The sequence below is a fragment of the Ostrea edulis genome, chromosome 7 (genome assembly GCF_947568905.1).
Source record: "Ostrea edulis chromosome 7, xbOstEdul1.1, whole genome shotgun sequence".
NCBI classification, from domain to species: Eukaryota; Metazoa; Mollusca; class Bivalvia; order Ostreida; family Ostreidae; genus Ostrea; species Ostrea edulis.
This window is the reverse complement of record NC_079170.1, coordinates 50,032,063-50,104,151: the sequence shown is the minus strand read 5'-3', so window position 1 is coordinate 50,104,151 and position 72,089 is coordinate 50,032,063. Positions and strand designations below refer to the sequence as shown.

Sequence of the window (72,089 nt, the reverse complement as noted above, 5' to 3'; positions counted from 1 at the left end):
GGCGAAAGGGCCAATTTTAGTACTTTGTGGCTCTGGTTCTTTTCCAGGCTATGTTTGTTTGTTTTGTTTTTTTGGAATTTAAACATATTTGATTGAGAAACTCAATAGGATTGGGCAACAGGCAGAGCCTATGTAGGCCCTCTCCCAAATACAAAGGTCAAGTACAAAGGTATAAAAAGGATTTTTTGAAGATTTAACAATATTGTAATGAAGTTTACTTGATTATAGCCAATAAGAGTTTTGTTGAATTTTGCTATGAATTGGTTTTTTATAGATCAACATGTTCTACACATACACACATACTTTAGTTACATAACCCTCCACCTACAGTCAAACCGCGGTGATCGAGAGGTTAGAGCGTTCACCCCGTATGCGGGAGGCCGGGGTTCGAATCCCGGCCGCGACAGACCAAAGTCGTTCCATCGCCAAACACTCGGCATCAGGTGTGAATGTCACGGGTCCTCAGAGATGACCGTAGGTGTGGCACGCTAAAGAACCCTCACTGCTCAATGGCCGTCAGCGCCGAGCATTGGCCTAAATTTGAAGCCCTTCATCGGTCTTGGTGACGTCTCCATATGAGTGAAAATTTCTCTCGAGTGAGACGTTAATCCAGATACAATCAATCAATCATACAGTCACAACCATACATATATACATATAATATAGATCAATACTAACGTAGATCAATCCTGGCCGTTAGAACGGGAAAAAGTGCAATAATTAACTTGTCAAAAGCGCTCAGAAGATTTAATGTAGTTGAACATAAGAAATAATTGTGCAATTCAAGTTATATCATATATGAATACTCAGAACTACCATAAACAGTGCGACATTTAACTCTGGACACGACAAAAGTCCGGAGTTTCGCCAACCCTTTTATTAAGGATACAAATAAACCCTTTACAAAAAAAGATGGGATTTTATGTCCACAAGACATGCACCAACATTTACACTTGTAACTATTGTAGTTTGTAAGATATTTCACCTGAAATCAAAAAATCCCATGGGATTTTGGAGGGATTTTTAATCCCACTTGGGGGATTTTCACTCCCACCAAAAATCCCATGAGAGAAAAAATATAATTTCTCCCATAGGATTTTAACTCCCATATTTAAACTTAATATGGGATACAATGTCCCATAGGAGGAAATGTCCCATAATGAACATGAAATGGCAGTGAATATCCTATTTGAGCATGAATGGGAATAAATATCCCAAATAAAACACAGGATGGGGACTTTTATCCCATGAATATAGTAATAAAGCAGAAAATTGTATCTTAAAGAGTGTTGTTTGTCATGATTCTTAAGAATGTACTTGCAAGCTAAGGAATGACATTAACTTTATATCTAGTAATTACACTCCTAAATTATGTAGACCTATACATGTGTTCATGGATAAATGTCTAAACAACATGAGAAATTAAATTATATTAGAGCTCTGCATTACTAAACTCTTTCCCATGCAATTTTAATTGTATACATATAACCCTATCACAAAAATATTAGAATAAAATTGAACGGTATTAAATTATGCAGTTAGAACACTAACTTATTTACATTCACTATTTACAACCCTTTACAGGTCGTCAGGTGTGAATATTCACAGGAACCGGTATTTTTGTCTGTAATGATAATAGTAGGCCCTATGGTACCATCCCCAATGAAAAAAATAACCCCAAAGGAATGGCACCATTTCTTACTCAAAACTTCGCTTCAAAATAATTCGAAAATTCTGCTTTTATCGTCCCCACCCCAATTGTCATTCTGATTCAGTAATCCCAGTGCTTTTATTAGGGGTGTGTGGTATATACCCCTACTCTTATCATTATGTATAGGCTAAATTACCGGTTCCTCTGATATGTTGTGGAATTTTGGAATAGCCTAGCTTACAGTTACAATTTGTTTACAATATATTAAAATTAGTGTTAATTAAGTGCTTACGGTGAAATCTGCTACTGCTAGATGATGCTAAGTTGTTTCGTGAACCGAATCAGACATCTCCAACAAGATTCTCGAAGATTTAACAACACAAGAATCATTTTACAAAATGCATGCTTCGGTCCATCATTCTCCCTCTGACAATCACATTCATTCTGAAGTCAATGTACTTTCTCCTATACCTTAAGCGTCAAAAAGACTTTGACAGGTAAATACGAATAAACGGTTAACAGACATCTCGACCCTAAGAAAGTTCAGTCCTGGATGTTCTAGTCCAAAAAGAAGTATGACCCAATCTTATGCATTAATTTATTAAATTTCCGGTTGAGCAACACCCAAATCCTCTAGAGACATTGTTTACAGTTATATGACATTACCTAAATGTGTGACACAATACTAATCCACCCCTGCTCAAAGGTGCATAAGCACCGAGCATAGACCTAAATGTTGCAGCCCTTCACTGGCAATGGTGACGTCTCCATACAAGTGAAAAATTCTCAAGCAGGACGTTTACGTTTTTGTTTTGTTTTTTTAAATTTTGTTTTCATTTTTTTAAATGTTAAACATGAAAAGTATAACTGAATCTGTGTTCACAGCCAAAATTTTAACCTTCTGGATGCAGGAATAAAATTTTAGCCTTCATTCTGTGTCATGTAAACAAAGACTGGAGTCTTTTTATGTTTACATTTAAGGTGGCTCACTACACCGGGAAATAGTTTCTCAAATCAGTACAAATTGATTTAATATTTTAAAAAAGATCTGATGATATACAATAAGTGTGTATGCCAAAAACAGCAAAAAATGCAAATTTGGATAAAAACATGATTTTCAAAAATATTATTTCAACACATGAACAAAAGACTGGTGGATTTGAGCTCAAGATCTGTAGTTCACCAGCCCAATGCTCTCTCTCTCTCTCTCTCTCTCTCTCTCTCTCTCTCTCTCTCTCTCTCTCTCTTGCCCAATGCTTTATTAATTAACCACTTAGCTATGGTGTTATAGACGAATAAATCGATCAATACAAATACTTTCCCAAAACATTTAAATCGTCATCTTGTAACATAGTGTCATAAAGCTTTAGTGTAGTGAGTACCTTAACAAACCAGTGAAATGTTTAATTTTGTAATTGAATTTTCAATGCATCTTTACTTTTGCACATGCAATTTTACAAAGATTATTCAATAAAGGGTAAAAAAAAAAACAACACTTAAAATACTTGTTTTTGATCCACTGTAGATTTTAGGAAAATATTAGATACCTGGGTCAGAGAAATCTAGACATCATTAAATGATAATGAAGTATTGTAAAAAAAAAAAAAATTCAAGACTCTCCAATATGTTTTCAACTAGGAGAAATGGTCACAAGCTATTTTACACCCGCATCCCTCTTGGATCGAACCACTATAACTTTTAGGATAACAATAAATCCTCTCCCAACAATGTGCACATCTGCAAATGGCAATGAAGCATTGTACAAAGTTTCAAGTTTATCAGATAATCCATACAGGAGGAGAAGCATTTTAATGCACAATTTAAGACTTTGTGACAGACAGACTTACAGATATGGACAGAAAGTACAAAAACCATATAATTATATGAAATGATTTTGCATGTAAAAAGTACATGAAGTGCACAATTATGATTTAAATATAATTATCATTTTTATTAGGAATTTAGACGTCTCCTCTTTTTGCAAACAATTACACATCTATATATGAAGATGACATATATAGTGAGCATATAAAACACTCCTACCAAAAATGTAAACAAATATGTGCAATGCGAGTTTGAAAAATATGTATGTCTTAAAAAGTGATTGACTAGATATCAGGAAGCAAGCAAGCTCACTCCATGTTACTGTGCTACAACTAACTGAAATTCACTACATTATCCAAAATCCACCCAAAAAGAACCAAAACCTACCAACACTAAATACCAATATATATCCATGTGAGGTCAAGGTTTCAGGAGTGAAACAATGTGGGTTTTTTTAACTTTAAATCATTATGTTTTACTTTTGTAGGATATTCATAATGTTGAAATTGATTTAAAGCAATCAATTTTCAATTGGAGATACAAGGTACATGTATGCACATAAATGTACCACCCTGAATTTCATATCATACCTTATTATAGCTGGCAAAATTATGAAATGAAATTTAATGTCACCACAGAATTTATAATTTCCATTTCTTTCTCTCAATTCACATGGAGACCTCCTTTTTTTAGAGTCTTATTTTCTTTTACTTGAATGTTCTAAATTGAAACCTAAGGAATAATAATCTTGGAAGAAAAATCTACATGAAAATATTTTCTACTTTGAGAAACAAAATGACAAACATAACTGTTTTAAATGTAAGTCAGAAATAGAAAAATAATTCAATTCAATGCACTTACATATGTAATTGAAAGAAAATTCCTTTGAGTACATGATTGATTAATATTCAAAAAAGTATTTCAATTTCTTGAAAACGTCGATCTTCAGATGATTTTCCATCCATTGACACCCCAAATGTATGATCACACACATTTAGCAGGAACATATATTCCTCATATCTCCTTCACATAACACTTGACTACTTTTGAAATGCAATTTAAGTCTTTTTAGAAATTAACAAAGATGAGTGTACAGATTCATACCCTAGCTGTTGATGATTGCTAAAACTGATCACTACTCAAAACTCTGAAACAAATCTTTATGGATTATTTTTGTATTTCACACACACACGCACACATACACGTACATGCATACACACATAAAAAATATCAACAAGACACTGACCTTACCAGTCACCTGAGTTATTTAGTTAAAAGTATTACTAACCTCAATATGAATGAAATCTATATAATACAGTAACTTTTCTTGCTCTAGGCATGCATTTATATGCTAAATTCTAATATTCAGTAGAAGTATAATATAAGGTGTAATTCATTCCCCCAAAAGCGTCTATACTGATGAAACATTTTACAATTATAAACTTGATATACACTTTTTAACACTATTTGGATCTGACCTTGAATCAGAACCCTGGAGTTGCAAGCGTCACAATTTTTGTACATCTCTTTCTGTTTTTCTTGACAATTCATCCATCATTTATAATATTCTAGTGTCAACAAAATTAAAGAAGGATTCTTTTAAATCATAAAGACATGTGATTACTATGACCATTTTGGTTCCATCTATTTTAAAGCTAGTATCAAAACCTTTAGATTCTAACATGTATATATAAACTGTGTTTTTAATTATCAAATACCAAAAAAGAAAAACCCCAAAAAACCAACCAACTTTTAGCTATTGATCTTAATCATAGTGTTTTATTTTGATAATTTAATTTACAGATACATCTATAAGTTGTCATAATGTCATTTAATTCTATTTTATTGTTGCATTCCTCTTCTTGCCCTTGTAAAGCACAATCTGATTAAAATAAGATCTTTGATCCGCTCCGTTATTGTTATAAATAAGATCTTTGATCCGCTCCATAACAATAACGGAGCGGATCAAAGATCTTATTGAAACGACATAACAATAACGGAGCGGATCAAAGATCTTATTTTAATCAGATTGTGTAAAGCACCTTAGAGTAATAAACTGTTTTATATAAGGCTGCATGTATATAAATTTTATTATTATTATCACTGATCGAGGTCATGAAATTTACAATTACCTGTTCCTTCTTTACCTAAAAGCATCAATAGCATTAAGGAAGATGTTATCTAAATTTAAATGTTTTACACATAAACACTATATATCAAGTTTGGTTCCTCCTGGAGTCAGAATTTCTACCCTAGGAATCATGATATTTACAAGCTTGATGTTTTGTTTACTCTCACAACAGAAGCTGACCACTAGCAATAGGTCACATGAGAGAATCAATTGACCTAAAAATCTATTAATTAACATGATTGAAATGTTTTAATCTTTATATCCATGATAAGATATTCTTTATATATTTTATATTGAATTCAATTTGGTACTTTGACCTCTTTATTTTCAAAATAATTGGAATTATGTCTATATACACACATGTGAGAGTTGGCCTCCATGTGTCCAATGAAGAAATTATGAATAATGGAATGACAAAATAATGATTGTCTAATGCTTACAGGGATGGATCCATGAATTTTTGAGAGAGGGGCAATTTACCATTAATTTTGGTTATCAAGGGAGGGGGTCCACCCTCAAAATGTGTTATTTTTACTTTATTTTAGCAAAATTTCCTGAACCAGCACCCCCTCTGGATCCACCACTGGGTTATCATTTACTCCTTCATTCTTGATTACAAACCTAAGGACACTAAATTGTAATTTCACATTTTTTTTTAATTTGACAATATTTCATTATCACACAACAGCAAAATTATGAAAGCATATACATGTACGTACAATAATAGTAAATTGATTGTTCTGACATATCATTTGATATACATATATATTCATAAGAAAATTTGAACTATCATGCATATTATAGATTATCAGTCATCAAGTTTTTTGTTGTGTTTTTTTTTTTTTTTTTTTTTTTTTCAAAGTAATTTCACATTTTGAATCTTGCTTATTAATTGATATGTTGATATGGAATCAAATGACATGCATGTACGCAGAAGCTATGTGAAAAATGTCAGATCTTGTGTAGCAATTTGTAAACCCAATGATTACAAAGCCTATTAGTATTCTATATCAGTAAAAGAAAATCCTATTTTAATTCATATTTTGCAATAGATATGATAAAAGGAATAAGCATTTAATAATAATTATCAAAATCTATAGTTTAAAATTGAAAAACAATTTCATAAAAAATATAACATATATTTTACACATGGATTTTTGTAAACTTTACAAAAGGAACAGATTTCCCCCCTGAATTTATATAAAAATCAGTATTATGTCCTGTGACATTTTGTTATTATGCTTTAATAAACTTCTAATATTGACTTTGTCCTTGCATGGTCATTTTGTTCATTTTTTTATATCTGTACCCAGGTTTTGTCTTGTGACTTTTACCCCAACTAATCCCTTTGTGTATAATACACATGGGATGTTCTTTACAGCTCAGCAAGCCCCTGGCTTTGTTTCTCATTGTTCCTTATCTACAATTACTGGGTGAATGACTTTGTGAGGTTGTAATTTGCCATCTAATACTTTTATAAGCATTTCATATCATGATCAACATATCATGCTATTTCAGTCAATATTATAAATAATTCATTTGATACATAATATGTAATATTGTGGGCTTATATGGTGATATTTGGAAAATAATGGCAAAGCAATTCTCAGCATGAACATTGAAAATTATGTTGCAATATACATTACCCAATACAAAGGCAAAGGATACATTTTAATTTTTACGTTTAAATTCATATGAAATATTGTGAAATTCATAATCATGTGAATGCATAGCTGCAGAACTGTAGCTCTCTGAGAAAATATTAATTGGTACAGATCTGTCCCAATATTTTCTCAGAGAGCTACAATTTTGCAGTTAGTGAATGTGGTTAACTTATACTACCATTAAGATATGTAATCTCTTTCTAATATTTGTTTAATTTGTACCTTTTTCATATTGTACAACAAAGTATAATTTAATGCACATTAATACTCGGATTATAATAATTTTTTTAAATTATTTTTTTTAGGCTTAATTTTTTTTAATTTATTTGTACAAATAGAAATTAAGTGCATCATAATATATACTTTTAAAGGTAAGATGTACAATTGATATATAATCACCCATACTAACCATTCATACTCCACTCAAACATTTCAAAACTATGGATTATAAATTTTGATTAGTGCAAAATTTGTTAATTTCTATAAGGTCATCTAAAATCTTTTAAAATCATTTTAGTGACTTTTTGGGGGGAAACACCTGAAACACTTTTAAAGCCAATTTAAATGGTCCAGGTCAAGCATATTTTGCTTTTAGGCCAAATCTTTGTAAGATCATTTGTGCACTTTGACAATTACTTCTAAATATTCGGGCTAGTATAATGAAGAAGTATGGATGTTTCAATTTTCATTAACATTTAATACCAAAACCATATCTCCTCTGCTTGACCAAAAAAGCCCCCCCCCCCCCCTCCACACACACACACACACACAGTGAGGTCTAGATCCGCCACTGCTTAATCTGTGATTTTGGGGCGAAGTTGGATCAATTTCATTTTATGAACAGGTCCAGTGGTACGATGGATTTTTCATTTTCAAGACAAATTAATAGAAATATAAATTGTTAGCCAGTAAAAAGAAGTAATGATTTAAATCAGATACTTGGAACAGTGTTGATGTTAACAGGGACCTATATACTAGTTAGTATATAGGTCCCTGATGTTAACTTATGAAATTCTTATATTGTATACAAGATATTATCCAACTAACAGATAGACTTTTGCAATTATATCTTATGCATTATGAACTGTAGCTAAACAATATCACTATTAAAATCTTATGTCCATTTCCATGTAGTTGGGAATCAATTAAGCTTTCCTGGTTCCGATTTTGATTTAATTTTTATTTTGTGAACATAAATCAATATTAATCACAGGAACCGGTAATTTTGTCTGTAATGATAATAATGAGTCTATACGATACCACCCCCACCCCCGTGTTTTTATTAGAAGGTGGTATTGAATACACCCGTAAATATCATTACAGACAAAATGGTAATATATTTACAAGTGCACTTTACGTATTGTTCTCCACGGGCAAGGGCACCGGAAGTATGGATACATGTATTTAGAGATTGGCCTTCTACTGGTATATAATAAAATGAATTTTATTATACCGGTAGAAGGCCAATCTCTATACCGGTAGAAGGCCAATCTCTAAAGCTTACAAAAAAGCGTGAAACGATTACATAAATCGAAAGAGGGATGAAATAGACTACGAATTCATACATTTCAGAGAAATTATTCCCACCAAAAAAAAAATATGAAAAAAGGTGGGGGGGGGTAGTAATATCCATATTTAAGGTGCCTGTGGGCAAGGGCGTATCCAGGAATTGTTTAAAGGATGAGCGGATTGCGACCCAAGTTTGTGCCTATTCCGCCCCGGCCCCAAAGATGGGTGAATATCGCAAACTGGTAAAATGACCAGTTTTGTTTAAAACTATGGAAGTAAAGTGGAGTGACTACAACCCTTTCGATCCGCCACTGATGAACAAGAACTACATTACGGGGATTAGGAAGCACAGGGTTCATTCAGAATAATTGTAATCTTTAAGGAAATCTTCGTGGAGCACATTATCGCAAATAGTTGCTGAAATTGAACCTTACCATAATTCCGCCGGCGAGGATTGCAGCCATTTTCACTTTCACATCGCAGGAGGTGCGTTTGATGAGCTAATCAACTTATGCAGACAGTATCTCCTCATATCTACATGTACAGGGGCGGATCCAGGAATTGTGGTTACGGGGCGCCCCTTTATGAGGCAGTGGGTCCATGGCGAAGCCCTGGTTAGGGCCCAGGGGGCGAAGCCCCCGGAAACTCCTGGGTTTTACAAATTTTATGGGGCTTGAAATGTTTCTCCTATTTAGTCATTTGTACTACATGTATTTTCTATCATTTTAATAAGGTGAAATTAATAAAATAAGGGTTTTTTTTTGGAAAATATTAAGTTCTCCCAATAAAGTAATTAAAAAAATTAAAAGATTTTGTCATTTATTTCTCCGCCTGCGCTCCCTCTAAATCCGCCACTGGTGTATATTGCAATTATCTACCAGAATATACTGACACCTTATAGGTGATACTTCATTAGTACAAATGAACACCACCACCACCACCATCCCCCCAAAGGGAGGGGGTGAGACTAACAACGAAAGGGGAAAAACACATTCCGCAAATTATAATATACATGTAACAGGCTGTCTTTGCATTTAGTCCGAGTGATTTCAGTTATCTTTTTAAAAATTCTATATATTGATTGCAACACAAACATCCTATTATAATTACATGGCGATGATAAAGTCTCAGTAAGTTTCCACAAAGCTGAAAATTGGTATACACCATATTGTACAAACTGATACAGAACTAAAATATTGCGGAAACTTATCAAAACTTTGCGGTAGACTATCAGTATAGCAATGTGCATACTAAAACAGAACAGTTTCTGCAAACCGAAATTTGCGCAAACTTGATCAGCTTTCAGCAAATTTTCGTTGCGGAAACTACTTGAAAACAACGTAGATATATCAAGTTTCAGCAGGACACACCAAGTTTTTGCAGGGAGAAAGCTTTCAAGATGAAAAATGAGTGCGGAAACTTGACGAAAACCACTTGTACACCTAAGTCTATGTAGTGAAATTTGTATTTTTCATCCATTTGTAAATTCCATGTTTTTAATGAAAAGAACTTATAATAATTAACATTAGTAAATACTATGTAATATTGCAGGTAAATTTTGTAGGGTATATAAGCGAGTGGGGGGGGGATTCAGACCAGCTTTTAGTGTTAGGAATGGCATGCTTTAGTCCCAGTTTGTGTTACTCTGAAGTGAAGTCCCAATTGGTTATTAAAATGCACGTACATAGATCTATACATTTCCATACACCTATATTCAGTGCAACCCCCTCCCCCACCTAAAATTTTCAAATTTAAGGTAAATCGCGGTATCTTGTTTAGAAAAATGTACAAAACGATAAAAGAAGCAATAATTTCTTCCACTCCCGGAGAAATAATTGACAAAACCTTTTGATTTCTTGCATTACTTTATTGGGAGAACTTAATTTTGTTCTAAAACCCATAAAATTTGAGTCATTTTATTAATTTCACAAATGACTAAATAGGAGACATATTTCAAGCCCTGTAAAATCCCGGAGCTTCCAGGGGCTTCGCCCCCCTGAACTCCACCAGCGCTTTCCTCTGGATCCACTGTGGGCCTCAAGGCGGCCCCCAGACCCCTGCCTCATAAAGTGGCGTCCCCTCCCTTTAACCGCATTTCCTGGACCCGCCCCTGATAATACGAAGTTCATATAGCCCGAATCATCGAAGCTTAGACTGGGTATTTTGAATTGAAGATTTTAAGATTTCCAAAACGCAGTTTGACAAATAAAAACGGGTGTGTAATGCTCTAGTATGAAATTATATTGGAAAAGAAGAATCTACACGCGTGCGCATGCGCATGCCTTTCTGCTGTCTGACTGGCTCTATCCTTCAGACTCTCGCGTTATAATCTAGGGGATAATTGAATTATCTCTCAAGATCCATGCAAATGGCCACATTCAAGTAACAGACAATTGTGTAGTATTACATGAATTTACATTTGTTGATTTTAAAGAAAGATAACCATGAATTATGTATTGTATTCAGAGGCGGGTGCAATATTTCAGTTTGGGGCCCGGAGAAATTGCTGGGTGGGTGGGTCTAAAGACCGGCTTTAGACCTCAGTAAGTCCAGGACAAAGTCCTGGGTGGTTCCAGGGAACAAAGCCTATGAAAGCTCCTGCTTTTTTCTCTCTTCTTTTTATTGCAAAAACTAGCACCAGTACTCTCTAAAGTATTTTGATTGCATATCTCTATTCTTAAAAGCTGTATATTTGGCATGCGCATATTTAATATACATTAATGAAAAAAAAAGTCTAAAACTATATCGCATTAAAAGTGTACAAATAAAGTTTACTTAGTTCATTCCCAACATTGGGTGCATGATCTTTAGTTCCTTAGAATGTATTAAGTACTAGAGACACACGTTACATGGATATGAAAACAGACTCAGTTTTGATTGATAGGATATTGTTTAAGTTTCCTCTCGAGAATTTTTCACTCATATGAAGACGTCACCATTGCCGGTGAAGGGCTGAAAACACCCCATAATTCCGCAAGTGAGACTGTTAGTTAACTCTATGATAAAATTTAGAAGATATAAAACAGAAAGAATTTTGATACAAGTAGAAAGTTTCATATATTTTTGGAAAATTATCTAGATGTGCAATATTTAGGATTAAGCTCAATAAAAATCCGAAGTATGTAACATTTGATAAGGGTAATTTTCACATGGGGCTTGATTAGATCGCGTCGTATACGTACATTTAATGACAGAGTGAAATTTTCAGTGTTTTTATTGAGGAAAATATGTGGTTGTCATAGACAAAAAACTCCGCACTTTTATCGTGTCCAGAGTTAAATGTCGCACTTTTAAAGGTATTTTGTTGATTAGGAATATGCATTGATTGATCACTATTTTACGATCAAGTGTTGCATCTATATATTTTGGAAAATGAACTATACGTGATGGCTGGTCGAGGGGTTGGGGAAAGGGTGGGTGCTTTGATCAGTCCGCTACTAAAGTTTTCCTAGTAATGAAGACAGTATTAGTTCTTCATTGTAAAATCTATTTCCAATATCAACCATAACTATTTCAACTCCAGTAAAGCTTCCACCAAAAATTACAACAAACAACAAATCATCGATACATAAATGTTCGAGATTATGTCTCTAGGTAGTGTAAAAAATAACAACGAAATCTTTTTTGGAAGCGGAAGACCATAATGATAACATAGATAACAAAAAACCCATATATACTAGACTAGATAGGTTAGGGTCAATGGCTTATGATCTCGTGTCTGACGAAGCGTAACGTGTAGAATTTAATAGGGTAGTTTGTTAATTGGGAATACAAAATGACTGACTAGTGGGACCACTATTTTTTTTATTTATTTAAGTAGTGTCAAGAACATCGAAATCTTCCGTTGGAAACGGAAGACCTTAATGATATCTTATTCAGGTTTCCATTTGGGAGCAGAAGACCTTAATTACAAGACTTGTTCGGTTAGGGTCAATGTGTTATGTTGTCGTGTCCGACGAAGCGTAACGACTAGGATTTAAAAGGATAGTTTGTTAATTGGGAATACACAATGACTGACCAGTTGGGCCACTATATTTTTTTTATATCCGAACTAAACATCGTGTGATTATTTCCTGTACATATATGAAGTATTGAAATTGTACATTGTTTTGAATATCAGGGACTAAGTAGAGTGATTGATCAGTATTTTCCGTTCAAGTGCCATTTCTATCTGGTCAAAACGAGCCTTTTGTCAATTTTGGACCATAAATCCTGCAGGAGGAGGGGTGGCTTCTGCTCCTCCGCCGCTAAAGGTTTTTTTTTTTTTAAATTTCAAAATATTCAAAAATAAACACCGCACGATTATCTTTTCTAAATATTTAAATTATTCAAAATGTTAACGCTGTCTATTTCAACTTTCAATATAGTTAGGAAGCTAAGTGAATAACGCTGAATATTACCGCAGATATCCATTGACTTCATTTACCTCAATAGATCAACACAATTATATTTATACGTTTACTTAAAAAAAGTGGCGGATCCAGGGTGTTAAATTGCAATATGAATACTTTACTTTTGAAGAAGAAAAAAATAGAAAACCCAAACAAATAGAAACTCCAAATAAACAATGAAACATACTAGTAAAGATCACAGGAATTTATCACGTACAAAATCAGTATCTATAGATAGTATTAGTGGGTTAGTGTCTGACGAAGCGTAACGGTCAGGACTCAATGGTGAAGTTCGTTAATTGGAATTACACAATGACTGACCAGTGCTTTACGTTCAAGGGTAAAAATGGGCCACTTGTCAATTCTAGAAATTGAATTGTGCGAGGGAGAGGGGGATGTTCGCTCTCGGTCATCCACCACTAAAGTTAATAAACATCATATGATGAATTCCTTAACATGTATATATGTAAAGTATTCAAAATGTTAACATTATATCTACTTGTATTTTAACTTCCAATAATGCAGGGCCGTAAATTACATGGAGGCGGAGGAGGCAGCTGCCTCCTCCAACTTTTGAGCCAAAAAAAATTTAAATTTAAACTTCATTAGAATTTATGTTGTTTCCAATAACTAAGAACATGATACCTCCCTTAAAAAGCATTCCAAATCTTTCTTTTAGAATGAGTTAGTCAAGTAACATCTTAGAAGGCCCTAGAATCAAGGGTTTTGCACGAAACGTGTTCAGTGTGCACAAAATGTGCTCAGCGTTTGGGGGCCTGGGCGGCCCCCAGACCCCCGCCTAATTTCCTGCCTCCTCCAAATTGAAGGTTAATTTACGGCCCTGTAATGTTACAATGATAGATGAGTACCGCTGTTATAGGCATCACCAAAATTATTTAGGTAGTGGCGGATCCAGAGGTTGGAATAATGATAAATAAACCCTGACAAGACAACCCTGATATATATATATAAATGTCCGTGATCAGAGAAATGTATCACATAAAAAATCGATGACTAAGTGGAATAACAATTAATTGTCAATGATACCAGGTTTTCATTGCGAAGCAGACCTTAATTACAATAAACAAGTACATCCATACATACAAGACTAGTTCGGATATGTTGTCATGTCTGACGAACCGTAACGAGTAGGATTTAAAAGGGTAGTTTGTTAATTGGGAATACACAATGACTGACCAGTGTCCCCACTACATTTTTTTTTTTAATTTCCGAACTAAACATCGTGTGACTGTTTATACCATACAGATATGATATATTCAAATTGTACATTGTAGAATACCAGGGACTAAGTAGAGTTACAATGGGAGTAGTTTTTTTAATTGGAAGTACACAATGACTGACCAATATTTTCCGTTTGAAAGTGCCATTTCTATCTGGTCAAAACGAGCCTTTTGTCAATTTTGGACCATAAATCCTGCAGGAAGAGGGATGGCTTCCGCTCCTCCGCCTCTAAAGTTGTTTTTCTAATTTCAAAATATTAAAAAATAATCCTCGTATGATTATGTATCCTAGATATTTAAAGTATTCGAAATGTTAACGTTTATTTCAACTTTCAATATAGTTAGGAAGCTAATATTAAGTGAATAACGCTAAATATTACCGCAGATATCCATTGACTTCATTTACCTAATTAGTAGATCAACAGCATACGTCTACCTAATAACTGGCGGTTCCAGGGGGGTTAAACTGCAATATCAATACTTTGCTCTTGAAGAAGAAGAAGAAGAAGAAGGGGGAAAAACCAAACAAATAAAAACTCTAAATAAGCAATGAAACATACGAGTAAAGATCATAGGAATTTATCACGTACAAAATCAACTCACGACTAAGTAGTGTCAGTGGCAACATTAACGGTCTGTATTCAATGATGAAGTTTGTTTATTAGAAATACACAATGACTGACCAGTGTTTTACGTTCAAGGGTAATGTCTATCTGGTCAAAATGGGCCGCTTGTCAATATTAGAAATTGAATTGTGCGAAGTAGGGGTGGGGTGTCGTTCTCGGTTATCCACCACTAAAGTTAATAAACATCATAACATCATATGATGAAGGCATGCCTTTATATATATATATATATATATATATATATATATATATATATAGTATTCAAAATGTTTATATTATATCTACATTTATTTTAACTTTCAATAAGTTAGAATGATAGGTGAGTACATGTACCGCTGTTATAGGCATCACCAGAATTAATTTAGCTAGTGGCGGATCCAGGGGGTTATTATAAGAAGTAGGTATAAAATCGTTGTAACGGTACATGTACTTTGCTTTTTGAACACTGATAAATAAATCAGATAATCCTGATATATAAATGTCCGAAATCATAGAAATGTATCACAATACAAAATCGTTGACTAAGTAGTGTCAATGGATTGATTTAAGGTTTCATGTCCAACGAAGCGTAACGATTATGATTTACGAGGGTAGATTGTTAATTAATTGGGAGTACACAATGACTGAACAGTGTTTTACATTCAATAGTCGTGTATATCTGGTCATTAAGTGGCTGGGGAAATAATTAGTACTATGCGTGAGGGATGGGAATGGGACGGGGGATCCGACCATTCGCCACTGAAGTTATAATTTGAAAAATAAACATCGTATAGTTAAATTCTTTTGCGTATACAAGGTATTCAAAATATTAACGTCATCTATTTTATCATCCAATGAAATTAAAATGATAAGACTGTTGTAACCACACAACTTGTGTAACTAATTAGTGGCGGATCTCGGGGTTAATACATTTGTAAGTAGACCTAAAAATTTGCGATAACATTACTTTGCTTTATGAGTAAAATAGTCTACAATATTCATAAAACATTGATACACAAATGTCGAAAACCATAGAAGTTTGTCACTATAAAATCGCTCGAGATGTTTAGAACACTTAGAGCCGAACTTCCCTAGAGTCGAGACGTCTGTTAACCGTTTATTCGGACACGCCTGTCAAAGTCTTTTCGACGCTTAAGGTAATGATAGCAATCGGAGAAAGTACTTTGACTTGAGAATGAATACGATTGTAGAAGGGAGGGAAAGATGGACCGAAGCATGCATTTTGTAAAACGATTCTTGTGTTGTTAAATAATCGAGAATCTTATTTGAGATGTCTGATTCGGTTCACTAAACAACTTAGCATCACCTAGCAGAGTTCATCTTTCACCGTAAGCACTTAACACTAATTTTAGAACATGTAAACAAGTTGTAAGCTAGGCCTATTCCGTAATTCAACAACATATCACAGGAACTTTTAATTTAATATGTAGTAATAATACTGCTACCCTTTATAAAACCACAAGGATGGTGGGTGACGATAATTTTAAGAACTTTTTTGAAACGAAGTTTTGAGTGAAGTATCAGCCCTTGTAGGTCCCCCCCCCCCCCCCCCCCCCCATAGCAGCTGATTAGGGGATGGTACGGTATATGGTATATACCCACACTATTATTAATACACTGACAAAATTAACGGTTCCTGTGAACATATTTTAACACCTGACGACATATGAAGGGTTGTGAATAGTGAATGTGAGCAACTGCATGTGAATGCACGGGCAATGGAAGTTGATGTAAATAGATACATGTAGTATCATGTGCATGTGTATATATTTATACATGCACATACTATATATTTACATTAACTTACAGTGCCCGTGTGTGAATGAGTATTTCATAGTGTTCTTGTCTGCTTGTTGCAATAATATAGTCCCGTCCAATTTTATATGAATATTTTTGTGCAAGGGTTATATGTATACAATTAAAATTGCATGGGGAAAAGTTTAGTAATGCAGAGCTCTAATATCCTTTATTATCTTTCATGTTTTTTAGACATTTATTCACAAACACATAGGCCTACACATAAGAGTTTATAATTACTATATATATTTAAAAATTAATGTCATGCCTTGGCTTTTAAGTACATTTTAAGAATCATGACAAACACCACTTTTTAAGATACAATTTTCTGTTTTATTGTTATATTCATGGAATAAAAATCCCATCCTGTGTTTTATTTGGGATATCTATTCCCATTCATGCTCAAATAGGATATTTACTGCCATTTCATGTTCATTATGGGACATTTCCTCCTATGGGACATTGTATCCCATATTAAGTTTAAATATGGGAGTTAAAATCCTATGGGAGAAATTATATTTTTTCTCCCATAGGATTTTTGGTGGGAGTGAAAATCCCCCAAGTGGGATTAAAAATCCCTCCAAAATCCCATGGGATTTTTTGATTTCAGGTGAAATCTCTTAAAAACTACAATAGGTACAAGTGTAAATGTTGGTGCATGTCTTGTGAACATAAAATCCCATCTTTTTTTGTAAAGGGTTTATTTGTATCCTTAATAAAAGGGTTGGCGAAACTCCGGACTTGTGTCGTGTCCAGAGTTAAATGTCGCACTGTTCATATAGAATATAGTTCAATTGAAACGGGACACCGATGTCATGAAATTGCTGCATAAGAATATCTTTTTGATGATTATATTTTGCACATTCAAGGAAATAATACATATTCCCTTTAAATTCATAACAACAATGCAAACAATGTGGATCATCAGTCAAATAATCTTTCAATAAATGAGCATTCAAATCACTAGCTTTATTCCGTAACTGACAGAGAATAATATTTTCTCGTCTATTGCCAAAACTAAAGTGCTTTTTTAAGCGCTAAGCGTAGCTTGAGCGCTTATTGCCGCCAGTTGGATTTTGCTTTCGTCATCATGTTTCCGGTTTATCGCCACCTATAGGCGAATTTATGCATCGCTGTAGTCAAGTCGTGTTTAAAGTAGTCGTAATTTTGCAAGCGATCTAGCACGGGGATAACATTCATATCTGCAGTTGCATTCCCCCCCCGGAAATACAGTTCGTTTAACAGTGAATAAAATATGTATAAAAAGGGTGATATTTTTGTACTCATTCTTGGGGAAAGTGAGACACAGATGCAGGTCATTCTTCAGTTAAAATTCCCATTTGAATCTGCGTCTGTAATAATTAAAGTGATTCAAAATCTAAAATATGTGTATGAAACCGTTTTAGCTAGGATGCCTTTGCATTGTTACCTTCGCATGACGCTTAGAGGCCAGGAAAATCAATTTGCATGGTGCAATCTATAATTAGAAGCCACGTCATTAAGCTATACACGAATCAGGAGGGTTTTCCATGTGTGTTTTGGCTGCTGTTCCGACTCAGTAAAATTGTTGTCCGACGCAGCAAAAATGTGTGCAACACTGTAAAAAATTAACTGATCCGCATCCATTGTGAACGAGAAAGAATTTGTGCACGATTATGCTTTGACAGCGAAGGACAGAGATCTCAGAAGGATGATATTGCGTAACTGCGTACACTTTCCCCGATCATATATGTAAGTCGGTCATGCAGAAATATAGAGGATGCAACGGTGTAACTTAAGCTTACTTTATTATTTCTAAACGACCAAGATATTCTTCAGAATCATCGTCAACACAATCAAATTTGATTTCGTGAATTTAGTTTCAAAAATGAGACTAAAAATAATAGTATTGGGGCAAAGAAAAGATAAAAGGTACAACATTATATTATATTATATTATGGAAGACAATACCCCGGTTTCAAGTATTCAAAACACCGCGTGGAATTTTACGAGGGCTGTATACTGAAATGCATATGTTTAGAACAAGTGTTAGATAGATAAACATTGCCATTGTGTCAAGCATGAATGTGAAATAGTTTGCGGTCCACATCACGTTACATACAACGAAAAGTAATCGTGTTTTCAATTTCTTTGTACTTCAAACAAACAATTGACAATGACATGCATATGCTACATGTATTTCCGAACGTACAAATGATGAAGAAGGGGGAGGGGCATGGATGTACTCTCGTTGTTCCCTGTCCCCACATTTTGTTTTCGCTGAACGATCTTTTCATTTAGTTTTTTGGTGAGATGTCTCTTCATTATTTCTAACAGCGGTTTGAACATTACCGTTTGAAAATTACTTTTGTAACTTTTCAGTGCCTAGTTTGGGATTATCATTTAGCTACATTTACATGTTGTAAATTTTGTATATTTATTTATCTGTTACATTTTTTTTTTCATATTAGAACTCCTACACAAGCTTCGAATCTTATAGTTTTTTGCTAAGGTTATTAGCATTTTCATATAAAGAACTGTTTTATAAAATTAAAACAATAGCAATGTGTATTATGTCTCATTCAGACAAACGGATGAGTCTCCTTTGCAATATGAATATGAGCTTTTACACAAGAAGTGTAATACACACAAGTTGATGAGTACAGCGTTTAATGTACCTGTGTACAAACTCTTGTTGGTTTTTTTTTTTGGTGGGGGGGGGGGTGGTTAGATTTACGTATAACAAACAATCACTACAATTGCTAAATTTAAATCCATGCTTATATGTTAGTCTAATTCATCATCATATTTGAATTAGTATATCCTCTTGCACTAACTTTCATGTTAAACATGAGCTATCTCCATTCTTGTTGATGACGTAGTATTCAGTTTCAAAGTAATATTGCACATGTATGATGAACATCTTTTCTAAATAACTTCCTAAATTTTGTTTTCAGTTATACATGTATTTATCTGACTTATTTGGATTCAGATTCTCTCCAACCTGATTTTGAATTGAAAATAACTTCATTATTGATTACAAAAAATAATTCCACTTTCATGGTTTGATTGTTATTTACAGATAATTATGCACTGGATTCTGTAGTACAAGTCATACAGATGCATGTTTATGTGTGTATTTAAATGATTTCTGGTAAGGTAATGAAATGGATGTAAAGCGTTTCATAATCCTGCATTATTGGTGTGTTTTGACATGTGTCATTTGTTAGTGTATGTGGTTATGTGTAATTTTCTTTTTTGTCCAGTTTGTTTGTTCCTTTCTATTATAAGTGACTTACATATATGTATCAAACTATTGATTTGTTTCATTTCAGTTGTATTCTAAAGATATTTCATACACTATTTAACTGGAACACAACAGTAAGTTAGTTGCGTAATAACAATTGAACACTTTATACCGAAAACTACCATTACAACTGTTTTCACATTTTCTACCAAAAATGTTCTTCTCTATAACATCACATCTGTAAAAGAAAAAAATGCATAGTCATGTAGAGCATTTAATGATCCAGGGACCGGAGCAGAGCAGATCAGAAACCCTTGCCTTGGGAAGATGGGTGGGAGCTAAACAGGGTATAAAGTGTTCATTTGTCAAATATTTGAATAACATAGCCTTAAATGCTATTGATTGATTGTATCTTGTTTAACGTTCTTCTCAATAATTTTTAATTCATTTGGAGACGTCACCAAGACCGGTGAAGGGCTTCAAATTTAGGCCTACGCTCGGCGCTTACGGCCATTGAGCAGTGAAGGTTCTTTAGCGTGCCACACCTACTGTGACACGGGACATCCGTTTTAAAAGGCCATCTCTGAGGACCCGTGACATTCACACCTGATGCCGAGAGTTTGATGATGGAACTGTCACTACCTGTTTAACGAACTAGGTCTGTCGCGGCCGGGATTCGAACCCCGACCGCCCGCATACAGAGCGAACACTTTACCTCTGGACCACCGCAGCGGTGGTAATGCTATTGATACTAAATTCTGATTATAGATATTTAATAAGAACAGGTGTCCTTTACCAAAATTGTAAATTTCATGATCCAAGGACAGGGTTTTAGTTTAGTGTGGGATCAAAATTATCATAGTGACCATTGTTTTAACAGCATCACATAAAATTTATATTTCAACGTGTTGAAAAGTTTCAGGACATTGCTTCCAATCCATATTTGTTATTTTCTTACAGAAAATGTACTACTTAGTTATGCGAAAATAAAGAATAATGCATAAACCTTTTTTTAATGTTGTTCCTGCTCACTAACATTACATACAGAATTCATGAAGTCAGCTTAGCGCTTTTCAGTACTTTCAGTACTTTGATTTATATTTGGAATTTCCATCATCTTGAGTTTAGACTTGAATATGGATAAAGTTGGAGAATACTTTATATCCGCTTTTAGCTCATTCCAGAGTTTGATTGTCGTAATTCAATCTTTTCTATATAAAAAAAATATAAGAAAAAATTATGTACTTTTTTTGTCTATGATTGAAAAAAGTATAATGATGCCCATTTAATTAAAGAAAGTATAATACTACTACTAACTAATTCTATACTTTGTAAACAAAAATGATATTCCTTTATTGTTTCTTTTCAGGCGCTGGGCGCATGTGCTAGTGATTTTGTAGGGTTGAACAGTCTTTGAATCAACGACCCCTATTGGCTAATGAGGTGCATGTATTCTTTAAAAAATGTGGTCCCATACTGAGAACAAGGTTTTGGCCGAAATATGCCGCGTATTTAAACTCCACAAAACTTGATTGGGTTAAAAGACTAGGATCTGCTCAATTCAATGGTATATGATTTATTTACATATATTCAGAATAACAAATAAAACTTGTACGCTGAAAACGGCTGCCATATACGGCTGTGAAAATGCACGAGCTTGCGAGTGCATTTTGACAGCCAACGAGTGCCAATATTCACCTATATAAGTTCAATAACCCTTTTATTATATAGCTAAGGTATTTAGTTGTTAAATTATCATGCCCCAAGGCGTGTAGTTTAGCATAGATTTCTTTTAACAAATTTTATGTCAAGTATAATTTAAATCCATTCTCATATAGTGCAAATACTGTCCAGTTTATCTGAAATTTTATCACACTTCTCCGAATATTTCAAGTACCAGGGTATTATTATAAATACGCACAGTTTCGAATTCATATGGGATATGGAGGAGCGAAGGGGGGGGGGGACGGGGGACTATGGCTTCAAGTGGGCTTAGATGAGAATTTATGCAAGTATATTCAGAAAAAGATTATATTTACCATTTGAGTATGAATTACGTAGATTAATATAAAACACGGTTGAGGGACTTTTATTTATTCATTTAGCAAATTACTGTGTGCTGTAACGTGTGTTATCAAGGTATACCAAATACAAAATTTTCTTCCTTCTTTTCAAGTGTCCATAGCAAAATCGTGAAAACGAGTTTAAAATTCCCAACACGAAAAATGTTTCCTCTGAATGTACAATAATCATTGATACAACACTTCTATATTACATGTAGCAATGACTTCACAAGTTATTCTCTCTCTCTCTCTCTCTCTCTCTCTCTCTCTCTCTCTCTCTCTCTCTGTAGATTAATTAAGGTGGGTAGACAATTTAATTGTATAGGTAAACGATGTTTACTTATCTCTGACGTTTACTACTGCTGCAGTAAGTATAGCTGGCAGGATGATAATTGACATCATTGAATGTGAGAATGAGATGCCATCCGGAGGTCATAGGTCGGTTCATCCGTAAACGGGCGTGTAGTTGACAACCAATGAGTACAATCACTCTGCGCGTGACATCTGGAACTCATGGAGTACGTCCTATATAAACTCGTGTTAGAGAGAACAACTTCACCATTATCACGATGGAATCCCAACGACCAACTCCAGAGCAATCTGTACCAGAATTCCCTAACGAAGATGAAGAAGAACTGGTGGCCGAGGCCGCTTTTCAGGAGTACATGCATAATGCAAGGATAGAGATGTTAAAGAGGGAGTTGTCTAATACAAGGAGAAAGTTCCGCCGGGCGTGCGAACAAGTAGTCCTCCTTAACTCCAGGTTGTCGGAGGTGCAGAGGAGACATGATCGGGCCAAGGCAATGAACTCTGGATCATTTCAATACACGTACCGCCTCCAGATGGACGTCATTGAAGGATTCAAGAAAGTCTCCGGTAAGTATGCCGAATTCCAGGCTGAGGAAATCCGAAATCTGGAGATTCATATATTCGGCGAAGTTCTGGTCGACACTGACGAGGAGTACGAGCCTGTCGACTAGATCAGACAGAGAGAAACCTTCCCCAGGTCAACTGTTCTATAGAGTTAATAAAAACCAACGGCCCTTTTCAGGGCCACACCAATATTTTGAAAAGATACCTCTCAATTCACGAAACGAGATTCTATCATTTTCTCATGTTCACTTTATATTGCATCATCTACATTAGTCAAAATTACAGAAAAACCACGAATCGTTTGATTCATGATGCTCATTAATATTGGGTTTAATTACTGATAGAGAGACCCAAAATTGTTCACGTGAATTATTAAAAATTACTTTCCACTTGTTTGGGGGATGTGGTTCTTTTTTTCTATGGGGGGTGGTGATTATTTCCGCTTTTCTTTGCTTTTTTAATGTAAAAATATACCAGGCATTTTTAATGAACAAAATCTAGAATTTTTCGAGGGTATGGTTTTTTGGTGTTTTTTTTTTTTTTTTTTTTTGAAATTTAAACATATTTTATTGAGAAACTCAACAGGATTGGGCAACAGGCAGAGCCTATGTAGACCCTCTCTCAAATATAAAGGTAAAAATAAGGATTTTTTGAAGATTTAACAATATTGTAATGAAGTTTACATGATTATAGTCAATAAGAGTTTTGTTGAATTTTGCTATGAATTGATTTTTTATAGATCAACATGTCCTACACATACACACATACTTACATAACCCTCCACCTACAGTCACACACATACATATATACATATAATATAAATCAATACTAACGTCAATTTATCAAGTAATTCTTTATACAATAACGCATCGGTGCTAAAGCCAACTATCTATTAAAGACAGTGGTCTAACGCGTCTTCTATGGCTTTCTCATAAAGTCATGGACGTGCGAGCTTGGTCAACTCCGCGTTAAACACTTTCGGCCATAAATACATTTGCACACACAACTATCCTTCTGCTTTCGGCCAGTAACTAAGGAAATTTAGGCGACTATCTAAATTATTTAGACAAATTCAAGCACAGAGCTGGTGGGTTTCTGCACTGGATCCGATGGGGTGCTCCCTCCGTACCTCCTTTGCCGTATCCTCAACACAGTCTTCAAGAAGACCGTCTCCCCGATTTTACTGAGGGAGACCCGAGGGTTGATCGACCACAGATGAAGAATAGCAATCTAACTTCAAGAAGTCCTTTCCCCGACTATACTGTGGGGATCCGTGGGCGATCGACTCTAGGAAAAGGAGATGGACCCATCCACCACCTTCTGGAGGACCTAACCATCCCCGGATCTTCAAGAAGACCCGTCCCCGTTTCCAGGGGATCCGATGGTCCACCACCATCGTCGCTTCGCCGCAACAAACCTAGTGTAGCAGGGCCCCTACTGGGCAGTCTGCACTATAAATCTTCACTATCATCATCAACAACGACATCATTCTCACGATGGAACCACAACAACCGACTCCAAAGCAAGAAATTCCGAGCGACGGAGTTGAAAATGAAATGGTGACTGAGGATCCTTTTGAGGAGCACATGTACTATACATGGTGTAGGTGTTAAAGAGTGATTTGGCTCAGACAAAAAGAAAGTTCCGCCGGGCGTGCGAACAAATATCCCTCCTGAACTACAAGATGTCGGAGGTGCTAAAAAGATACGAAAGAGCCACGGGAATGAACCCTCGATCATTCCATTACAGCTACCGCCTACAACTAGTTGTTATAGAAGGTTTCAAGAAAGTTTGTTATGAGTACGCCAAAATCCAGGCCGAGGAAATGCAACGTCTAGAGGTGCATATATTCGGCGAGATTCGAGTCGAATCTGACGAGGAATAAGTTCAGAGAAGGAAACCTTCCCCAGGCCAAATGTCACCACACAGAAACCTTCCCCAGGCCAAATGTCACCCAACAGACAAACCGCCCTAAGGCGGTGTCAAAAGCTAACGACCCTTTTCAGGGCCATACAAATATTTTGAAAAGACATCTCAATTCACGAAACGAGATTATATCATTTTCTTATGGTGACTTTATAGTTGATGAAAGCAAGAAAAAAAAACCACGGGTCTTTTGGTTCGCTTTCATAGTAATTACACAAGGTATTGATATTGGGTCCACTTATTTTGAAGAACCCTACCAGTGCATGGATTATAAGATGCTCACCATTTGTTTGGGGTGGGGTTAATTTCTGGTGAAAACGGTGCTGGGGGTTCATATTCGTCACGAGGGGAAAGGAAAGATCGAATATAAACAATCCCCTCATTTTCAAAGAAATAAAGATGTGGTTTAAACTGTTTATCTTTGGGAGGGGGTTGCTTATATATAGTTTTGTTTGTTTGATTTTGGTATGTTATATGTGACCAGCCATGAAATTTGGGTTCCAAATGAGGAATTTATCAAAAATGAGATTTTCGCTCTAAAATGACACACATGTATGCCTAATTGCGCATTGAAAATTTTATGGTCGTATCTTGCATGGTTGCGGGGATATGACGTCACGAATATGATATATTATGGTGTAGAATTTGTAACACTTGAAACTCAATGATGCACACAATTGGAAGTCAATTCTAAACAATGTTATGATATTTATTAAGAACAAACACGTTTTGTCAATATTTTCCTCTAAAGTATAGCATACAGACATTATCTTAACTAACAGTTATCATAGGAAACATCCCCATTAGAATACTGTCACCATAGCAACCGCTAATATTATATAATTATAAATGAAAAAAAAATTATGTTTCTTTAACTTTCTCAGTAAGTAAGATTATTTACAGGTAGAAAAAATACTAATTACATGTAGCGCTGCATGTGTGTTGCAAAATATTTCAACTCAATAGATAAGAACTACTAATGTTCATGCAGCCAAACTCCATACACCATACTATCAAGGTTATACAATATCTATATATAATACGGTGAAATATGGCGGCCTAGTATCGCATTAGATGTAGAGAGTTCTCTTTTACAATTTGATAATTATTCTTACTTACTTCTTAAGATAGCATGCTAAATTTGTATTTAAAACTAACTTAACATGATAGATTTAAAAGCGAGTAAGAATGATAACATACAAAAGTCTGAAAATTGTTGTAACATACCGGGTATCAAGTTTTATTATAACTATGATCATTTAATCGTGATTAACGTTATACTGTACAAGTAACAAATCAACTTTGTGCAACTTTGACTAGTCAATGCTGGCAAATTATAATTAAATTCATTCAATACAAGTTGCATTTTTCATCGCAATTAATAGGTTGAACTATATTTCATAAACGTGCTAATTTGTTTGAAAAAAAAATGAATAAAACTGATACATGTACTTTTTTCAAAGTTTATAATATGTACTGGGACTTATGATATTGTATGACATTTTGAAGTATGGAAATGCAGTGAAGTAAACATTCAAAGCAATTTTCATAGGAAAAATCAAGTGTTATAATATTTCTTTTATTTTCTCCTGAAATGATAGGTCGTAATAAATTACTGTCGTATATCAAATTATATTTATCACTGAACAAATTAAATTTATAAGAATTTAGTTTAATTTTCTGATTCTAGGCAAAATTATTTCCATAGACCTGATTGGAATTCACGTTGATTTATCTATCGAATTAAATCTTAATATATACAATCTTTCTATCATGAGACAATATACAATTATTGCTGTGTTTTTTAGGTCAATACGATGCTTTAGCCACCTGAGGAGTACAATATTCACCGAGCCCGAAGGGAGAGATGAAAATTGTACTTCGAATGTGGCTAAAGCATCGTATTGACCTCAAAAACAGCAATAATTGTTTTATTATAATGATTAAATGATTAAAAAACCCTTCAAGATTGTTAATGTGACGACCGGAAAACAAACCTGCTGAAATCTTAGCCGAACCCAGTGAGAAACGTGGACTTTCATTGGACGGCAAAAATAAGTATAATCGATCGCGTCAAATTGGAAGTTCCCGACCTATTTTTGGTCCTATGTGGAAAAAATAATTCCTTATGTTCACTTGGAAGGTCACGTGCAGGTAAACATAACGTAGTATGATTTCTACATTGTTGGATCTCAGCGAATTAGAGAGCTAGGAATTATTTAATCATATAATAATAACTGATATTCAAGAATGTAAAATACTAAAATCCTATGCACAAATGACAAAGCTCCGACACTTCTTTCATATTTTAAAGAAAAGAGTGACCCAACTTTCTGACCATGTTAGTTGTTTGCTTAACGTCCCGTCGAGAATTTTCCACTCATATTGAGACGTCAACAGCTGTACATATTGTACGTGAAGTATCATAAATTTAGACCTACGCTCAGGGCCGCAGCAGTGAGGGTTTTTAACGTACCAACGCCAGCCGCGTCAGTTTTAAGGTCATATCCAAAAGACCCGTGATTTTCACTTTCAAAAAACCGAGCCTTTGGAGAAGGAACAATCACTACCTATATTAGAGTCTTAGGTTTGACGCAGCCTTGGCACGAGTGACGCTCGAACTCACGACCTCCCGGTTACAAATCGAACGCTCTATACCATTGAGCTGCCGCGACTATCCTGAACATAATATGACCAGTGAACTTGGTGTACATATTTAACAAAACTGTAATGGAATGCTGCTATGTACTTGACATCCGTATTATTTACATGTATCAACTAAATTACATGTTCGTATATTACCCCCCCCCCCCCCAAATTAACACATAAAACAGTTGGTATAAACTGAATATTAGTACAGGGAATGATATTGAAAATATATTCATCAGCTATCATTTCTACAGGTAATGCAAATTTTCTCAGGACGGTGGCAAATTTCTTGAATTTTCATAAACGATGCACTGTCATATCCATTTTGATAATTAATCATGGGCCTATAAACATTGATGTTGCCAATGCACAGTTGAATTCATTACATACAAATGGAAACTGAAAAAAATATATATAGACTATCTTATGTATATGAGAGAGAGAGAGAGAGAGAGAGAGAGAGAGAGAGAGAGAGATTGACATCGTATACATGTATCTTTTTTTGTTATATCCAACTGGAAAGTCCTTATTGCTTGCAAAGGTCCATGCATTGGCTGGTTGCCGCCTCTGACTTTTTCTTTATAGCAACAACGAAAACGTAAGATTAAACCTATGAATTCAACCTTTGCCGCCCCCCGCTGACTCTGGTTATGTCCCTGTCATCACATTGTTCTCGGTGGTGATCTCACTGCATTTTAGCATTGTTTAACAAATGCAATGTTTCTTATTAAATTAATGATTCATCTGAATCTACACTTATCCATTAAGACTATACATACAACCACGTGAGTTTCGAAGAAGAAAAAAATGTACTTGCGTATTTATTTTTTTCTCCTATAGTGCCTGTTGAATCAAACTCACAAACGTAATAATTGTTTACTTCTGTGTTCACCGTTATAATTAATCAATCATCCCCACAACTACAATCGCTCTCAGATACATATATGTATATAGTTCTATACTTCGAATATCGTGCAGGAAAAAAAATCCGGGTCGTTTCTTCTTTGTCGTATACAATGGATGATGGAATAGTGCAGAGTACAGACACTCGATGTACAACTCGATTGACTCACACTGAAAGTTTTACATTTGATCTGTCACATTCCTATTTAGCATAACTGTTTACAAAATCACAAAGTACGTTTTTTAAAAGGGAGGAAAACGCCTTTTACTTTCAGTTTTGTAAAGGCCAATAACTCCCGTTATATATTCTACGAGCGTGCAATATTTTCTCTTCTGAATCTAAAAATTAAAGTTCTGAATTTGGGTACTTGTAAGTACTATATTTATATTAAATATTTTTTATGGTTAGTGAACACATATTGTTTATTGAAGTTTTCGTACGCATGAGTTTTACTGGCCAATGTTGGAATAAGAAGTGTAAAAGGTTTGTTTAGACACTATTCGTTAAGGAAAGCACTTTAGTTTTGAAAATATTTACCCTTCTGTCATGCCACGACTCGGCGAAAACCAACGTAATTGTGCTGTTGGAATGCTTCAATCTGGAATGGCACAAAATATCGTAGCAAGACACTTTGGAATTCATCGGAACACCATCCACTCATTATGGAGACGTTTCCAACAATGTGGTAACATTTGGGATCGACCACGTTCTGGGCGTCCTCGTGTGACGTCGCGTTGACAGGACAACCACATTAGACTTGTGCACCTGAAAAATCATTTCCAGACAGCAAGTTTGACTGCTCGTAGCATTCCTGGACTTCGACCAATCAGTCCAAGAACTGTGCGTAATCGTCTGCGCGAGCACAACATCAGACCAAGACGTCCAGCGGTGCGCCCATTACTGCTTCAACGTAATCGTATCGCTAGACTAGCGTGGTGCAGACGACATCTGCGATTCAAAATAAAGGACTGGGCCAATATTCTGTTCACTGATGAATCCAGATTTCATTTGGATAGCAGTGACGGCCGTTGTAGAGTGTATCGTCGCGTTGAGGAGCGGTACCAGGACGCTTGTGTTGTGCAACGTCGACAATTCGGTGGAAGTAGCGTTATGGTGTGGGGTGGAATAACAGCACGTGGAAGGACCCCTCTACAAATTGTCAATGGAAATCTCACCGGCGTACGCTATCAAGACGAAATTATTCAGCGCCATGTGATGCCCTTCATACAGAGACAGCAAAATCACATCACTCTGCAGCAAGACAACGCAAGGCCACATGTTGCACGTGTAGTCAGGGACTTTTTTCTTCAACAGAATGTCGATGTCTTGCCTTGGCCAGCTGTTTTCCCCGATTTATCGCCGATCGAGCACATCTGGGATGAAATTGAACGACGTCTACGCCGTTTACCAAATCAGCCAGTGACATTGGCTGATTTAGGCCAGGCTTTAACCAACATCTGGAACAACATCCCTCAAGCATTTCTGAACACTTTAGTGGCATCATTGAGGCGCCGTTGTCAAGCATGTGTGAATGCAAGTGGTGGTCACACGCATTATCAACTTTGTTAATTCAAGTTCGAATACCAGTGTCTTTCGAGTGTGCTGAAATTGACGTTATTGGACGTTAACATTAATGGATTATGAAATGTTGTAACGAATATATTTGTTAACAGTATTACAAAAAATAAAATTTGTTTATTGTTATTTTTTTTTTTATAATTTTTTCATATATTAGATAATGCAGTTTCTTTTTTCCGCAAGTAAATATAGTACAGTGTAGTATAGATGTACACGTTTTTTTCTTTTGGATTGAATAAACTATCTTTGTACTTTTTTGCTCTATCTTACCATTATTGAATTATTATGACAAAATGAATTACCATTAATGATTGCTCATTCAGGCAGTTACATTCTCGGTACTGTTTTAAGCTAAGCTTAGCAAAACCTTTCCCAACTATGCCACCCTAGTACACAAGTAAAACAAGTGGGACCTTGACTCTTTTTCAAGTTTTATTTGAGGGATTAAGTGCAATAATACGCAATATAATTTGAATCCTATTCACTAGTAATCAGACTAATTAAAATCATCCCCTTTCCTGACTGTACAAGAATGGGATGACTGTACATGTAATCAAACTAATTAAACCATTATCTCTCCTGACTGTACAAGAAGGCGATGACTGTACATGTAATCAAACTAATTAAAACCATTATCTCTCCTGACTGTACAAGAAGGGGATAAATGTACATGTAATCAGACTAATTAAAACCACCCACTCTCCTGACTGTACAAGAAGGGAATGACTGTACATGTAATCAGACTAATTAAAACCATTATCTCTCCTGACTGTACAAGAAGGAGATGAGTGTACATGTAATCAAACTAATTAAAGCCATCCCCTCTCCTGACTGTACAAGAAGGCGATGACTGTACATGTAATCAAACTAATTAAAACCACCCACTCTCCTGACTGTACAAGAAGGCGATGACTGTACATGTAATCAAACTAATTAAAGCCATCCCCTCTCCTGACTGTACAAGTAGGCGATGACTGTACATGTAATCAAACTAATTAAAACCATTATCTCTCCTGACTGTACAAGAAGAGAATGACTGTACATGTAATCAGACTAATTAAAGCCATCCCCTCTCCTGACTGTACAAGTAGGCGATGACTGTACATGTAATCAAACTAATTAAAACCATTATCTCTCCTGACTGTACAAGAAGGCGATGACTGTACATGTAATCAAACTAATTAAAACCATTTTCTCTCCTGACTGTACAAGAAGGCGATGACTGTACATGTAATCAGACTAATTAAAACCATTATCTCTCCTGACTGTACAAGAAGGCGATGACTGTACATGTAATCAAACTAATTAAAACCATTATGTCTCCTGACTGTACAAGAAGGCGATGACTGTAAACCATTATGTCTCCTGACTGTACAAGAAGGCGATGACTGTACATGTAATCAAACTAATTAAAACCATTGTCTCTCCTGATTGTACAAGAAGGCGATGACTGTACATGTAATCAAACTAATTAAAACCACCCACTCTCCTGACTGTACAAGAAGGCGATGACTGTACATGTAATCAAACTAATTAAAACCACCACTTTCCTGACTGTACAAGAAGGCGATGACTGTACATGTAATCAAACTAATTAAAACCACCCACTTTCCTGACTGTACAAGATGGGGATGACTGTACATGTAATCAGACTGAATTCCAGTTGGAGTTTGCATTGTAGACGTGCATTTATGCTTCTGATACTTAAAGAGTTATATTCAATATGGTCATTATAAGCTTTAGAAATGAAAGCACACCCATTGATAATATTTCAAATTAAAAGATATTTACCAAAATAAAAGAAATTTACTTACAGCTCAACGCTAAACACTTTCTGAGCAACTACATGCTTTTTAAGAATATGGTGCGCTTTTTTCAGAACATTCTAATAGTGCGTATGGCGTTGTAGCATTACCTTAATTAAAACATAGTTACTACCAATTTCATTGCCATCAACTACTAATGCTTACAGCATATTGACAGTTAAAATGACATTTTATACAAGATATAGGGCTCACGGCGGTTGTGACCGGTCTACAGGGGATGCTTACTCCTCCTAGACACCTGTTCCCACCTCTGGTGTGTCCAGGGGTCCGTGTTTGCCCAACTCTCTATTTTGTATTGCTTATAGCAGTTATGAGATGATCACCGTTCGTTATCTTCACCTTTCATACATTTGTACCGGCGCAAAGGAACAGACAACTCTTACAGGGAATGATTAATCGGATCTTTGCAAATCCTGAACGCTAAGCAGTGAGGGTTCTTTAACGTATCAACACCTGTCGTGACTTCCGTTTTTAAGGTCATATCCGAAAGACCCATGACTCTCACTTCTAAATGCAGAGCAACCGACGAAGGAGCAATCACTACCTATGTTTACATCTTAAGTGTGATGCGGCTGGAACTGACGTAACACTGTAACCACTGAGCTACCCTGACCTGTCCCACCAGTTAGCTGATTCATGAGAGACATAGACGCAACAATAACAATAACAATAACGATACCTAGTTCGTAGTGTTACATGTATCATGACAACAAAGACATTGTACACTATTTTTAAAATTCAATATCCCCATTTTGATATTTCTATCGATTTGTATGTATTCAAAATAGGTACAATATAATATGTAAAAATTCCCAAACTACAATGTACTAATTAAATAACATCAATAATGTCAAATAATTATTAAAGTTCTACACCGATGAAATGAAACTGATCGTTCTGTTGACAGTAAATGTAAGAAATGCATAAAGAACGCTAACCCGATTTGGGAAGGATAAGTTGGATAGCAAGGATATTTTGGTTGCATTAAATATAGCTACATTTATTGTAGATTTCATCATGCATTTGGTGAAGGAAAAACACCAAGATGATCCGTAAATTCTTTAATGTTTTACTTTAACACATGTTTGGGGGGACACAAAAGAACTGGTGCAGTTGCATGGTGAAGAACGTAATCACTGACACTTCCGGTTACAGTCCGCCTGATGGTGCTTTGACCACGTGTTCCCATTATGATCAAGTCAGCTTCCAATTCCTCCGCGATACGAACTATTCCCTCACCTGGTTTGTCTGCATGTACGCTTCGGACTTTTCCCTCTATCTAGATGTACATCATTGATAAATTAAAATAAAATCACGAAGAAACTAAAATTCACAAGGATATAAAAGGCAGTTGTATAATCATATACATAAAACATGGATATCAACATTTAGTGTTATTGACATTGATCACAACTATGATTCTATTAAATGTAACAATTTTGCAAGCGGTGTCTGTCTCACGGATTTTTCCATAAAAATCATTCGAACGCTCAGGAATTTTCAAGGCAAAAACTACGAAATAAATTGAATATCTGCAACATGACCATATTTTTCACCAATGATACTATTAGAAGGTCATACATGCTACATGTTAATGTTGCTACTGGAGCGAGTCTTGCATAGTGACAATCCAGACTATCAAATCGAGATTACTGTGTCAACTTGTTCCAGTTACAGTAACTAAATTCTTGGCCATTAAGGAAGTGGTGAATACATGACAGAAAACAGACTCTTCCTCAGACAGCGCTGACATGTCGTCATAGAACGAGTCAGAACAGTTTCCGGTATCAGGAACGTGCATGTATATGGTGACACATTTGAAAGAAAGGAGCTCGATGAGCATGTTTATAGATATATCAATTTGCATGCTATAAATAAAATTATGAGTTATATTGGAAGAGATACATGGAAAAATGGAACACGGAAATATGAATATCTTGTGCTCAATCATCCAAATAATGACATGTACTTTGTTAAATACGCACTCTAATTATACATGTACACACAGGTACTCTGAAATTGATATTGAAAAGTTGCTTGAATTCCTCATTGACAATATTTACGTGATCTTGGTGATCAGGTCTTCCAACAGAGTCTTGGAATTCCCATGGGCATATAGTGTGCTCGAATATTAGATGACATAAGAAGCAGAATTTATTCAAAATATTATACAGGAGAAGAATAATTCTCTTGTTGTGATGTTCAACTCAATATTTAGATGTATCGACGACGTTTTATACTATAGAATCTTCAATATCTGCTTCATATTTGGATATTTTATTGAACATAAATGCCAACGATAACCTAACAACACAACTTTAAGAAAAACGAGATGACTTGAGCGTCTCCACTGTCAAATTCCCATATTTGTGTGACAACATTTCATCCTCACCTACACATGGTGTTTATATATCTCAACCGATTCAATATGGGAGAGCGTTTTCTACATATGATCAATTTTTAGATCGACTTATTCGATATGCGAAAGCGTTAATTTCTGTGTATGATCAATGTTTAAATCGAGACAAGCTACTGACAAATAAGTTAATGAATCTTGAACTTATTTGTTAATAGCTTGCCTCGTTTTAAGATAATATACAAGTTTCAACAGCCTCGTTTAAATTCTATGGTCGTTATAATGATCTGGTTTGGAAATACAAGCTATCATTGGATTACATGTAAATGCTGTCTGACGTGTTTCATACATGTACAGTAGCAATTGTTAGACTGTTCTTTACACAGTTTGACTACGGATACTTCCGTTTACCTTATCAAGATATAGGGCTCCTGGCGGGTGTGATGGGTCAACATGGGGTGCTTACTTCTCCTATCCACCTGATCCCTCCTCTGATATATTGTATGTCCAGAGGTCCGTGTTTGCCATTCTCCTTATTTTGTATTTTTATAGGATTTATGAGATTTATAACTGTTCGTTATCTTCACTTGTCCATGCAGTATATTATAATTATGGTTTAATGGTACTCACACAAAATGCCTTCATCAGCAGGGCCAAATCATATAGCTTGTTTTCAACTTCGATTTTGTGGTTAGCGTAAGCTGCTTTGACGGCGTTTACATCCACAGCAAATGGAATGTCTAAATGTATAGAACGGTTCTACATAAAGGACATTAAGTAAAACATTGTAAGTTTACTATCTTGAATAATAGGTCCACGGACATAAACATTTAATCGAGTATCACAATTACCAAAACTTGGTTTAGCAAAGTTAGTTATGTCCCCTCCAAAGAAGAGGGGCATGTTGGTTTGCACCTGTCGGTCGGTTGGTTGGTCGGTCGGTCCGTAGACCACATGTTGTCCGCTCAATATCTTGAGAACCATTCACTTGATCGTAATGATATTTCATATGTGTGTTGGTTATGAGTAGAAGAGGAACGCTATTGTTTTTCAGGTCGAAAGGTTAATCTACTATGGGCATAGGAAGACACCGTCCGCTCAATATCTTGAGAACCCTTTGCTTGACAGACTTGGTACACTGGTACATCCTAAAGAGTAGATGGCACCTCTTGATTTTGAGGTCACATGTTCAAAGGCCAAGGGTCAAACTGGACATAGGAATATACATGTACTGTCCACTCAATATCTTGAGCACCCTTTGCTTGAAAGACATCAAACTTGGTACACTGGTATCTTAAGGAGAAGATGACCCCTATTGATTTTGAGGTCACATGGTCAAAGGTCAAGGGTTAACTGGACATAGTAATATATTGTCTCCAATATCTTAACAATTATTTGCTTGATTGACACCAAACTTTGTACACTGGTACAGCATAAGGAGTAGATGACCCTTATTGATTTTTAGGTCATATGGATAACCAACTCCTGACATTGGAAGATAGCGTATGCTCAGTATTTGGAATTGGTGATACTACTGTTAACTAAATTATGCTGGTGAATAACCCTTTTCAATTTTGCATTATAGGGGTATATATGTTTTACAAACATCTCTTGTTACACAAGTTTAGGTGCAATGAGTGAAACAGAGCTGCATGTTTAAGAATTTGAATTGAAGGGAATTTCTTTAAAACGTTCCTGCATTATAGAATTATGACATGCGAAAAAGTTTTAACTTTTTATCAGTGATTAATCACCATATGACTCATAAAGTGTTAATCTAACTAAGAGGGTCCCTCTTAGTTAGATTAACACTTTATGAGTCATATGGTGATTAATCACTGATAAAAAGTTAATCTAAAAAAAGTTAATAAAGTGTTAATCTAACTAAGAGCCTTTTTTTTTTCGCTGAGGGACCATAAATGTCAAAATATTGGTTTAATGTCTCATTCCTTGTGATGACTAACGCACACAACCTATCTACTAATTGTCTCTGAGTATAGAAATTTTTTTTAAAAATACCTGAAGTTTTTAAGGTTTTTACCACCACCCCCGGACCCCCGAATACCCCAAGGGGGAACAGAGGACACCAGGTTACAAATTATTTTCAACTACAAATTATTTTCTCCTTACACCATTAACGCCACGTGCCTAAATTAGTGAAATTAGTCCTATAGCAAACAGACGTTTGAAATGTTCAGATGTTAACTGTCGATAGACATAAAAGGTTACAGGAGAAACTCATTTGTACTACATATGTACATATTATTGTGCAGTACTTCAAAACATTAAACATGTGTCTTGTCTTTAGAAAATGACTGAAGGACGCATGCCTTAAGATATGGCATATACATTGAATTAACAACATACATGTACATTCAAATTATACTAATGGTTCTGGGAAAATCATCATAAATTTGTAATACAAGCTTCTGATGATAATAGGATTTCTTTCATTACCTTAATTACTTACCATGAAACCATGGAGAGGTGTATATTGTGCGATATATTTCCACAGCATGTAACAACGTTATTCTGTCAGTTTCCATCCTAGCCATTGTTCGATACCCTAAGCACAATGATATAAACGCATTAGAATGAAGGAAATTTAGTATAATTCAATTATGTGACATTTTCATGTTTGTGTGCTATATATCTTATTTTTAAAAAAGAATTTTGTATCCGTGTAGAGACGTTACCAGCTTGTAAATGAAGTGCTACAATTTTTATCCCTACAAATGTATGCTTGCGACCATAGCAGTGGGGTTTCTTTATCGTGCGGACGCCTACCGTGACCTCCATTTTCAATATCACATCCAAAAGACCCGTGACTGTCACTTCTACACGTAACACCGGACACGTGGTGACAGAACAGTCACTACCTATATGTGACGCCGGACACGTGGTTACAGAACAGTCACTACCTACATGTGACGCCGGACACGTGGTTACAGAACAGTCACTACCTACATGTGACGCCGGACACGTGGTGACAGAACAGTCACTACCTACATGTGACACCGGACACGTGGTGACGGAACAGTCACTACCTACATGTGACGCCGGACACGTGGTGACGGAACAGTCACTACCTACATGTAACACCGGACACGTGGTGACGGAACAGTCACTACCTACATGTGACACCGGACACGTGGTGACGGAACAGTCACTACCTACATGTGACGCCGGACACGTGGTGACGGAACAGTCACTACCTACATGTAACACCGGACACGTGGTGACGGAACAGTCACTACCTACATGTGACACCGGACACGTGGTGACGGAACAGTCACTACCTACATGTGACACCGGACACGTGGTGACGGAACAGTCACTACCTACATGTAACACCGGACACGTGGTGACAGAACAGTCACTACCTACATGTGACGACGGACACGTGGTGACGGAACAGTCACTACCTACATGTGACGCCGGACACGTGGTGACGGAACAGTCACTACCTACATGTGACGCCGGACACGTGGTGACGGAACAGTCACTACCTACATGTGACGCCGGACACGTGGTGACGGAACAGTCACTACCTACATGTGACGACGGACACGTGGTGACGGAACAGTCACTACCTACATGTGACGCCGGACACGTGGTGACGGAACAGTCACTACCTACATGTGACGCCGGACACGTGGTGACGGAACAGTCACTAGCTACATGTACTTGTGTATGTTTAACGTCTTAGATTAGACGCATTGTCGGGATCGAGCCCTGGTAGACTTGTTGCAAACGAGATGAATAACCACTACGCTACCACGAGCAGTAAAATAGATCAATACAAAAAGTATTCCATTTCCTTTTTGAAAAAAAGACCTGTTGGATATATTCATTGATATTATCATGAACATTATACCGCAGGAGACTGCTAAACGGAAAACACTTCTGAAACTTAGCTTGTTTTACACATGTCCCTATTCCCTGCTAATGCATGGCAATTGTGATAGATGTATCAATATCAAATATAACGTGAATTCCACAGGGACAAAGCCCGTTTTGGGGCCGAACTCTGTGAAATTCAGACTAGTGTGGAAAATTTCGGACCTGTCAATTAAAATTTCACATCAATTATACTTCCTAACTGTTGTCAAGATCTGCCATTTTAATGAACGCACTAAATACCCGATATACTTAAAATCTCAAATACTTTAAAATTGATCAAAACATTATTCTTGTGATATTGCACCTAGAGAAGGAAATTGAACATTTTTTTTTTTTTTTAATTTTTTTGCTTTCTTAATTTTTTATTTTTGTTTATTTATTTCATTTAGATTATTTTTACCCATTTCCCCTTTGTTTAAAGTTTTACGTATTTCGGGTCTTTAGTGCGTTTCTCAAAATGGCAGTTAGAGTCAGGAGTTAAAGTTTTGTAGAATAAACGACCCAGATACGGCGAACAAGGAGGACTTTATTAAAGTACGAGGAAGTAAGTAGGGTATAATTGATGTGAAATTTTAATTGACAGGTCTGCAATCTTCCACTTTAGTTTGAATTTCGCTGTTGTCATAGGCGAGAAACGACTCCGTGACCTGGATCGGTTAATGTTCTAGTAAAATAAACAAGTGAAATCGAGAGAACGATGACGTATATCTTTGTTATTTTTAAGAATATGTGGCTTGAAATTTGGCATGCATGTAGTTAAAACAATAATCTATTCAAGGGAAACGACCAATTACGCTTAGCGTACCTAGTTTAAGATTTGTTAGGCATTTGAAGCGAGTGGTTAGTTAATTATCTGGGTCAGAGTTAGAATCCTTTCTATATTTATGGTATCACAGAGTTCTGCCCAATACGGGCTTAGCCCCTGTTTTGAATCTATTCACCAATCTCTAATGACTACACTACGTACAATTAAACGCATTCAATGACGCCTCAGAAGGCTATATTACGTACAATTAAACGCATTCAATGATGCCTCACAAGGCTATATTACGTACAATTAAACGCATTCAATGACGCCTCAGAAGGCTACACTACGTACAATTAAACGCATGCAATGAAGCCCCGGAAGGCTATATTACGTACAATTAAACGCATTCAATGATGCCTCAGAAGGCTATATTACGTACAATTAAACGCATTCAATGATGCCCCAGAAGGCTACACTACGTACAATTAAACGCATTCAATGACGCCTCAGAAGGCTATATTACGTACAATTAAACGCATTCAATGACGCCTCAGAGGGCTATATTACGTACAATTAAACGCATTCAATGAAGCCTCAAAAGGCTATATTACGTACAATTAAACGCATTCAATGACGCCTCAGAAGGCTATATTACGTACAATTAAACGCATTCAATGACGCCTCAAAAGGCTATATTACGTACAATTAAACGCATTCAATGACGCCTCAAAAGGCTATATTACGTACAATTAAACGCATTCATTGACGCCTCACTGCTGTCCATGGCTATAATGACGTTGCGTCTCTTCTTTGCGGCCGTTGCCATGGTGTTGTGGTATATTCATCTAAATACCACCCTGTTGAAAAGAAACAGCTATCACATGACTGTAATAAATCTGATGAAGATAGCGTTGATATCAATTACATTTAGCCTCTCAAAACTCCAGCGGCATATATGAATAGAATGATTTTGTAAATTTGAATCGGAATTATATTCCACAGGAACAGTAGTAATGCATTTGTGATAGCAAAATGCAAGAATTCGATAAAAATCAGAAGAAATTCCTCTGGTGCTATGAATAATGCAAAATTTTCAAAGCACAGTGTCAGTCTACGGCCATCATCTATATATCAATGAAAAAAGGTGAAGATAACGAACGGTAATAAACAATCGAAAGCAGGGCCAACACGAACCTCTGTAAACGCCAGGATCTAACAATTGGTATGAAACACGTCAGACAAAATTAGACATAATGGTAGGTTTGCAAATTGCATGGTCGTATGATGATCTAATTTGCTAATACATGCTATCAATGGATCGAATGTTGTCGGACGTGTTCATACATTTACCAATTGTTACATGTAGGTCGTTCTTTACTTGCTGATTTTAACTACGGATTACTCCGTTTACCTCATTAAGATATACATGTAGGATTCACGACGGGTGTGACCGGTATGTTAGGGCTGTTTACTCCCTCCTAATCACCTGATTCTACCTCTGTTATATCTAGGGGTCCGTGTTTGCCCTTTTCTCTTAATCTTGTATTCCTTATAGAATTTCTGAGACTAACCACTGTTCGTTATCTTCAATTGTCCACTTGCAAATAAGATCACATTTATAACCACTATAGACTTTGCGAAATAGTTACTTTAAATGGGATTGTTGAAACATCTCGCAAACAGAACATTTCAGAATACATACTCGATTCTGTGAGAATGGTATATAATACGCAGCGTAATGCCAGATAAAATGTTTACCTTATTTTCAATTTCTTCCGTTCTTTCACACAATAAATTTTCAGCAGTCATGATAACACATGAAGACGGTTTCTTTAAATGCTTGGAGTGTATTCCAATAATGGAATTAGATATGAAACCTGTTATTTAAGTAAGAAAACTCACACGTTGCATATGAACAGGAAGGGGTATACAACCTTGCACATAGGCTATGACCCGGGACCTACCATCTTTGATACTCAACGATTTCTAGTACATGTATTTGTGTAGCTCAGATATTTAATATTCCAAATCAAATAGACTGCACTCGCGAAAGTGTCAGCCAGAATCAGTTGATCGTCACACTTTTGCATTACTCGAGTTTGTAGAAAATCATTCAAATGGTAGACGCATAAAAATAACCGACATGTACTCCCGTAGTGGGTATGAATTCCAATTATATGAAAGTATATTTCTTGCGGAGAGATAACGAATGTAATTGCTCCCCAAGTTCTTTCATTAGTATTGATCGAAAAAAGTGAGTTCACTGATGAGGCGTTTCTACGCCAGATCATTTAGTTGTACCACTTTGGAATAATCAATAAATGACCATGTAGAATCAAACAATAATTATTGAATTTCAAACAATATCATTCGCTGATTAGAGTTGCGACGTAAGACAAAATTTATACTGTATATACCCATCTAAAATTTGATATTATAATATCCGATATCGGTATTTACAAGTCTAATTCAAACAGAGAGAATTTTTAAGAAATTGGGAATTTCATAGTTTCCCATTTGTTAAAGACTTCACAATGTTTTGATACTATTATACAACTGAAATAGTACATTAACACATACCAAGCACGGGTCTCCATGTGCGCATGCTGATGTCGGTTTCGATTGGACATCTAATAAGTGATCACAGTTCCAGCTCTCACGAACACGACATGCACAATTGAGTAAAAGATTACTTACACAATCTCAAGATCTTGCAGAATGGTACATGTGTAGATGCTCTCACATTCCGCAATAGACAACACAACTCGGAGAATATTATTATACTATTTGTTTTCTACAGAAAATGTGTGTTTTCTCATACGCGGAGAGTGTAGGTCACGTGAATACGAACATCTTGTCTATCAGCAATGAATCATGTATTAGCAGCAAGCAGACGTAAAAGTGTCGGCATTCACCAATCTGTGTGCAGTCGCAGGGTTGACTTAAATTTTCTTTTCTGAGTTCGTTCAAATTCTTGTATATAATTAATCGTTGTTGCTTAATGTCCTAGCAAGAATATTTCATAACTTTACAGGTACATGTAGGTATGTTGTCACAAATCAACGCTTATTTTATGCTCATTGGATTGAAGGGAGCGCGTTTAGACGAATCGATGTCGAAATTTTTTATTAATAAGTTAGAAATATACGAGAATGTTTCTTGAACAAGTGATGTTCATATTATGTTCATATAATCTATAATATATGAATATCAAAACATTGTAATTGTTAAATATCGCCTTTTGGCCAATTTCTGTTGATCTACAATTTATTGTGATGATGATGATATGCGGTTGAGTGCAGATAAATCGTTAGACACCTGTTCCCACCGCTGGTGTTCCCAGGGGTCCGTGTTTACCAAGTTCTCCGTTTTGTAATTATGTATACGGTCTATGAGATTGATCACTGTTCGTTATCGTCCACCCTTTCATGTAATTTGTCAGCACACCAGTGCGTATTATCAGCACAGTAGGCGTAAAAAATAAACTTGATATCGACTCTAAGGCTATGACTTCGATATTGCATGGGAATCTTCTATTCAGTTTATAACACTTAAGTAAGATACGTGTAACAGAAACGAATTCCAAATTAATTCATTTATAGCTATAATATCAGTATTCTCTTTCATTTATAGCTATAATCAGTATTTTCTTTCATTTATAGCTATAATCAATATTCTCTTTCATTTATAGCTATAATCAATATTCTCTTTCATTTATAGCTATAATCAGTATTCTCTTTCATTTATAGCTATAATCAGTATTCTCTTTCATTTATAGCTATAATATCAGTATTCTCTTTCAATTATAACTATAATCAGTATTCTCTTTGGGAGTTTGACTTTGCTCTAGAAATACATCTGCAATAACTGAATCGGAAACAAATGTACATGTACATGTAAGTTTCAGTCAGTATTGTACATGTAAGTTTTAGTCAGTATTGTACATATAAGTTTTAGTCAGTATTGTACATGTAAGTTTTAGTCAGTATTGTACATGTAAGTTTTAGTCAGTATTGTACATATAAGTTTTAGTCAGTATTGTACATGTAAGTTTTAGTCAGTATTGTACATGTAAGTTTTAGTCAGTATTGTACATGTAAGTTTTACTCAGTATTGTACATGTAAGTTTTACTCAGTATTGTACATGTACATGTAAGCTTTAGTCAGTATTGTACATGTAAGTTTTAGTCAGTATTGTACATGTAAGTTTTAGTCAGTATTGTACATGTAAGTTTTAGTCAGTATTGTACATGTACATGTAAGTTTTAGTCAGTATTGTACATGTAAGTTTTAGTCAGTATTGTACATGTAAGTTTTAGTCAGCATTGTACATGTAAGTTTTAGTCAGTATTGTGCATTTAAGTTTTAGTCAGTATTGTACATGTAAGTTTTAGTCAGCATTGAACATGTAAGTTTTAGTCAGTATTGTAAATATAAGTTTTAGTCAGTAGTGTACATGTAAGTTTTAGTCAGTATTGTACATGTAAGTTTTAGTCAGTATTGTACATATAAGTTTTAGTCAGTATTGTACATATAAGTTTTAGTCAGTATTGTACATATAAGTTTTAGTCAGTATTGTACATGTAAGTTTTAGTCAGTATTGTACAAATAAGTTTTAGTCAGTATTGTATACGTAAGCTTTAGTCAGTATTGTACATGTAAGTTTTAGTCAGCATTGTACATGTAAGTTTTAATCAGTATCATCTAACAGAATACGTCACTTGGAATGCCAATTTTTTATAATATTCCGGGGGTTCCCCAATGTTGCAAACGACTGATTAAAACAAGTGAAGGGTCCTTATGAACAGAATGATTGAATTTAGTAAACACATAGTTGCAATTTAAATGTAAAAGTTAAGATTTAAAATGACTTCCCTTAAAATATGATTATTCTGCGTATGGCAATTGTTTAGGATGATTTTAATTTATATGAACAGGTATTGATTATACACGACGTGCAGTGTAACACCAGTTTGGGGGTCGCTGGGAGGTTGTGGTTCTAGACCCGCTCGTGGCTTTGGTCGCCTCAAACCTGTTAGGTAAATATAGATTGATTGTTCCTTCACAAGCAGTCGGCATTCAGAGGCAGGTATTTTACGTGTACCAGACCGTACAAACCTGAGGGCCTGTATCGCGACAAGCGTTAGCTCGGTAGGAACCCTTACTGTTACGGTCCTCAGCGCTAAGCATGGGTCAAAATTTATGGTACTTCACGTATTGTTGATGACGTCGCCATATGACTGAAAAAAATATCGGAGGAACATGCAAGGAACAAACTTTCGTGTTGTTGTAACTGAATATTACCTGGGTCTATTTAAATATAGGCGAAAAGAAAATTTCGGATAGGAAATCCTGTTGCGATCAATGAAAACAAACCAAAAGTAGAACAAACCTGTTCTAAGTATATTTACTTAAGTGGATCGATATCATAGCAAGATTTGACAACAATGGTAGCTCGTGAAAGACTGGTTTGGTGGATGTAGACAAACGAACCACAAACCGACGTGAGTATCGTTATGATTTGTGTTCTAGTAAGTTTTAAAGGCAGGAATTGTGTCATTTTCAAATCATGAAGGGCACAATCTCCTCAGAGACCCCATTAGTCCTCAACTGGGGAGTTACGGACCCCCTGGAGTGGACATATACACTGTACATTAAATGAAAAATTTGTAGATTTCAACCTGCATGCATTGTTTGAAATTATTCCAGAATTTTTTTTATAATCATTGTTTTTCTCAAAGTATATAAAGTTGATGATTTTTTATAATATGAAATACATGGTATCATAATTTTCTTCAAAATCAATTCGATAAACTGTATCTGTATATTACATATCCCAGACATTGAACTGGTACATGTACATCCCCATTAACATTGAGGTCAAAATTATTTCATCTGTGAAGTGTTCATTCTTTGCTCCATAGTTATCCTACAATTGACATAAGGTATACACAAACAAAAAACTAGGCTATCCCTGACAAACAATAATATCAATGACAGCAGCACATCAATTAAAGTTTGGAAAAGGGACATTTGATAAGCATGAAAATAATTACACGTACATAGCATTATACTTGTACGTTATTGTCGATTTGAAGCCGTAAAATATTTGGTGAGATAGGGTTGCAATGTATGTAAAATTCTATAGAAAATAGCAATTATCGATCTGTAATTGTATTGCTGATATTTGAAGTTCTTAATTTTTAAAAGTGGATTTATCATATTCCTTGTTAAACATGGGAGCCATACACTGCACTTTAAACGTTTAGATTGCTCTACATTTCAAAGCGCTTCACAGGCTACATGATCATGACGTATTTTACTTACAAACAACTTAAATTAATTAAAATTGAAGAGATTCATATTACAACAATAAATATATCTTGCTGTTACATGATTGTTACACATATTTTGACAGTCTGATTTTCATACATGTATCATTTATTTAGCAGTCTCAGTTCAAAAGGGAACAATTTTATGGGCTATTCTAAAAAAAAATATCATAAGATTCAGAGTACCAATTATCTTGCTATCATCAAAGAAATAAGCAAGAGTAGTACGTTTCTACTGTAGTCATATTTATCTGTAATTAATTCTGCTCCATCAAGTGTAATTTCTTCATTGTATGTATTGATGCGCACTGCAGATACATGTATCCACCTTTGCCCTTCATCTCCAACAAGTCATGATGTGCAGTGTATTACGTCTTGGTAGATGCGTGACTTTAATTATTGTTGAACTGAAAAGTTAATCATATCCAATTTTAATAGCACATAATTGTAAATACATGTAATTATGTAGCAATTATACGTGTAATATGCAACTATGATTTTAATAGGATTTCATACCGAGAAATTAAGATGATGCAATCTTACCAAAAATCAACATGGTTGTCTATTATAATTAGAAAAATAGATAACGTACATGTAATTATCACATGCTATTAAAAAAAACCTATAATCCTTGTAGTCTGATAATGCTTATTATAACAGGATTAAACCAATGGTGAAAGATGAAGGGGTTTGAATAATCCCAATACCTTCAAGTTGTTTGAGGTAACTCATTACACTAAATTTTTATTTGATGGTTCATTAAAACACCTCTTATGAAGTATGATTTCACCATCGAAAAAGTGATACAAGCTCTCAAGTATTTTATATGAATTTTTTGTGATTTATCCCAGAATGACAAAAAAGGTACTTTGTTTGCAAATAAGATACTATAGAGTCCAAATTTCGCTGTGATTTGATATATAATATTAATATCTAAGAAAACATGCCTAAACGACTCGGATAGACCTTTGAACGTTTTAGATAAAAAATGTATTTTAAAAAAAAATTGAAATGAAATGGTTAAAATTCAGATATATTACGATTTTTCTAATTTGAACCAAGCCCGATCGGAATTATAAAAAAGTAGTCATAGAGAACATTGTAATCAGAAATCTACATTCCCTTGATGTGAAATAGTTTACAAATTAAACAAATTTATAAAGGAAACTAATTCCCTGATGAACAGTGCCTGCAATTAGTAACAATATGATTATTTTAGTAATTTCTATCAATTTTGAAAGGGATCAGTACTTTTTTTCTCTAGTTTGAATATAGTGATTATATCTAAAATTTGGTCATTTCATTTCATTTCTTTTTATAATAAATTTCTTCGATATATATCTTTTAAACTGACATGGTTTTTTTTTTTTAAGATTTTATCCGTAGATTTAAAAAAGTATTAACAAATAGTGTTTTCAATTTTCATAAATATTTTTTTGCCAAAAATTAGAACGTTCACACTTCAATCTTTAAGGCATGTTTTATTAGATATTCATATCATGCACCAAATCACATTGAAATTCTGACTCAAGAATGTCTTATTTGCAAACAATAACCTCTTTTATCATTCTTGGAATAATCTCCAAAAAAAAAATTCATATAAAATAATTGAGTGCTTTTATAACTCTTTCGATGGTGAAATCATACTTACTAAGAAGTGTTTAAACGAGCAATTAAATAATTTTTTTAGTGTCATGAGTTACAAACGTGTTCTGAGTAATTCCACGACGAAATACAAAGCTTGAGATAGCTAGCCTTGCTGGAAGAGCCATAACTCTGGTGTTATTGGATACGTCCTTGTTTCCGTTGTCTTGTCTGTGATAACATTACGAAATATCTTATCATTAGGGGTGCCGGGCGGGGGCTTTCATGCGCATTCTTATCTACTAGTATCAATGGAAATTACGATAAAACATCTATTTATTATTTCCAATGATACGAGAGTTGTTCAAATGTGGACAGTGGCGCTTTTTTGTCATTTAAAACGTTTTGAAATGTACATATTGTATACCAAAATATTTGTTATGAAATTCCAACTAAAAATAAATGGATTTTGAATATTTTCACTTGAATATCAAATGGAAAAAAAATTGTGTTGTGATCTTACAAGTGGCGGAGTGCGCTCACGGCGTGGGGTACAATGTTACAAAATTTCACAAGTTTTGAATTGTTAGTATTGTTAGCATGTAATGAAACTAAGAGATTCCGTATCAATGACATTGGTTTGAGCCAGACGCATTACAGTGACAGAGGTCGCATCTTTTTGTGATGTTGACGAATCCCCAGTTTTCAGTATCATCCCCGAGGACAGTAAATGGTATATTAATGTATTGGAGTCATGGTTAAGGAGGTGTGAGAAGTGAGTGCAGTGTGCGGTGACTACGTCGAAAAGTAAAGGATACCAATGATCGCACCGGTCGGCAGGACACCTGATGATACCTCTGATGTGTCCAGGGATCCGTATTTTGCCCAACATTCCTTATAGAAGTTACATGTATGAGATTGATCACTGTTCGCTATCTTCACCTTTTCATTTATAAGCTTAGGGATATTTTTATAAATCAATAATGATGTAAATATAAATAATTTTTTCTGAAACAAGTGAAGATAACAAACAGAAATCTAAAAAATAATCCTGCCAATTATACAAAATTGAGACTAGGGTAAACGTGATCCCATGGAGATATCAGAGTGTGTCTTGGGTGTCTTGGAGGAGTAAGCATCCTCTGTCGACCCGTCACACCCGCCGTGAGCCCTATATCTTGATCAGATAGACGGAATAATCCGTATACTCATAACCAGTTTGTAAAGAACGGCTTAACAACATGTCAGACAGCATTCGACCGAAAGGCATGTTGTATTTGCAAATAAGATCATTATAACGACCATAGAATTCACCGACTTTATATAAGACTTTGAAACCCCTGCAACTGTCTAGTTTATATCAATGCTAATAAGTCAATATGAGTACGTGGTAGGGTTTATGGAAATTACCACGTGATCAAATAGATTAATTAATGTCTTATCAGCAGAAAACTGTACAGTCGTTATGACCCTTATCTTACCCAAGAATGTTTTCCAAAAAACGTCATAATGAAAAAAAAAAATGTGACGTCATTTTTTTGCATACTTGAAAAGACAAAGGCCATGATTACCAATCTCAAGTTGGTTGTCATCGTTCATTGACTGTAATATTTTAACAACAATCAACATTACTCTAATATTTTGAGGGATGTTATCTATAGTTCATACTTTAGAACTAATATATACTTAAGGGCCCTTTTTGCTAGGAAAGACTCATATGATTATTATTTTCTGTAGTTTCTCTACAATGTAAATATATGTATCTGACAATTACACAAAATTCCATACATGTAAAATGTATTGAATGTTAAATAATGGTTCGTTTTGGAGGAGCGAGGTGCTTTGATTCATAAAGTTTTAAAAGGAGCATAATTTGTCTCTACGACAACTTCATCTGTATGCTCAACAGTATTAAGGTATAATAATGAGTACAGAGTAGTATTATACTGTTTAATGATGTGTACATGTACTACCTACCGTGCTGTATTTCCTGTGTCATCTTGACAATCTAGCTATTTTATCCAGTATCAATTTCCTCAGCACAAATTTATTTTCATTAATCAAATGAGTAGATGTGTAATGTCTGATTTAAAAGAAAATAATGATCTGACGATAAGTACGATTTCATTCATTGCATTTACAATGTACATGTTGATCTCCATTTCAACCCTTCTTCGTGACGTTCAGATAAAGGACAAATGGCTGACCAGACGGTCGACTCTACTGCATGCGCCGTCTCAGACAAACATACGAAATCTGGGGACAAAGCTACAGCAGACGAAATTCTTCTCGTGGCTGCTCTGGACTTTGGTACGACCTACTCTGGAATAGCGTGGTCTTTTACTCACGAATTCGAAAAATATCCCCTTCGGATCAGTTGTCTCCATTGGTCAAACATGGTTGGTCCTTCCCATGCCACTTACAAAACGCCGACGTCTTTGTTACTGAAATCAAGCGGGAGATGATAGCGTTTGGATACGAAGCGGAGGAACAGTACACGGATTTGGCAGACGACAATGCCCAGTCTGGACATTTCTTTTTCAAACACTTTAAGATGCTGCTCTACGAAAATGAGGTATAGTGTAAATGGTCATGCATACTTCATTTTGTCAATACATTTTGCATTAATGTTAATCGATTTTTGTCACAATATACCAGGTTTTTTAGGATATAATTTATATGGATAGAAATAAAGCTCATTCCTAATGCTTAGAAGGAGGTATTTTCCCCATGTTTGCTTTAAAATTCCCATATGATGAAAACAAATCAAAGCAGGGAACCTTTATAGTTCATAAATCTGTTTCAAACGCCCACATATTACAATTTCTGTCTTATGATTGCTAAATAAACCTAGTTTCATTGGTATCTCCTTATTTAAATGAGGTAAAATGGTACCAAATTGAAAGGCAAAAGGAGTCCAACTATACCATAATGCACTGCTTTGGGGTTTCCCCCATTTCTTTGTATGAAACGTTTTTTTCCCAATTTCAAACAGATTTCGTTATTTTCCTCAATTGAAAATGCCCAGGACCAAAAAAGAAATACTTGTAATACAATTGTATAAAGTAAAGTAACAACGATCCTTACTATGATTGGGAATATTTCTCTAGATTCTGCGCAGTGATACTGTTCTTGTGGATGAGGAGGGTCATCCCATGCAAGCTAAAGATATTTTTGGACACAGCATCAGTTACATGAAACACCGTCTGTTGGAAGACTTGAAATCTAGAGGGAACATGATAAAAGAAGAGAACATTATGTGGGTCATCACGGTTCCCGCCATATGGAACGATGGCGCGAAACAGTTTACTCGAGAGGCGGCGGTGAAGGTAGGCTTAAAAGGGCACCACAAAGTGGAGAGTTTTATGGAACACGGTCTACTGGAACACTGTAGTGCTGTGCGCACGCAGGTAGCCATGTATGTAAGGTGAAGATAACGAACAGTGATCAATCTCATAACTCCTACAAGCAATACAAAATAGAGAGTTGGGCAAACACGGACCCCTGGACACACCAGAGGTGGGATCAGGTGCCTAGGAGGAGTAAGCATCCCCTGTTGACCGGTCACACCTGCCGTGAGCCCCATATCCTGATCAGGTACACAGAGTTATCCGCAGTCAAAATCAGTGTGCCAAGAACGGCTTAACAATCGGTATGAAACACGTCAGACAGCATTTGACCCAATGCGAGGTTGTATTGACGAACTAGATCGTTATAACGACCAGAGAATTTGCAAAATGCTGACTTCGATCGAGACTGTTGAAATCCCTGTACCACCAACTTGTTTGTCAGTAGCTTACCTCGATTTAAAAACTGACTATACCCAGAACAAGCTCTTGCATATCGAATCAGTTGAGATATATAAACACCATATGCAGGTGATAATGGAATATTGCTACATAAATGTGGGAAGTTGACGATGGAGAAGCTGAAATCATCCCGTTTGTCATACAGTAGTTGTGTAGTTGTGTTGTGCTACTGTGTTTCTAAGATTCACTTTTCGTAAGATTGTAAGAAATGTATGCGTAGTACACCAACGTGAGTTTTTGACACATTTGTTTGATGTATTGTTTTGTAATAATACCTCATTTGATTCATAATCTTTGAAATATTAATGTAACTAAACTTCAAATGAAAACTGAAGTTATAAAGATTAAAACAATATCTATGGAAATGGAATATGCAATGATTTGTTGCATTTTAAATGATGATTGCATATGTAGGCTGGCATACCAAGGAAAAGAATGAAGCTGGCATTAGAACCTGAAGTTGCCTCAATATACGCCATGACAATCCATACAGAAAGATCAACTGATCAGTTATCACAATTTAGACCAGGAACTAAATACATTGTTCTTGACCTTGGAGGTAATAATTGTGAAGTTCCTTATACTGGGTACATGTAACATGTCATTTTATCTCCATCATTAATTTTCCCTTTTGAGATGGCCAATGATTATAAGTATCCTTTGCGATATGTTCCTCCACGAAATCTGATAATTATTTCATAATGGTTAATTCTGCTGTGACGAAAGGCATTCAGAAGGATACTGGTATTAGATGGCATACACTTATTGTTTTATACCACATTAAACAAGAACTCCTCTATGGTTTGTAATGTATCTTTTTCAAGGAGGAACCATTGATATAGCACTCAAAGAAGTAACTGAGGATAACACTATCAAAGAGGTCCACCACGCGAGCGGTGGACCATGGGGAGGACTCGGAGTTAACAAGGAATTTATGGAGTTTCTGGAAGAGCTGATTGGAAAAGACGTAATAAAGGAACTGCGAACAACACACAAAGCATCTTGGCTGGATTTAGAGAGAGAAATCGAGATAAAAAAGAGAAATACAAAGGGAGATAATAATGGCAGAGTTCTTCTCCAAATCCCTCCTGAACTGCAGGAGATTTATGAACACAAAACTGGCAAGAAACTGATAAATGCAATTGGATTTGAAACGAAGTACGCGGGAAAAGTAGACATCAAGCGCAATTGTCTACGACTTGATAAATCCATTATTGAAACTTTCTTTAAGAAATGCTTGGACAATATTGTTAAGCACACAAAAAGCCTGCTGGCGAAACCTGAGACTCGGGACACAAAATACCTCGTTCTTGTGGGTGGCTTTGCCGAATCTGACTTTATGAAAACTGAAATACCAAAAGCACTAAACAATCTTCAGATATTCATTCCAGACGATCCATGGCTAGCTGTTATGTGTGGAGCTGTTATATTTGGACAAAATCCATCCGTCGTCAAATCCAGAATTTCTAAATATACCTACGGAACCGCTGTCATAAGATATTTCCTAGAGGAGTATGATGATCCAGAGCAGAAAATAGAGGAAAATGGCACTCAGTACTGCAAAAATGTATTCAATAAACTCGCAGAAGTTGGTCAGTCGTTTGAAGTTGGTGAAACGGCCGAAAACGAGGTCTACGCACATAAAGCAGATATGACAAAGATGAGAATAAAGGTCTTCAAGTCTAATGAAGCGAATCCTCGTTACGTTACGGATGAAAACTGCAAACAGATTGGAAATATGTCGCTCGATATGCCTGGCTACGGAGTTGAAAGGAAGGTAATCGTGTCGCTAAGCTTTGGTGAGGAGGAGATTACATGTAAAGGAGTAAATGAGGCCACTGGAGAGTCAGTTCATGTGAGGCTAGACCTTCTCTCTAATGATTAAGTAATGAAAGTGATACGGTTGAAAGATATACAGTGAACCGTCTAACCCGATACAATGAACCCTGTCTAACCCGATACAGTGAACCCTGCCTAACCCGATACAGTGAGCTCTGACTAACCCGACATGCACTGGGAGATCAAAACAAAATTCTCGGAATAGTGTGTCGAGAAAAAAAAAGCAGCGTAAAAACAATGAAAACATGAAACTGAAAATGAAAGTAAGGGTTGGTATGCTCAGTGAAGCGGATTACGCAGGTGCCGGATTAGGCAGTTTTCATTGTATTTTACATCGTGTATTCCAATACCGCATGACGTCATATCACCACCATTATTATAAATTGACAGTTGCTCATTCAGTTTTGATTGTATGATATTTACCGATGTAAAATTGTACTTTTTCCACCATTACATACTTGTATAGAGGGGTAAAAAACAATGTAAAGCATGACAATTGTTCAGAGATAGAGAGATGATAAATAGAATACTCATTTGTATGGTAACTGAATTATATCGGATTCATTGTGTGTTTCTATCCCCCTAACAAGGCCCAGTGATAGACAACACATAACTCGTTTAACAAGAATAATAATCATATATTATAATCTACTACCAACTATGGAGAATCTTATATATTTACATACAGATACTAAAGTCGTAGTCAGCTTTGTCATTTTGCAAAGTGTTCAACATAATTATATTTAACTTACCTTCTTTCACTAAAATCCATTATCAATTGAAGTACTTCACATAATTTTATTCCATGAGTTTATCATTAGAATGCCTAAACATTGAGAAGGTGACAAATCTATTAGTAATAAGTTCACAGAGACAAACAGAAGCTAATGAAAATGTTACTCAAACAAACCTCCAGGCATTCATGTAGCCATTGTAAACATCTACAGTTGTATGTTTCCCATCATCACGATTATTTAGGTAGTATAACATGTTTAATGACTACAATGTATGTTTTTGTATTCCATACAATTTTACAGGAAAGATGTGTCTATCAATGTACAATGTATTATTTGGTGCAGTTTGAGAGTTCAGCGAATTTGTAAAATGATTAACTAGACTATGGAGTGTACCGTCAGTGTTCCACCTTTACCATACTGTGATATTGGTTTACCTTTATCTCTACCTCATTGTATTTCCCTTTAAAACCACTATTCTTTTTTATCCCATATTATCTCACCTGAGCCGAAGGCTGAAGTGAGCTTTTCTGGTCAAAATTTGCCAGTTGTCTGTCGGCGCCGTCGTCGTTAAGTTTTCACATTTTCATCTTCTTCTCCATTCCCATGGGGATCCTGTATATAATAGGACCTCAGTACCCTTTGCCTGTCGTAAGAGGCGACTAAATGGGGCAGTCATGAAGTGTCATGTCCCCTTCAAAGGGGAGATATTCACTAAAATGTAAAAGAAAATAGGGTGAGGTCATTTAAAAACATTCTTCTCAAGAACCACTGGGCCAGAAAAGCTGATATTTACATAAAAGTTTCCTGACATAGAGAAGATTCAAGTTTATTAAAATCATAACCCCTGGGGGTAGAGGGACACAATAGGGGATCATAGTTTTACATACGAGTATATAAAGAAAATCTTTAAAAATCTTCTCAAGAACCACCAGGCCATAAGATTGAAGATTTAAGTGAAAGCTTGCTGATATAGAGTAGATTCAAATTTGTTCAAATATCGGCCCCCGAGGGTAGGATGGGGCCACATTAGGGGATTTTCAATGCTGATGTATAGGAAAAAAATTATTATCCAGAACCACTGGGCCAATGTCAATCAAACTTGATACAAATCATCCTTAGATGAAGGGGATTCAAGTTTGTTCAAATGAAGGGGCATGCCCCTTCAAAGGGGAAATAATAACAAAAATGCTAAAATAGGATGGAGTCATTTAAAAATCTTCTCAAGAACCGCTGGGCTAAATAAAATGAAATTTACATGATAGCTTTCTGACAAAGTGGAAATTCAAGTTTGTAAAAATAATGACCCGTAGGGTTAGAGTGGGGCCACGGTAGGGGATCAAAATTTTACATGCGAATGTATAGGGAACCAAACTTGACGCAAAGCATCCTTAGATGAAATGTTTTAATATAAAAGGCCATACTACATTGTACGTCTACAAGGGCATATGATAAATAATGAATTTTTAGTCAAATTTAATAATTAAGGTTGATAATTAATGAATTTTTAGTCGTTACCTGGGATAAGTTTTTTTTCTGAACCAAGCTACTTGTATAATAATAGTTTTTCTCAAGTTTGTTTATTGCTATTAACTGCTGCTCAGGCGAGCGATGTGGCCGAACTGCTGCTCAGGCGAGCGATGTGGCCCATGGACATTTTGTTGCATATTACTTGGATATTGTTTCGTTCCGTTATCTTTTGTATCCACACTTAGGCCTTATAATTATTAAAGATTTCAATACATTGTAAAGCATAGTGTATCTAGATATCACAAGGAATTTGAAACATAAATATATTATGAAATGTTTTAATACTTTCTTTTTTCCACTCATGAACAAATTTCCAGTGTTCCTACTATCAACCAAAACGTTGTTGCATTTATTTTGTATTCTTTATAGGAATTTTGAGATTGATCACTGTTCGTAATCTTTACATTTTCATTTTAAAAAATTAAGTACAATTTAAACTTTGAACGTCTTTATTCCCATATATCATAATTACACATAAAAAAGAATGACCAATTTCACGAATATCTTTATCCAATATATGTAAAATATATAGAGAAACAAAAATCCGAAAAGACGTCATTTTGATTTTGGCATGTTTCTTACGTTATAAATAAAAACTAAGAAGAACAATCATACAGGGCTTAACAAAGAACATCCGATTTTAATTCTCCATTCTAACTTACATATATCTACACAAATATAAAAGCGTACCATATAGAAAGTAAATCTGTAAGTTATCACTGTCCAACCATTGATACCAACATAAACACGCAGCTGTATAGGTATACCAATGTTTTTATTACATGTCAAAGCCCGTTACAATATATACTATATTCACAGATCTTATTACATGCAATAACGCTAACTTTCTTTCCACTATAATGCCTAATGTTATATATCATATTGTACTCTACTATCACGCTACATCTATATAATGATTGGACGCCATTCAACGTATTCTACACCGTGTATGTGAGCTCAGTTACACTCTACAGTTATCTTGGAGCCTGTTTCACACAAACATTTAGTTTTTACTACATGTGTATAGATCAATATATATTTCCGTATGATGTTACAAATTAACCGTGAACCTTTATAACGGCGTACAAAAAATAAAATCTAACAAAAAATATGAAAGGAAACTACACGTTTTTGTTCATTCCGAAGTTATATATATATATATATATATATATATATATATATATATACACAAATGTATACATGAAAGCACAACTGAAGAAGACCGGTAACACGGTCGAAATATTTCTACAAAGTGTTTAGAAGAGAGAGAGAGAGAGAGAGAGAGAGAGAGAGAGAGAGAGAGAGAGATATGTTATGAAACAAATTATCTTTTTCATACATTATTTTGTTTAAACTGACTCCAACTATTCACAAACATTACAGACACATAATTCATTGAAACTATTGCAACTGATTGAGAACATCTACTTCGTGATACAATGCAAATTTACTCTGGTCGACAGATGATGACAGGTACGGGAGAGTGATGGAGGACATAGTCACTGACACTCCCCAGGATCGTCCTTCGAACAGTCCCTAGCCCCCGGGACCCCATTACTATCATGTCAGCGTTGAGCTCTTTGGCAGATTTCAGGATTCCCTCGCCTGGTTTTTCGGCATGTGTGCTGCGAACTGTGCCCGATGCCTTGATTAAATGGGAAACAATTTCATTATTATGCAATTATTATGAGTAGACATAACTTAAGCTATACAGATGTTGCTGAAATTATGACACTTTCTTCTCGTAATGATATAAGAATGGAATTAGGAATAACAATGATAAAATTCGAAATTAAATGGTAGCATCATCATTTCAGCAAAGTGAATGCAGTTTACTGAATACATAGAAAATCAGTTGTGGGTTACATTCACCATTATAAAACATTTTCACACGGTATCTGATGCGACCTCTCTCCTGACGTACAACCTGATAATGTGCAAAATACCTACACTTGTAGTTTTATCTTAGACCAAAACACCTCAGCAGCTCAGTCGGTAAAGTGGGAGGTTCAGGTTTGATGGTCTGAGTTTGTTTAATTCAGTAGCAACTGGTTTCAGATCGAGTGCTTGCTTTTAGTGATAAGCGTTAGGATGATTAAGAAATGGACCAGGCACCTACACTGTAACAGAGGTCAACATGTATTGCCTCCAAACGAGTGCATACTTTCAAAGGGACGTAAACTCTTACTTAACCAAATTAGAACTGTGACTTATAACTTTAATGTAGCCTTGACATTGGACATTCGATTATTGATCTATTTGTATCAGCATTTTAATAGACCACTATATGTAGTCACTGTCCATTTGTAGTTCTGCAAGTAAACTGAGCATTCCATGCCATATATAGATACTTTCACACTGTTCATGTAAATAACATTAATTTAGAATCATTATATAGTAATTAAAGGTTTAGGACTTTCAATAATTACCACACGTCGAAGTGAAATGTAAGAATGCGGATTGGTAACTTAAAATACAAAATTGGAAATGCATAATTAATTATGTATAATCATTGAATTACATGTATCAACTTTGTTTTGTGTCTTGTCTAGCAGGAAAATCGAAGATTGATTGGGTAATTATCGCAAAAGGAATTAATAAGCTTTCGTTAAAGTATTAAGTTCAAGTTCAAGTTCTTTATTATCCTTGAGCCAAACGGCTCATCAGAAACAGAATAGCATAAATATGGTATATACAGACATCACACAGGAGAGTATACATAAAAAGTATTAGCAACTGCTACTATTAATCAAAATGCAAAAAAATATGACCTTAAACCGGAGGTCCCGCGTGTCACGATGGGCGTAAATACGATAAAGACCCCTCGCTGCAATACGGCCGTAAGCGTAAAAATCTGTGGCACCAAAGACTAATGACGTCTCATTATGAGTGATTGTTTGTTTGTATATTGTTTATTTTTCACTCATAAGGAGACGTCACCGTGAAAGGCTGCGAAATTTAGGCCTATGCTCGGCGCTTACGGCCTTTGAGCAGGGAATAATCTTTATCGTGCCACATCTGCTGTGCCACGGCACTTCGGGTTTTGCGGTCTCATCATAAGGACCTCCCCATTTAGTCGCCTCTTACGACATGCAAGGGACACTGAAGACCTATTCTCACCCAGATCCCAACAGTGAAAAAGTTCTCAAGTGACATTGATATCACCTGATCAAGATATAGGGCTCACAGCGGGTGTGACCGGTCAACAGGGGATGCTTAGTCCTCCTAGGCATCTGATCCCACCTCTAGTATGTCCAGGGGTCCGTGCTTGCCCAACTATCTATTTTGTATTGCTTATAGGATTTATGAGATTGATTACTGTTCGTTATCTTCACCTTTCATTGTAAAACAACATACATACGGCCAGTGCAACCTACGTGTTCAGTTTTCATGATTTCTGCAAACTGTTCCAGTTTCTTTTTTATTTCCTCGGCGTGTTTTTCTAACATTGCCTTTAGTGCTGCCCTGTCCACGGAGTACGGGACTGGAATATTAATCATGACCATTAGTTTTCAGTCGAACATCATTTGTGAAGTGAACATTAGCCAAATGCATGATATTCTAAACTTTACATACACATGTATCATATTATTGAACATATTTTATTGTCTAGATGTTATAACAAAAAGTATTGAGCACAAGTTCTTAAACCTTAGAACGCATATTATTACGTAAGCATTTACAAATTTTATAGCACAACGTTGACTAATCCAAATGCACACATTTTAATGGAAAAACATTTAGCGCATACGTTAAGCATCTACAGAAATGTTCTTATATGTGTATATTACAGAGCAAAGAATAGCATAAAAAGGTAAAAATGGATAATGAAATGTGGGATTTGTTATTACATTACGTAGGGTCTTTAACAGCACGTAGGATATAAGTTATGGTATTATCTAAACAAGAACATGCTTTCTTTGTTGTTTCATCGGGTGATGAAGGTAGTTAGCATTGCAGGAAAAATGCATAACCCGCGAAAACGAGTTATGATTTTTTTTCTGCAATGGTAGCTACATGTACCTTCATCACTCGATGAAACAACAAAGAAAGACATTTTATAGTTTATGTCTATATTTTTATGCATTTTTTAAAAAGATATAATCTAGAATTAAGTTCTAAATTATATGGTTAACCCATTTATTACGTTAAACGGAACAGCCAATGCACCCTTTGACCTTGATGACGCTCCATATTTGGTAATGATTATGCAGACAGGTGGTACTAGAAAACCGGCACGAACTAATTTGCAACAAACATGTATTCATTGTATGATGAAAGCAATGTCAATTTCAAAAGAAATATGAGAGAAAAGATTCAGTGATTGTAAATATACAGAGATGACAGACTCATCGACTGAAACTGAAGGGCAGGTTTGCTGACACATCAGAAATGACACAACCATTCCGCAATTTTGTATAGTTCAGTCTTATTCTTCCTTGTATTCAGTGTATGTACATGTATACTATAACCACATAAAAACGTTCTACACATCTGTCCATGACGTAGAAATCGTATGACGTTACATCATATGATTTATATTTTGTGATGATGCAAATAAAGCCCATTTCCGCTTCTACATGTACGTGTACATACCATTAAACCATTGAGTGGCGTACATCGAGTCGTAGACCTCTACGGAATACACCATGACCACTTTATCGTCAGCACGTTTCAGTGCTTTGCAAAACCCTGCAACGGAATTTAAAAACGTTATGTAAGTTTTGCTTGCATGTGAAAAGTACATGTATTAAGAGTGAATGATGATTTTACGCATAGATTTCATATATATCGCTTGTGTATCCTACCAAAATAAATCCATTGACATGCACTATTTGTTGTTCATCAGTCATGGAATTCATAAAATATGATATCTGTAATACTTTTAAGTTGCGTACGTGGCTGTCGTAACGTGTAATGACAAGGCTCAGTAATGCATATTATTTTGGTTACCCATTGGGCTATCCCTTTACAAGTAAACAATTACACATTGCAGTTATACCGAATGTCCCATTTCACGTTATGTATGTACATGTACAGTCAGTGTATTTGATAAATGGGTCGATATGCTAAGCACCTATTTGATCATGCTCCACGTCAATGTGGATTTGTAATAAAAATGATGTCGATACCAATGAAACAGACACGCTAACAAGAAGCAGACGATGAATGTATCAGAAGGGAATAAATCTATACCAGCATATCATACGGTATCTATAAATTCACCGAGAAATGAAGACGAGTGTATTTGTACATATGTACGCAACGAGATAATTAAGTATTAAAAACAAAAGCTGCATACTTCACGTGTATTACTATAAATGTGTTAGATCGGAGTAAATATACACACGCTAACTATATTCCATTTGTTTAAAGCTAGGTGTACACTGTATGTACAAAGCTGCGCAATACCATCACAATCAATAATATGTATTTCGATGTTTAATTAATGGTTATTTACGTTTAATTCAGATATTGTCATCAATGACAAAATGTTCCAGACTGTATGTGTAGTCTTATACATGAACATATTATATAAATTGTACCTGCAACGCTACGTTAACTTAAAGTTATCTAAAGTGCACAGTCTTGAATTTTTACAACACAAACGCGCATGTGTATTAAACATGTCATGTCTATTTATCTGTGATATGTACGCCATGCAATGTTTGGCGTATACGAGTACTTACATTTGAATGCATTGACAGAATCTGCGCTCCCATCCATTGCCACGATAACTGTTCGATGTTTTTCGGCCATCTTTGCAAGAATCGTTTTAAAAAATGGATCACAGTTTATTTGGTTTACCACTTTCTTTTACACTCAGGTAAAATCCGCCGACTCAACGGTTTAAAAATGTAAACAAGGTCACGCGGAAATAAATACGGCGCAGTAAAAATTCCGCTGCGCGACCGGTACAGGTTTTTCTATTTGATATGTAGGTCACTGACCGAAGCTATTCGTTGGTGGACTTGACTGATTTCTTAATGAGCTTTTCGCTTTTATCGATTATTAGTATCCTTTTGTCAGTTCAAGACAGGCAACATAGCAGATCGCTGTGCTGCGCAGTTTTTCAAATGATAAATTTTGTTGACACAAGAAATTCCAGTATCATGTTTTTATCACGTTTACAAAAGTCTTTATCTCATGTTATAAACACCGAATTTTAATAATATAAAAATCGAAATGTACATTCATTGCAAGATAGGAAAGGGTTGGGTAATTTTGATTTTTTGTTGAACTATGTACATGTACATAAAACAATTGATTGAAATTTCCTGTATGCTGCATCAGTAATCTGATTTCAAAGACGTTTGAAAGCTATACACTGTAAATATAATTTGTTTTAACAATATAATATTTCTCTCCATTGTGATTACGATTTGCAAGACTTTTTCTCTCTCCAAAAATGAAGTCCGTTAAATTGAAATAAGTAGTGCTTTCATCTGTATCCTTAATTATGTTACATGTATAGAAACACACTAAGTTTATGTTTTATAAACTGGAATTTTGCAGGGGTCATTTTATACATAAAGTGAACCTACTCTTAAAGTGATGAGTATATGAGCATTCTTCAATAATTTTTCATTGATTATCATAGGTATACAGCGACTTCGTGAGTCCGATTCCTTTTGTTAATATATGTACATGTATATTACGATACACGTCATTGGTAGAAATCTGCGTTATTCAAAACGTCACTAGATGCTCTGGAAATAATTAATATGAACGTTTTAAGTCCAAAATACACGGCAAATGACAGTGTAAAAGACACGACAAAAGGCAGTGTGAAAGAGATGACAGTGTAAAAGACACGGCAGACGACAGTGAAAAAGACACGGCAGACGACGGTGAAAAAGACACGAGAGGCGATGAAATCAATACTCCGTTTATCACGTCAAATTACAAGAAATAGCGCAAGATTGTCAGTATTATCAAGATTGCGCATACCAGAGTTACCAGCGTCGCCTTCCTCGCCAATATTGGAATGCGTGCTGCCGACTAACGATTTTGACACATGTAATGTAAATATTGTAATGTAGATGTACGTTGCTAGACTTACAGCAACATTGACAGTGATACAACCATACTGGAATGCATATAAAGTTACACAAAATTATACTACATGTAATTAGATAAATAAATATATATATATATATATATATATATATATATATAAATCTCAATGATGTATGGTTTTCACGATTTTTAAAGGCTATTTGTACAATGTAGATAATTGTTTGTTTGCATACATTACGATTGTCACGCAAAACACTTCATATTAAATGTTGGCGAAATCTGCCTGAAAAGCTAGAATGTCAGAAAGATCAGGACAATACTCTATGATAATGTGATTTATTTGTTCTGGTTGTAATATATTCAGTTAATTTCCACAAACATTGTTCGAATTTACAGACTTCTCGATAGAAATCAATGTCCTTCGTTAAGGATTATTGTATTTTTTATCAATAAGATTTACTGGAAACGGAATAGGTTATCGAATTAAGCCGGACTTCATTAATACTAAGCCCAAGGAAGATCTTTCTTCTACTCGATTTTAAATCAAGAAATAGTACTAGTGTACCATGACCTGCTAAATACGCTCGCGTTGGGCTCCGTCTTATAGCATTTAGTACACCCCAAAAACTATATCTTATCATAGTATTTTTTTTTTTAGTTTGACACCATGTTTGCTTTTATTACATCGTATAAATACGAATTATCATGGGCATTTCTTTTAACTCTACACCGCATAGAAAATTGCATTAATCTTTTGACTTTGTTATCATCTTGGCACTATTTACATGAAACATTATTTTTAATAAAAAAAAAATTAAAATGATTTTTTAGATTTAATTTTTCAAAACCTTTTCACTATGGTGTTTATCTACATAATGTCTGAACTCTGTCAAAAAGTGAAACCCTGTGGTTATGTGCATGACTCAACCATAGTCTGATTCAAAATTTTCTTCGGCTTAGATTGTTCATTTGGTAATACCACGAAAACTCGAAGGATCATATCCATTTACCATTACCAGTTATTTTGCTGATGATGACGTGAGTTGGTTCATTATATAGTGTGGGAGGAACCTGGAATGACACTACTCAAATAGTTGTCTTTAAAAACTCATTCTATAAGATAACTGCAGGTATTTGAAGAGACAGCGAGAGTTGAAGTGATAAAAATAATTAATAAGAGGTCCATCGCTCACTTGAGAACCTTAATCTATGGAAAGGAGTGGAAATTTGCGATTTAAAATGCTGCAATATTTAACAGTATGAATAAAATGTACATCTCTAAGATCTCCCAATACCTATTAATGAACATTTAAGGATGGAAAAAATAAAAGTCGTAATTTGAGGATAAGGGTCAACATTGCTACCACGATATTAGACTATGTATGACAGAGGGTAGGGTCAGGCATGGTCCAAGATATTTTTTATGGGAACCAGTCTAGAAAAATAGAACAAGGACCAATAGATGTTTGTGAAACATATATGCCCCCATGGTGCAAATTTGAAAAGGGTTATACACATGCACAATTTGATTGATAGTAGAATCACCAATTCGAAATATTGAGCAGACAATATCTTCCAATGTCAGGAGTAGATTGACCAAGTGACCTAAAAATCAATACAGGTCATCTACTCCTTATACTGTACCAGTGTACCAGGTTTGGTGTCAATCAAGCAAATAATTCTTAAAATATAGGAGACAATATATTACTATACCCAGTTTAACCATTGGCCTTTGACTATGTGATCTCAAAATTAATAGAGGACATCTTCTCCTGAAGATGTACCAGTGTACCAAATTTGATTGATTGATTGATTTACGTTTTCCGCCACACTCAATAATTTTTCAGTTATCTGGTGGCGCCCAGTTTTTATTGGTGGAAGAGAAAACCCAGATACAAAGTACCTGGGATGAGACCACCGACCTTCCGAAAGTAAACTGGGAAACTTTCTCACTTACCGGCCCAAATTTGATGTCTGTCTCTCAAGACATTGAGCAAACAGTATATTTCTATGTCCAGTTTGATCTTTGACCATGTAATTTCAAGATCAATAGGGGTCATCTTCTCCTGAAGATGTACCAGGTTTGATGTCTGTCAAGCAAAGGGTTCTCAAGAAATTGAGCGGACAGTATATTCCTATGTCCAGTTTGACCCTTGGCCTTTGACCATGTGACCTCAAAATCGAGAGGGGCTATCTTCTCATGAAGATGTACCAGTGTACCAAGTTTGATGTCTGTCAAGCAAAGGGTTCTCTAGACATTGAGATGTCAGTATATCCCTACATGTATATCCAATTTGACCATAAACCTTGTGACATCAAAATCAATAGGGGTCATTGTCTCCTGAAGATGTACATGTACCAGTGTGCCAAGTTTTATGTTTGTCAAACAAAGGGTTCTCAAGATATTGAGCGGAGAGTATATACCTATGTCCAGTTTCACCTTTGACCATGTGACCTCAAAATCAACAGGGGTCATCTATTCTTTGGGATGTACAAGTGTACTACGTTTGATGTCTGCAAAGCAAACGGTTCTCAAGATATTGAGCGGACAAAGCCTTCCTTTGTCCAGGGTAGATTAACCCTTGACCTTTGGATCTGAAAAACAATAGGGGTTATTTTCTGCGCATAATCAAATCACTACGATCAAGTGATTGGTTCTTAGATATTGAGCGAACAATATGTGGTGCACCGACCGACAAGTGCAAACCATTATGCCCCTCTTCTTTGAAGGGGGTGGGGTAGGGGTGGACATAAATATACCATTTGAGCATACATGTCCATGATGTCGATATCATCATCTGACAAAGTTACCACACTGTTTTCCAATGACCAAGTACGATGTCGATATCGACGATATTCATTCCATATCGTCAATGGACAAAGTTATAATTAACTATGAGATACAAGACTGTTTTCAAGGGTCACATAGATAATGGTATAATCTTAGGTTCAGGGTTAAGTTTAGGGTTAGACGGTATATTTATGGGATTACCTTACCTTAACTAATGGCGCCACATTTATAGGGTCTGTATATTAGAAGTGTTCCATTCTATGGCAACGGTCCAAGAACGTTTTAATTACCTATCGTGCAGTATCAAATTCTATGTTCTATTCACAACATAGGAAGGGATACTTCTACTAAACGTGCATAGTAAGCATGGCTGTGATAGTCAATACGATTATGAATCGATATCGTGAATATTGACATTAAACACTATCTCAAATGAAAAAAATAAAAAATACACACGTTTAGCCAACACGATCATGATTTGATATCGATACGATATCAACAAGATGGAAAATCATAACGGTCATGATTCGACATCGATACGATATCGAAAGAAGGATTAACTAAGAATAAACGATACATAAATGATTCGATGTCAATATGATATCGTCCATAATGTCAAGACACAAAACCTGACATTCTAAATCAGATATTGATACGATAGCGTCGATATCGACAAGACAGAAAATCTCAATAATCATGATTTCATATCAATACGTTATCAACTATACAGTAAGCTCTTATGATTACAGCTTCAGTATAAAACCCAATAAAGTTGAAATAGTCGATACCATACTGATATCGTTTCAATATTGTTGATGTCGTCGATATCGTACATGTATCTACATCGCGTCGTAGGCATTTTTCCGAGTTATGGCCAAGACAATGCAGAGACTGCATAATCTAATATTCTTTAAAACTCACCAGTCTCAAATCATATCAATTGCATTTTCTTGTACTTTGTGTCAAGAAAGTTTTAATGTACATTGAATGTTGACAATGGTCCCAGCCTATCATAGATGATTGTATGAGGTGAGCCCCTGGGATTAGGTCGGATCTCGCCCAGCCATATATGATCTAATATTCTAAATGTATCGAGATCGATTTGAGGGCATGGATCTTTATACTATTAGTTTTCAAGATATACATGTACATGTAAAACCATATACGACTGGGTGGAGTTAGGTATGGACCACGTGACCCCTTTAATGGGTAATACTGAACACAATGAAGAAAACACTACTTGATTTGAGGGTAGTGATCTCAATATATTTGAAATATTAATCATACAAGGGAAAGGTCAGACATGCCCGCAGTGGCCCACCATATATCGGTGTCTGTCATTGCATTTGTCTTGAATCAAAGAACAAAAAGATATCTGGTTTGAGATTAGGGGATATCTAATAGTTTTTATGATATTGAACCATCTATGATAGGTTGGGACCATTGTCAACATTCAATGTACAATAAAAAAAAATCTTGACATACTGAACACTCTCTTGCACCCCCCAGCTTTCCATATAGAAGCTTCACGATGTTTTACACTTTTTATTTCGTGTCCTACGTAATTACCCGTAGTCTGAATAACATTGGAGAATATCCCTGACACAACAAACCTTCACTTCCAATGTCAGCATTTTTTTATATTAAGCAACAACAATACGTTTTGCAATGCGTAAATCTAAAATATTCCGTTTCCGGGAAATCTCCGTATCAGCTGGCTTACATGTATTAAAAGCTTAAATTTTTGTTGGCATGCCTAACTCTATATATATATATATATATATATATATATTGCATTGCTCATGTATTACGTGTACAATTTAAAGTGATTTTGCAACTGTTTATGTGAAATAGCCTTAGAATATATTTTAATACATGTAGATAGCTACATGTAGATTCCCTATCTATTTTTCATTCATTTGTTAAAAATATTGCGATTTAAAACTATCATGATTTCATTTGCAGAAAATCCATTGATGCATGCACAATAATATGTACATGCCTACCACTACTGAAAGTCCAAGATATACTTAACACAGTTGTCACAATGACATCAATAAATGTGCGTGATATAATTCTGAATAGCTGCAACATTGAAGCTCTCTAGAAGAAAAGTTGGATATTCGAGAGCTACAGACCCACCCTGTTATAAAATCGAAGGTTTTTAAAAGGGATGGATCAGCAGCTCACTGGTATCTCCATTACAGTTCTGCAGCTAAAATTTGAGAAATATGATGATCGTATTTCGTTACATGTAGTCACATTATGTATCCACTATGTACATGTACATGTATATAGCGATACAGTAGAATATCAAGATGGCGGACACACTATGACAGGTACATGTGAGTGATGGACGACATAGTCACTGACACTGCCCAGAATCGTCCTCCTGATCGTCCCTAATCCTCTACTGCCCATGATGATCATACTGGCGTTGAGCTCTCTGGCGGTCTTCACTATTCCCTCCCCGGGAACTGATGATTGTGCACTTCTAACGGTGCCAGTGGCCTATGTATCAGAAAAAGAATAAGTTTAGATTTTTAAAAGCAATAAACTAAATTCATACAAAATTAAAAAAACCCGAACTTTCAAATTGTATGGACGTTTTGAGCTTGTAAACGTCTGTCTACGATGAGTAATAATTGAAGGGTATTTGTATTTATTAAAGGAGATGACATAGAAATGACAATGCCTGCTGTTAAATCCATTTATGCTTGATACATAATGAAAGGTGAAGATAACGAACATAGAACTATCTCATAACGCCTATTAGGAATACAAAATAAAGGATTGGGCAAACATGGACCCCTGGACATAACAGGGGTGGGATCAGGTACCTAAAAGGAGTAAGCATCTCCTGTCAACCGGTCACACCCGCCATGAATCCTATGTTTTAATCAGGAAAATGAAGTAATCCGTAGTCAAATCAGTGTGCCAAGAACGGCCTAACAATCGGTATGAAATACGCCAGACAGCATTTGACCCAATAAGTTGTACCGGCAAACTAGATCATTATAACGACCATAGAATTTACGAAATGCTGATTTACGTGAGAGTGTTGAGACCCCTGTAACATCAACTTGTTTTTCAGTAGCTTGCTACGATTCGATGATAAAATATTGATTAATTCAAATTGATTTGTACAAAGGAAATCCTATTAAGAAATACAGAATCAAGAATAGGGTAAACATGGATTCCTGAAAACACCAGATATGTGATCATGGGTTTTGGAGCTGTCAGTATTCATTCCACATATAATGAGCAGGTAAACAGAGTAATCTGTAGTCAAAACAATCATACAAACTATGTAAAGAACGGCGTAAACATTGGTTCCAGATTAATAAAACCAAACTTTGAAAACAATACTGATGATAGGCCTGTAACATCAACTTATTTGTCAGTAGCTTGTCTTGGTATACAAATTGACCATACTTAGAACAATCTTTCACATATCGATTCAATTAGAAAAAAATGAACAACATAGGAAGGTGATAATGGAATATTGCAATATAAACATACGCACTTGACGATGGAGAAGCTGAAGTCAAATTGTTCGTCAAAAAAGGTTGAGTGATTAGTTATCTAATTACGTCTATGTTTAGTAAAACATACAGATGTGGTAGACTCGGAGGTGTCTTTTTGTCGAGTTCACTGTAATATTTTAGAATCAATAGATTTCAGAATCGACAAATGAAAGGTGAAGATAACGAACAGTGATTAATCTCATAACTCTTATTAGGAATACAAATACTGTAGAAAGTTTGGCAAACACGGACTCCTGGATATACTAAAACATTTAGCAAATTCTATGATCGTTATAATAATCTAGTTAGCCAATACGACCTATCATTGGGTCAAATGCTGTCTGACGTATTTCATACCAGTTGTTGTGCCGTTCTTGGCACACTGATTTTGACTACGTATTACTCCGTTTACCTGATCAAGATACAGGGCTCACTGCAGGTATGACCGATTGACAGGGGATGCTTACTCCTCCTGGGCGCTTCATCCTACCTCTGGTATATCCAGGGGTCCGTGCTTGCCCAACTCTTTATTTTGTACTCCTTACAGGAGTTATGAGATTGATCACTGCTTGTTATCTTCACATTTCATCAGAAAATTATAAAAATATACACACAATGTATAAAATTCAAATTTTCCTTTTCATTAAAGTTTCAATACACTTTTATTATACACAAAATAATAACACTATTCTTTCTTAATGATTGACTATTAATTTTTCAGCAGTTAAATTGACATAAAGAAATCAAAATACAACTTCTAGAATGGTTGTTATGGCAACCTAATTCGTGAAAAAGCTGTACATGTCTAATATTGATATGATAAATCAGCTTGTTTGGACAATTAGATTTAAAATCGACATACATGTATTTGGAAAAAAAAATCAATTCAGAATTGCAGATATCAACATATCAATTGAAAAACTTAGTTGTCATAGCTACCCTTTCAACAAAATCAGCTTTAGATATGCATTCTTCTAACTTTTAGAATTAACACTGAGTGCAGCAAACATAAAGACAATCGTACATCTTTGTTCTTTTCTTTCAGCATTGAATATCATTCTTATAACTTACATCTAACTTTGATAAAGTACATATTGACCTAAAATTATCATACTTAGAATGTAATTCGAATTTCTTCAGTTAAACAAAAAATTCAGCTACAGGTAGCAATTTTCAGCTGACTAATAACTTCTCATGCCACCTTAACATGATGGCAATTTTTCATTAGTATTTTTTAAAATTATTATTCTTCCCCCCAAAATTTAGATTAAAAAACAACAAAGAAAATTACACAAATCTATTCTTAAAAGACAAGAATTAAATCTGAATTTCCTCTGCCAAAATGCACATTTTCAATAATAATCGTAACTTTCTTAAAGCAAGAAAAGTGAAGATAACGAACAGTGATCAATTTCAATCACACCTTGATCAATATCTATGGAAACATTTGTTTTCAGGAGAAACATAATTCGATAAGTTTTTGTAAGGAGATTTATGCCAAAGGTCAAGGTCCAGTATACACATGTAGATAAGGTCAATGGGATGAATTAAAGCGGCATGGTCACGATTTGAGTTGAAATTTTTTAAAATTTTATTCTTCCAATTTTAATGTTTACGATATACTAAATACTATAAGGTATTTTTATTGGTCAGCAAACATTTGAATTTGAATGTATTCATCAACTTCTTCACATTAATATACATCCAGTTATATGTACATATAATTATAGTAATGGTCAAAAGGTTTAAAATGCATTTTCCCCAAATGTCTGATCAGAATATATCCTACATTAAAAATTACGCAAAAGGAGATAACTCAATATGCAAAATTCAACAAATTGATACTTTCCATGCCATTTGCCAGTTGAGGTGTTTTGTTTTTAAATCTGCATTATAAAATTTATCTACCTTCTTCTTAAATTAATATTTGATTATCTTTAATGTGACTGGCTTTTCGCTCATGAGTTGGTCAAAGAAAACAGTAAAATTGCTAAATTTTGGTCATTCGAGCCTGAATTACGAGCTGGTATACAGTAATGATACCAATTCTAGATAAAATTACAAATTAATCAATATTGTTACTACTTTATCTCATCATGTAGCAAAAATTCCTTGTCAAATATTCGTGATATTTTAAATTGAAGTGAAATTTTCCCCTAACTCAAATTTTCCTGTTTTTTCCTATATAGATATAGCCCGTTAATATGGTAACGAACCACGTTTCAAAATAAATGTAACAATTAAAATGATTTTTTTTTTAAAATGTGTGCCGCAATATTTTGGTCGTTACAGAGAAAACGGTGATTTCGTAGCGTGTAACGTAAAGACAGTGTCACTTCAGATACGCCGTACTTACATGTTCACTTTCCATAAGTTTGGCGAATTCGTTCAACTTTCCTTTGACTATTTCCATGTTTTTATCAATAGCTGCTTTCATATCTGCTTCAGAGGTTGATACTAGAAACAAAAGCATAATTCTGGAGACAAACACGCACAGTAATGTACTGGATAATTCTTAAGGGGTAAAGCTATAGAAATTTATTGATAAAATGTAAGTGTAATTTCTCATCCCCAGGCTGCTTACCCTGATCTTACTGATTGCTGTCACTACACGATGTATGTGTACTTACCTTGAAACCACTACTGTGATGTCATAATGTCACTGTATTTGTTACTGACCCTAAATCCACTCGTTTGATGTCATAATGTCACTGTATTTTACTTATTTAGAAACCACTGCTTTGATGTCATGGAGTCACCAATATCTATTGAACTTGAAAGCGCTGTTTCGATGCCAAGGTGTCACTGATTTCTACTTACCTTGAAACCACTGTTTTGATTTCATTGCGTCACTAATTTCTGCTTACCTTGAAACCACTGTTTTGATTTCATTGCGTCACTAATTTCTGCTTACCTTGAAACCACTGTTTTGATTTCATTGCGTCACTAATTTCTGCTTACCTTGAAACCACTGTTTTGATTTCATTGCGTCACTAATTTCTACAGAGTAAACCATCACCACTTTATCATTTTCCCTCTTCATAGATTTACAAAACCCTGTAAATTAAAAACCAAATTACATAGCCAGCTTCCTCTACACATTGCGGTTCGATGGCAATTTAACATCGTTTATATTTAGAACTAATTTGAGAACTTTCTACTGACAATGTGATCGGTTGATTGATTGCTTTACGTCCCGTCGAGAATATTCCACTCATATTGAGACGTCACCAGCTGTAGGGGAAGTACCACAAATTTAGACCTATGCTAAGCGCTCAAGGCCGTAGCAATGGGGATTCTTAAAACGCCTGCCCTTCGATCTGCTCACTTCTAAATGTCAAATGTTTAGCGAAGGAGCAATCACTACCTACGTTTGCATTCTGTTGCGTCTACAAACGTGTAATATTTGACAGTTATGTATCCATATGCCATCACTGATACTAAATAATGTACATTACTTGACAACATTCATATAATCTAATCTTTCAATATTTCCTTAATGCCATACACTTTCATTATCTAAATTCCCAAAACACACCCAATGTACTCTCGCCTGAACCACTTAAAAAGAGAACATTTAATGAAGATGGAGAACAATAAAAAGTTCAGGAAATTGTCGATCTGTTGTAGATAGCACATAATAAATACACTCACTACTATTAACTAAATAAGAAACAGATGTTAATAATATACAAATATTACATGTAAATCAAAAACACTTGAATAATGGCACAGGAGCGTAGCTGCGTTAGGCTGGAGTAGGCACGTGCCTACTTATTATTTTCATTTTCAAAACACATTTTTGTCCAAAAATATTTGCAAAAAATATGTTCATATATATTTCTAGTTTTTAAAATCGGATATAGAATTATTATCTTATTCTACATGATATGAATAATGGTTAGATATATTTTCATAAACTTCTGCATGCTGACACTCGACTTCACAGTTTAAAAATCTTTGAAAAGTTGTACAATATTTAATGTCTATTGCAATTATCTTGATGCTCAGAGTAGAGTGGTGCAAATGAATCCTAA

The 72,089-nt window shown here is 35.3% G+C and overlaps 3 protein-coding genes, 1 long non-coding RNA gene and 1 pseudogene across 6 annotated transcripts in view; 1 reads left to right on the top strand and 4 right to left on the bottom strand.

Annotated features, from left to right (window-relative positions):
• Positions 1–32,925: 32,925 nt before the first annotated feature.
• LOC125655269 (universal stress protein in QAH/OAS sulfhydrylase 3'region-like) lies at positions 32,926–41,728 on the bottom strand. Of its 2 annotated transcripts, none has more exons than XM_048885511.2 (5): positions 41,584–41,728; positions 39,634–39,743; positions 36,706–36,801; positions 34,866–34,975; positions 32,926–33,158 (listed from the first exon to the last, which is right to left on the bottom strand). In XM_048885511.2, exons 2-5 carry the CDS (start codon positions 39,710–39,712, stop codon positions 32,949–32,951), a joined length of 495 nt encoding a protein of 164 aa, XP_048741468.2. In that variant the 5' UTR covers positions 39,713–39,743; positions 41,584–41,728; the 3' UTR covers positions 32,926–32,948. The 2 variants fall into 2 exon arrangements, with proteins under 2 accessions (XP_048741468.2, XP_048741469.2); XM_048885512.2 differs by having other exon boundaries at positions 41,467–41,697.
• A 2,571-nt stretch (positions 41,729–44,299) lies between these two features.
• On the bottom strand, positions 44,300–53,898 carry LOC130048228 (uncharacterized). The gene is made up of 3 exons (XR_008797082.1): positions 53,688–53,898; positions 49,890–50,027; positions 44,300–49,246 (listed from the first exon to the last, which is right to left on the bottom strand). It is a non-coding gene; the product is annotated as an uncharacterized LOC130048228 (long non-coding RNA).
• LOC125655246 (heat shock 70 kDa protein 12A-like) lies at positions 49,001–54,992 on the top strand (annotated as a pseudogene).
• A 153-nt stretch (positions 54,993–55,145) lies between these two features.
• Positions 55,146–60,828, bottom strand: LOC125655270 (putative universal stress protein SAUSA300_1656). The gene is made up of 4 exons (XM_048885513.2): positions 60,405–60,828; positions 59,311–59,406; positions 58,092–58,198; positions 55,146–56,359 (listed from the first exon to the last, which is right to left on the bottom strand). Exons 1-4 carry the CDS (start codon positions 60,472–60,474, stop codon positions 56,162–56,164), a joined length of 471 nt encoding a protein of 156 aa, XP_048741470.1. The 5' UTR covers positions 60,475–60,828; the 3' UTR covers positions 55,146–56,161.
• Positions 60,829–66,056: 5,228 nt separating this feature from the next.
• Positions 66,057–72,089, bottom strand: part of LOC125655271 (universal stress protein Sll1654-like) — a 7,055-nt gene continuing 1,022 nt past the window's right edge. The window contains exons 1-4 of one of the 2 annotated variants that reach the window (XM_048885515.2): positions 71,218–71,424; positions 71,014–71,109; positions 70,409–70,509; positions 66,057–67,036 (exon numbers count right to left, since the gene is read on the bottom strand). In XM_048885515.2, coding sequence (XP_048741472.2) covers positions 66,839–67,036; positions 70,409–70,509; positions 71,014–71,095 — 381 coding nt within the window. In that variant the 5' untranslated portion in view covers positions 71,096–71,109; positions 71,218–71,424 and the 3' untranslated portion in view covers positions 66,057–66,838. Of the gene's footprint in view, positions 67,037–70,408; positions 70,510–71,013; positions 71,110–71,217; positions 71,425–72,089 lie in introns of those variants that run through there. The other variant, XM_048885514.2, reaches the window with a different exon arrangement.

Excerpts from the sequence above, each read along its gene's own strand:
- LOC125655270 (XM_048885513.2), bottom strand. The coding sequence starts at position 60,474 with ATGGCCGAAAAACATCGAACAGTTATCGTGGCAATGGATGGGAGCGCA. Across the intron at positions 59,407-60,404 it reads TTCTGTCAATGCATTCAAAT|GGTTTTGCAAAGCACTGAAA; the intron begins GTAAGTACTCGT and ends ATTCCGTTGCAG. Across the intron at positions 58,199-59,310 it reads CGCCACTCAATGGTTTAATG|TCCCGTACTCCGTGGACAGG; the intron begins GTATGTACACGT and ends TTAATATTCCAG.
- LOC125655269 (XM_048885511.2), bottom strand. The coding sequence starts at position 39,712 with ATGGCAACGGCCGCAAAGAAGAGACGCAACGTCATTATAGCCATGGAC. Across the intron at positions 34,976-36,705 it reads CACCTCTCCATGGTTTCATG|ACATTCCATTTGCTGTGGAT; the intron begins GTAAGTAATTAA and ends CTATACATTTAG. Across the intron at positions 33,159-34,865 it reads TGCTGATGAAGGCATTTTGT|ATAGAGGGAAAAGTCCGAAG; the intron begins GTGAGTACCATT and ends ATGTACATCTAG.